Source organism: Triticum urartu, chromosome 2A, assembly GCF_056163025.1.
Source record: "Triticum urartu cultivar PI428250 chromosome 2A, HENAU_Tu73, whole genome shotgun sequence".
Classification (NCBI taxonomy): Eukaryota; Viridiplantae; Streptophyta; class Magnoliopsida; order Poales; family Poaceae; genus Triticum; species Triticum urartu.
This window is the reverse complement of record NC_141874.1, coordinates 387,277,938-387,350,026: the sequence shown is the minus strand read 5'-3', so window position 1 is coordinate 387,350,026 and position 72,089 is coordinate 387,277,938. Positions and strand designations below refer to the sequence as shown.

The window sequence follows — 72,089 nt, the reverse complement described above, 5'->3', positions numbered from 1 at the left end:
TGCAAATGCCCGTGATACCCCTGAACCGAAAGAACCGCCTAGCTCAAATCAGTGGGGGTACTTTCATAACTTACCCCACATTTCGGCCAAGCACGTCCCTAAGCCATGGTTCCCCACTCCCATCCCATCTGCCCACCCATTCGTACACTGAGGCAGCGAAAACCCGCGAAGCCCCACACCCTCCTCTGTCCGCCACCCAGCCGGAGCCTCTTCCCTGATGACGTTGTCCATAGCAACACCTCGACGTACCTCATCCACCGTACTGGATGAGGATTCGTCGTCGATCTCGTCGTCCCGCCGGTTCAGCCACCCCATCCTCCATATCCATGGAGCTTCCCCGACGTTCCCCTCATCTTTCGCGCCACCTCCATTCCCACACCGCCATCTTCACCTGCACCACCAAAAGAGCAGCATCATCACCGTTTCCTTGGATGAAGCTGAGGCCTAATCGGCGCCAACAAAGAGGTTGTACACTAATCGTCGCATTTGCTTCTTGATTCGATCTCACAGTGCTGCCGGCACTCGGTCCCGAGCTGACATCGTGCAGCTCCATCCACGGCCGCATCGTCGGCCACTTCCTTCATGGCGTCACTCCCTCGGTGGCAACATCCACATCAGTAGGAGTTGCTGCTGCTTTAGGTCTTGCTCGCGCTGCTGCTCTGCTCTTGCTCTCGGTCCCCTACCTGGTCTGCTCTTGCTATTGCTCTTGCTCACGCTCCTGTTCTCGCTCTTGCTCTTGCTTGCGATGTTGCTCTGATTTGGCTACACTTCAGTCGACTGAATCGACTTTTGGGTCAGTCAATTTTCAGGGGGTGGGGGGCTCGCTAGAGTTAAAGAAGAACCAGCCGCAGCAGGGAGGGGGCTCGCCGGAGAGGTACCCCACTATCTAAATTAGGGTTCAGGGTGGGGCGATGGTGGGGCGGTGGCGTGGGGATCGCTGGAGAAAAAGCTAGGCACAGGGGGGGCTAGAGGGATGGCCGGGGCGGCGGCGGACCAGCGGTGGGGATTGGTTTCGGGGCGGGCGGGGCGGCGCACCGCCGGCCGCGGGCAGCGGGGGCGGCGGTTTGGCCGGTGGTGGCTGGCGGCTCAGGGGAGTGGAGGTTGAAGATGAACTGTAGGCCCTTGATTTCGTATCCAACAACTAGAAAATCGACTGACCAGAGATGAAAAAGTCAGTCAACTGACGTGTAGCCTCACCCTGCTGCTACTACACGACCAGCTACCCCGGCTCTCGCACGCGCTGCTGCTACTGTCGCTGCTCCTGCTACTGCTTTTTTGCTACTAGTGCGTTCAGTTTCAATAGTAAAATTCAGTTTTAATGGCAAAATTCAGTTTTGATAGTTAAGTTCAGTTTTGACAGTTAAACAGTTTTGACAGTTAAGTTTAGAGATGAGCGGCTAATGTATTTTACATCTAGCACTTTGTGGTTATCTTTTTACATCATCTATTGGAGATGCTATTAGAATTCCACTCAGGTTAACATTGTCTCTCTTGTCCTGCTTCAGCCTCGGCGTCGTACAACTCACCGGAGCTGCTCCAACGATGAAACCCTCCATCACAGCGGAGCAGTACCCCGGGCTCCATCTCCAGACGCCTAAGATCTTCTTCCCCTCCTCCGACAGCCAAGTCAGCCAGAGCATCCTCACCGACCAACCCAATCATGCTAAGATCGACATGGCTTCGCCAAAGAGGTTATACACTTGTTGCATCTCTTTTTTACTCTACATGTTATATATATTGTCCACTGAGCACACATAGTAACATGAAATATGATTATTTTATCCTACTATATGACAAGCAGTGAGGTACCAGGCAACTTAGCTATTCGTGATGGACTCTCTTGAATGCCATCATTATTTATCTCTGCGCGTTTGAGCTGTGCATTTGTCGATGGTCCTGGGAGTTGAGCTAGTAGGGCAGCGGCCTGGGTTCAAAGTAGTAGAAGTAGCACAAAAACATTTTTTAGTGTAAGCTTTTTCTTGCTCAAGCCTGCCTAATAGAATTGATAGTGCTTGAAAGGAAAAGTGAAGGAAAAACATAGGAATTGAAAAGTTTCCTATGGTACTACTATTCATGCATTTGATTCAAAGGATGGAGCAAAGGAAAACTGTAGGATTTGTTCCTTTAGTGTCTCCTTGAAAGAAAAACCGTAGGAATTTTAATTTCCACTTGCCCTCCTTTTCAAATTCCTATTCATGAAGCACAAGACTAAGAGATAGTAGGATAATGGCATTATAACCGTACATTTTCTTGTGGTTTGACTTAATCTGACCATGCTTCTTTGCATCATGTGATCTTCCAATTCTTGTGAACCAAACACCCAGATTGGCAGAAATCCTGTGTTTTTAAATTCTCTGTTTTGCACGTGCATTCCTATCCTATTCCTGTCTGTTTCCTATCCCCGCATTGTTAGAATCCTCAAATTCAAACAAGCCCTTACACAATTACTTCTGTTATAGATATGTGTCAAAGAAAACCTTGTGTGGTTTGTCCTGCTCCTGATGCGCTGTGTTCCACCCCAGCTTAGCTACTCCAACGACGGAAGGGTTCACCACGGCAGGGATCCGCTCTCCAGACTGTCTTTCGCTACCTCAGATCTTCTTCCCCGCAGCCGGCAGCCATGTCAACTGCATTACCATCATCAACTGAGCAGATGACCTTGAGGACTACATGGGTCCGCAAGAGAGGTCGCACTCTTCTGTGTCTGCTTACGTTATGCATCACTTAATATGATGACATGCTACTTTATCATCATGTTCACCTATTAGACTCCGAGTCAGGTCCAAACTAATGTTGAAACTTGAGTTTTTAAATGGTTGTGGGGTACATATTGGGGCAGCAGTTAGTACTATCTGTCTACTATCTGGTTAATCACGGGTGTCTACTATGAGTTTCATGTTGGGTGCAAACAAACATTAAAGGAGCCATTATCTGTATTTTTAACTAAAGCCATTATCTGCCAGCTATCATTGGTTTTGGGTCTATCCACAGTTTTCCACCATCACTCTAGATTTCTGCATGCACTCCTTACATAATCTCACTATGCTTTATTCCTATGCATGTCAGTTATTTTACACAATGGAAATGAACATGTAGAGAAAAAGAGACGAGCCTTGTGTGGCAATAAAATTTCATGCAGACGTCGCTCCATGGTGGGCGCAAAGGCAGACCCCCTCCACCCATTTCAGATTGTAATCAAGAGGAAGATAACTGTTCTGAGGGAGATTCAAAAGGAGAAGACCACTCCTATTTACCCCCTGAGGTCTTCGCTCTAACTTGGCATGTTGATGTTGGTAATATCATGCATATGGTGCCTTGCATTGCTTACTTTATACATCAAATATGTCATCTGCTTAGTTTAGACATGCTTCGTGTGAATGCCATATGTTTAGTTTCTTTATCGTATACGTGAACCATGCAATGCCATCTTGTTTAGCCAGGCATCATATATGTGAATTTTGCAATGCAACCCTGGTTAGCCAGTCATCTTATATGTGAATTATATCATGCCATCATTTTTTATTACATGTTAAATTTGTCAAGAATTTTGGTACATTCAATTACTCTTCCTGTGTATCAGCCATTCGGCACGTTCATGGAAAAATCTGGAGTGGAAACAATGTCTTCAGAGAAGACAATGCTATCTGACGAAGCGCATGTCTTGCTGGTTATGGATAGCTCCTCAGAGGAGGATTCAGAGACAGATGACCAGTCCTATCCCCACCCCCCGAGGTGCATGCTCTAACTTGGCAGGGTTATGTTGCTCATATCGTGCGTATGGTATCTTGCATTGCTATGTCATTTGCTTAGTTTAGACATGCTTTGTGTGAATGCCACCTGTTTAGTGTCTAATTACCATATATGTGAATTATGCAATGCCATCTTGTTGCAAGACATTATATATGTGAATTATGCAATGATATCTTGTTGCAAGGCAATATATATGTGAATTATGCAATGCCATGTTGTTTAGCCAAGCGTCATATATGTGAATTATATCACAACGTCCTTTTTTGTATTTCTCATTGCATTTGTCGATGATGTTTTTATATTCAACTGCTCTTCCTGTGCATCAGCCATTTGAATTGGTGATGGAGAAATCTGGAGTGAAAACAAGGTCTTCAGAGCAGACAATGCTACCTGCTGAAGCAGATATCTTGCTGGTTACAGATAGCTCTTCATAGGAGGATTCAGAGGCAGATGACCAGTCCTATTATCCCCCTGAGGTGTATGCTTAAACTTGGCAGGGTTATATTACTCATATCATGCATATGTTGTATTGCAATGCTTAGTTTTTACATCATATACACAATATTGAATGCCACCTCCTTAGTTGACACATCATATATGTGATTGCCCTCTGCTCACTTTCTTAGTATATAAATCATATATTTGAAGTATATCATGCCATGATGTTTACATAGATAGCATGTATCTGAATTATGGCATGCCAACCCATTTTCTAAAGACATAATATAGTTATATCATCTCATCATGTTTACATAGTCATCATATTTTTGAATTATGTCATTCTATTCGTGAATTATATCATGCCATCGTGTTTCCATCGACAGCATGTTTGTGATTTATGGCATGCCAACCACTTTAATAGACACATCGTATAGTTATATCATGTCATCATGTTTACATAGTCATCATATTTTGAAGTATGTCATTCTATCCTATTTAGTTAACCATCATACAGGTGAAATTGTGTCATGCTACCCTGTTTAATTACCCATCATATATGTGAAATTATGTCCTGCTATTCTGTTTAGTTAGACAACATAAAATGTGAGTTATTTCATGCCATGTTTTCTTCCCTACTATCCATTGCACCTTTCTATCTTACAATGTATGTACATTCAATTACTTTTCTTATTTATCGGCCATTTCAATTGGAGGGGGTGATGGCAGTATCCGTGGGAATAAAAACACGGTCTTTAGAAAAGATCGTGCTACCTGTCGATGTAGATAGAACCACGGTTGTACTTTCCCAAGAACCAGCCCCACCACACATAACCCAGACTCACGCAGATTGTACCCCTACCCAGTTGGACATAGAACCAGCTACACCCCTTCTAACCCCAACCCCAGCAGATAATAACCCGGTTCCAGTTGACACAGCACCGTCTCCACCGCAGAGCACCCAAACACGAGCAGTCAGTAAGGAAACTGCAGTGCCCAAAGCACGAGGACCACCACTTCGAACCCCAAGTCAACGCTTAAAGCAGAAGACGAATTGTTCTCAGGTCAGGTTCCATAGCTATGGTTCATACTACTTTGCTCTTGCATCACTATATTTACTCATACCAACTAATTTCAAATTCGAAGGATGCAATTGAAACTCCAATGGCGCAACAGGTATGTTTTAAACCTGTTTCTTTAACGTGTTTGCTGTTGTAACTTGCTCTATGTTGATTTCAGTTTCAATTGAATAAACAGTTATGTTCTCATGTCATGCACATTACAAGTGTCGTTATTGTTGTGTAGCTTCCCACACTTATATTCTGTCTATGCTGCTTTGTCTTAAATAGATATGATTCGAATTGTCTCTATCTTGATTTGGCAACATAAACTAGAATGATATAGACCATACAGTGACCATACTACATAGATATATGTTTGTTTCATGTTGTTATCCTTTCCACCTTACTACTGAATTGGTTTACCAAAATGAGTTCCATATACAACATGGTAAACCTGTGATGTGTTTGTTTGTTTCTCTTTTAGAACGTGGATAAAATATTGGAGAAGAGTACCCCGTTATGCAATGGTAAAGGAAGTAATGTAGATAAGGTTCAAGATAGTGAGACATCCCCGTTGATCTCCAAGAAAGCTGATAAAAACTATATTGAAGACACTGAGACAACCCCAAAATCATGTCTTGATGTAGTGTTCGAGTTACTGGCTACTACTGCTGGCACCAACTCTTCGAACTCGCTACCTGAATCAGTTCGGCTTCTTGAGTCTCAACTTCGAGTTGAAAGACATCGATCAGATGTTATGCGACAGGAAGCCGAATGACTGAGGAAGTCCCTACATAATTCAGATGCATACTTTCTAGTGCAATAGCAAGTGTTGGACGATTTAAGCGCTAAACAAGAGAAAGTTAATAAGCTTGCTAAGCATCTTGCCAGCATTATAGGTACCCAGGATATTGTTTCTTGAGCTCTTCTGAAGTGGTTTTAGTTCTGGACTTGTTTTGCTGCGGCGTTTATTTGCACTGGTCGCCAACTTTCACAACCAGTGTATATGATTGCACTGGTGGCGAACTTTGATGCCTAGTGGATGTAATATGTGTAATGGTCGTGATAGCCTAGCGTAAGTTGCTTGCTTACTTATTTCCTTGTTGTCTTGTTTATTTGTTTGCTTGTAGCCAGTGCAGTTCTTTTTCCGCGGTTCGCTAGTGGTCGTAATAACCTATTTTTTAAAACTAGGCCACAATAACCATGGGCTACATATTTACTGTAGTTACCATGGGCCTCCTACGGGCCGTAGAAACAATGTGCCTTTGATTCGGAGCATCCTATGGACATCACCATGTCAAGAGTCCGTTTGGCAAGTCACACGTGCGACCTCTACTTCACATACACAAAGGTGAATCATCTCCTTTAGACGTGGTCACTTGACCCCTTCGAGGATGGTATACTACTTGACACTTCTCCCGTGTGCATGCATAGGTATTGTCGGAACTTCACGGATGCTGAGGAGTGCAAGCGCCAAGGAACAGCTACACCATCCGCGAGGGAAGTTTGGAAGCAACGATGGAAGAAGACGAAGCTGCTGACACTACAGTGGCCGGACATCCGGGCCATGGGCCGGACATCTAGCGCCTGTGCATCTGCCCAGGAGCTGCATCAACACAAGGCCAAGAGCTTCAGTGGCCGGACATCTGGCGCCAGCCTGGACATCCGGCGCCTCTGCAATGCCCGGACATCCGGCGACGCCTATCCAGAGAAGAACAGATTCGGCCACTGCCAGGACGGACATCCGGCCAGTGCCCCGGACATCCGGCGTCTCGCGAACAGCCGGACATCCGGCCCCTAGCCCGGACATCCGGTGCCTGCCTGCGCGCATGGACAGGGCCCGGGGCCCATGTATCCCCTTCCCCACTTACCCCTTCGTGGCTTAGACTATATATACTACTCCCCCTCCTCCTAGTTAGGGTCAGCATTGTGTTAGCTCATTTGTGAGATAGAGCTTCGCTCATCCATATCGGATCTACTCCTTGAGAGAGACCGTGACCCCTCTTCGGAGAAGATCCATCTTAGGTTCAAGACCCCTTTACCGGAAGATCCCCCTTATGGATTCAAGACCTCCTCATGGAGAAGAACCGGCTACCCTTTGTATCGTCCCTTGTTGGATTTGGATCGTGTATATCTTTGTGTTTCGAGGATCTAGCATATGTGTGACCATATCTTGTTGGTTTTAGTGTTTCTCTCGTGTTTCCCCTCGTGATTCCCCTTGTTTCCCCCCTCGTGTTCTTCGTGTTCTTCGCGGGATCCGCTCCTTTCGTGAAAGATCGGCCACATAGGGTTCTATCCTACATCATCTTGGTATCAGAGCCACGTTGATCACGATTTCGGAGCCTCCCCTCCTTGTTTTCTAGCCTAATTTTGTTGTGTTCTTCCCCAATTTCGAAAATCCCCACCAAAAATAGCCCCAATTTTTTTGTGATTTGTTGGTGTGATGATGCTTTAACTCCGCCTATGTTGTCTCAACATAGTTGGTCCCAAGCCCGGGTAAAGGAGGAGAGTTGTGATAGGCTTGGCGAGCCAACGTAAAAACTCAGCCACTCTTATGGAGATGAAACCCAAAAGATTTTCGTTGGGGTGTAACCCTCTCAGCGACGCGCCACATCGGAACCCGGGTGTGGTGGAAAGTGGGCAAGGGTCGGGCCGTCACCCCCAAGTGGCGCGCCGTATCTTGATCCGGATACGGTGGCAAGTGAGCGAGGATCGGGTCGTCGCATCCTTAGTGGCGCGCTACATCGGCGCCCGGGTGTAGTGGAAAATGAGCAAGGGTCTTCGCATTTGACTCGACGGGTGCGAAGGGTAAGGAAGCTAGCCGAGCCTAGGAGGATTCGCTTAGGTAGCTGGAATGTAGGGTCTCTGACAGGGAAGCTTCGGGAACTAGTTGATGCAGCGGTGAGGAGAGGTGTTGATATCCTTTGCGTCCAAGAAACCAAATGGAGAGGATAGAAGGCGAAGGAGGTGGAGGATACCGGCTTCAAGCTGTGGTACACAGGGATGGCTGCAAACAGAAATGGTGTAGGCATCTTGATCAACAAGAGCCTCAAGTATGGAGTGGTAGACGTCAAGAGACGTGGGGACCAGATTATCTTGGTCAAGCTGGTAGTTGAGGACTTGGTTCTCAATGTTATCAGCGCGTATGCCCCGCAAGTAGGCCACAATGAGAACACCAAGAGGGAGTTCTGGGAAGGCCTGGAAGACATGGTTAGGAGTGTACCGATTGGTGAGAAGCTCTTCATAGGAGGAGACCTCAATGGCCACGTGGGTACATCTAACACAGGTTTTGAAGGGGCGCATGGGGGCTTTGGCCATGGCATCAGGAATCAAGAAGGAGAAGATGTCTTAAGCTTTGCTCTAGCCTACAACATGATTGTACCTAACACCCTCTTTAGAAAGAGAGAATCACATCTGGTGACTTTTAGTAGTGGCCAACACTCTAGCCAGATTGATTTCATCCTCTCGAGAAGAGAAGATAGGCGTGCGTGCCTAGACTGTAAGGTGATACCTGGAGAGAATGTTGTACCCTAGCATAAGCTGGTGGTTGCTGACTTCCGCTTTCGGATTCATGTCCAGCGGGATAAGCGTGCCAAAGTCGCTAGAACAAAGTGGTGGAAGCTCAAGGGGGAGGTAGCTCAGGTGTTCAAGGAGAGGGTCATTAAGGAGGGCCCTTGGGAGGAAGGAGGGGATGCGGACAATGTGTGGATGAAGATGGCGACTTGCATTCGTAAGGTGGCCTCGGAGGAGTTTGGAGTGTCCAGGGGAAGGAGAAGCGAAGATAAGGATACCTAGTGGTGGAATGATGACGTCCAGAAGGTGATTAAAGAGAAGAAAGATTGCTTCAGACGCCTATACCTGGATAGGAGTGCAGACAACATAGAGAAGTACAAGATGGCGAAGAAGGCCGCAAAGCGAGCTGTTGGTGAAGCAAGGGGTCAGGCATATGAGGACCTCTACCAACGGTTAGGCACGAAGGAAGGTGAAAGGGACATCTATAAGATGGCCAAGATCCGAGAGAGGAAGACGAGGGACATTGGCCAAGTCAAATGCATCAAGGACGGAGCAGGCCAACTCTTGGTGAAGGACGAGGAGATTAAGCATAGATGGCGGGAGTACTTCGACAAGCTGTTCAATGGGGAGAATGAGAGTTCTACCATTGAACTAGACGACTCCTTTGATGAGACCAACATGCGTTTTGTGCGGCGAATCCAGGAGTCTGAGGTGAAGGAGGCTTTAAAAAGGATGAAAGGAGGCAAGGCGATGGGCCCTGATTGTATCCCCATTGAGGTGTGGAAAGGTCTCGGGGACATAGCAACAGTATGGCTAACCAAGCTTTTCAACCTCATTTTTCGGGCAAACAAGATGCTAGAAGAATGGAGACGGAGTATATTAGTACCAACCTTCAAGAACAAGGGGGATGTTCAGAGTTGTACTAATTACCGTGGAATTAAGCTGATGAGCCATACAATGAAGCTATGGGAGAGAGTCATTGAGCACCGCTTAAGAAGAATGACAAGCGTGACCAAAAATCAGTTTGGTTTCATGCCTGGGAGGTCGACCATGGAAGCCATTTTCTTGGTACGACAACTTATGGAGAGATATAGGGAGCAAAAGAAGGACTTGCATATGGTGTTCATTGACTTGGAGAAGGCCTATGATAAGATACCGCGGAATGTCATGTGGTGGGCCTTGGAGAAACACAAAGTCCCAGCAAACTACATTACCCTCATCAAGGACATGTACGATAATGTTGTGACAAGTGTTCGAACAAGTGATGTCGACACCGATGACTTCCCGATTAAGATAGGACTGCATCAGGGGTCAGCTTTGAGCCCTTATCTTTTTGCATTGGTGATGGATGAGGTCACAAGGGATATACAAGGAGATATCCCATGGTGTATGCTCTTTGCAGATGATGTGGTGCTAGTTGACGATAGTCAGACGAGGGTAAATAGGAAGTTAGAGTTATGGAGACAAACCTTGGAATCGAAAGGGTTTAGGCTTAGTAGAACTAAAACTGAGTACATGATGTGCGGTTTCAGTACTACTAGGTGTGAGGAGGAGGAGGAGGTTAGCCTTGATGGCCAGGTGGTACCTCGGAAGGACACCTTTTGGTATTTGGGGTCAATGTTGCAGGAGGATGGGGGTATTGATGAAGATGTGAACCATCGAATCAAAGCCGGATGGATGAAGTGGCGCCAAGCTTCTGGCATTCTCTGTGACAAGAGAGTGCCACAAAAGATAAAAGGCAAGTTCTACAGGACGGCGGTTCGACCCGCAATGTTGTATGGCGCGGAGTGTTGGCCGACTAAAAGGCGACATGTTCAACAGTTAGGTGTGGTGGAGATGCGTATGTTGAGATGGATGTGTGGCCACACTACGAAGGATCGAGTCCGGAATGATGATATACGAGATAGAGTTGGGGTAGCACCAATTAAGGAGAAGCTTGTCCAACATCGTCTGAGATGGTTTGGGCATATTTAGCGCAGGCCTCCAGAAGCTCCAGTGCATAGCGGACGGCTAAAGCGTGCGGAGAATGTCAAGAGAGGGCGGGGTAGACCGAATTTGACATGGGAGGAGTCCGTTAAGAGATACCTGAAGGATTGGAGTATCACCAAAGAGCTATCTATGGACAGGGGTGTGTGGAAGCTTGCTATCCATGTGCCAGAGCCATGAGTTGGTTGCGAGATCTTATGGGTTTCACCTCTAGCCTACCCCAACTTGTTTGGGACTAAAGGCATTGTTGTTGTTGTTTGTTGTTGGTGGTGTGATGATGTTTTGTTGATTTTGATCCATGGATTCGTTGTGTCTTGAGTAGATCTAGCTTCTCCCCACTTTTCTCCACCTTCCATCCACAAAACCTGTCAAATTTTGCCCCCAAAATCATCAATTTCCGCCCCAAATCGAGTTTCGAAGTCCTAATCCCGGTCTGGAATCATCGGGCCGGACATCCGGGCCTCAGGCCAGACATTCGGGCCACCTGGCCGGACATCTGGGCCCCAAGCCGGACATCCGGCTCCTGGAGCGCAATTCGCGCGCAGTTCTGGACATCAGGTCCTGGATTTCGGGCCCCGAGTCCGGATGTCCGGCCCTTGACATTTCAGTCATCCTCGTTTCACCGTTTTGTCCATCACTAATTCATCCGGAGTCCGATTTTCGCGTTCTTTAGATTGTTGAAAAGCTCTTGACATCCCCCTTCCCACAAAAATACTACCATAACCATTTGACCCCATCAAATTTTTGGAACTTTGGCATATTTGCCTAGGGCTTCCACCACAACCTCCACATAACCACCACCGACTTCCGCAACCTAACCAATTTTGTTCCTTATAGCATTTGTGGTTGCTTGAGTAGTGATTCGAGTCTCCTAAGGTGTTTAGTCTACCTAGGGACAATTGCTTCTTCATCAACCACCACCAACACCATAACTCCCACATAGGCTTGCCCACCATACACTTCCACCACTCCAACTTAACCCAATTTTGTTTGTGTTGTGAGTTGTGTCTCCTAAGGTGTTTAGGCTACTTAGGGACCGTGCTTCCAACTCCGACACCATGTATAGTCCACCACCTTACCCTCCACTTCCGCATTGCGTACTCCACAACCCATCATTGCATTTCCGCAATCCCTTTGAGCTTCCGCAACCACCACCGCATCCCGCTACCACCATTCGATATTTGACATTTGAGATTTTGAGTTTGCAGATTTTCCGTTTCCTAAGGTGTTTCGGCTACTTAGGGATGAGTCTCCATCATCTTGGTATCTACATCAAGAACACCGCCACTCATCATCGCCACGAGGTCATCATCGAGTTTGACCACTTCACCATCATCCGTCTGTGGCTTACAAACGAGAAACCTTCGACGGTAACCTCCATATCATCTTGGTATCGTGGTATCCCTCCATTGTATATTCCCTTGCCATTGCATTGATAACCCCAAGCCCATTTTGCGTCACTTGCCTATCGAGTCTAGCCATTTGAGTATTGCCAGCAAGGTTACTTGTGCACATTAGTGATCTACACCTTCCATCGCATACATACCATATCATATTGGTATCATATCATCCCTTGTGTCACAAGATTGTTCCCGTATATACCCAATTGCTATCTTGGTTTGTGCATTTTGCATTGTGGCCATACAAAAAAGAAGAATAATAAGCTTTTAAGCAAAAGAGAGAAAACAAAAGAGCTTGTAAGCAAGTGCCATAGCATCATACCCCATTGCATATAAGAGTGGCATACCTGATCATCTTGGATCATACCACCGGAACATCATACACATAGCATACTTGGGATAGAAGTCGTTGCATTTTGTCTCCCGTAGGTTGTGCACAAGTGTCGTATCCGCCTATCGAGAAATTGTGCTAGCATCTCTCTAGAGTTGTGCAACAAGAGCATTTTCCGTGGATTCCACATTTTGTGCTCATCCTTGGTTGCACGACCCCATTTATCTATCCGTGTGTGCATTTCCGTGTGCCATTCATTGCTATTGGTCTACTTGTTTCACTTGCGAATTTGTGAATCTTTTTCAACATTATTGACTCTTGCTAACATTTTACATCAAATTTTTGTCCCACTATCCTCAACGAGCTCCACCATAAGCCTTATTTGTGTAGGTGTGAGAAACCGGCAAGAATTGGTACCAATTGTGCTATTTCCTTGTTACATCATTGAGTGATCACTGATCCATCTTCAACATCGGTCAAGGTACATTTGGTATAGTTCTTCTCCTTTCTCCACTCATATTTTCTCAAGTCTTGTGATGGATAGGCAAGGCATTTCATCTTCGGTCTACAACAACAACAACGAGTTCGATGCGACGAACAACTCAAATGGAGGAGATCAAAGCCCTCATCAAGTCCTACAAGTGGTCTTCCTCATCTTTGAGAAGACGCTCAAGAGCACATGCCTCCAAGCTACCATCTCCGGCAAGGTCACATCGGCATCGACACCATCACCACCACGAAGGTGAAGGTAAAGAGCTCAACACCAACAACCGCTCAACGACTTCACCATATCCCTTGGCATCTTCGCTAAGCAACTTCAAGGCATCTTCGCCTTCGGATATACGGCATCTTCGCCAACAAGCACCTGAAGACTACGCTCAAGAGAAGCTCTCCAAGCTCAAGTCCGCGACTTCCACGAGCTACTACAACCTCAACATTGACCATGAGATTCATTTCTATGGAACTCAAGAACTCGAGGAGTATCCCGAGTGGGAGCGCCTAATGGACGACTACCTCAAGCTACATCAAGTTCCTCTCGAAGATCAAGTGAAGTGCACCACAATGAATTTTCCACGACTACGCGTCCACATGGTGGCTTCACACACCTTCGGAGAGCTACGACATGAGTTGGCCCAAGACGAAGAGAGCTTTGCGGCAAGAGTTCATGCCTCCAACCTACACGGAACAACTTCAATGCCAATTGGAGAACACCATCCAAGGATCCAAGTCCATCGATGAGTACTTCAAGGAGATGAAGAAAGCCTTGCGACGAGCCGGCGTGGACGATCCCATTTTGATGAAGTTCCACTTCATGATGGGATTGCACAACGACATCTCCAAGACGATCTTCCTCGAGAACTACAAGTCCCTCGACGACAACTACATTGGTGCTCTCAAGGCGGAACAAGAACCCATGAAGGCCAAAGCTTCTCCACCCCAAGCTCACTTCGCGACGACCAAGCTCCATGAGAACGAGCATGAGGCTAGTACCACCATGATGTCCAAGCCCGACGAGCTCCAAGATGATGCTCCCAAGTTCGACTTCACCGCCATCCCTCTTTGTGGCATTGATGATGCTGAGTCTACTTCGACTCTTTTTCAAGATGGTGCGGCGACGACTACGACTATGGAGACCTCAAGGACCAAGCTTTGGAGGCGAGCGACATGGTGTCGAGCAAGGATGATGCTTCCATCTTAGGAGGCGAGAGTGAAGATGTGCCATCTTCGGCCTTCATCCATGGCGACGACGACGAGATGGTTGAGCATGGGATTTTTCCTTCGACCATGGCGACATATGATGACTTGAGTGACTTTTGCCACCATATTGAGAGTGAGAGTGACTTCACCACTAGCCCCATATATGATGTGTTGCCACAATTCCCATGTGAGGAGAGCCACAACCCCCACCACTTGAGTGAGAGGAGTGACTCCACCATACGTGAGATTGAGTGCACCTACCTTTAGGGAGTGAGTGAACCACCACATAGAGAGAGTGAGGCCACTATGATTTCTAACGACTTAACCTCTACCTCTATTGTGTCTTCTCATTTGGTGCTAGGGCCCATATACGATGACGCGCCGATTCGCGATGACTTCGTCCTATCTTTGGACAAGACGATGGCCATGGTGGAATATGATGCACCCCCACATGGTTCCATCAAGATGAAGATGACCACCATTCGTTATTTCCCACCTCACCTACACCACTTGAGTGGAATGACAAAGGTAACATAGGTGACGGTGATGCTCTAGTCCCACTAGTGGACATTCTTGACATTGATTGCTTGCATGATGTTGATCAACCTATTACCATGCTTCATGCTAGTGCGACTTCCCCATGCGATGATTTACCCATTTATGATGAGTTTGATGATTGCCATGTGGAGTCTATTAGCTGTGATGCCATGTTGCATAGGATTTCTTGTGACAATTCCTTAGGTCACATCATGTTTGCCAATCTGCTTGACTTGTCATATGCTATGCATGAGATCAAACATATGTCATATTTGCAATCTCTTCATAGTGACTATGCATATGCTATTAAAATAAACCCAATTTGCACATATGGCATAGATGACAAGCCCATGGTTATTGGCATTTGTTTTTCTTGTGATGATATTGATATGCTCCCTTTGCATCATTTATCTCATATGCCATGCCATGACAACCTAGCTTCAGATATGCATTGTTTTGGATGTTGTCCATTTTCTCCATATGATGTTTCCAATATTGATCATGAGGAGACCCCCATAATTTCCTCATACATTTTAGGAGATTTTGATTCATCCCATTCATTGCATGATCCCAATACTTGTGTGCACCATATGTTTCCCATGAATAACCATGCTATTGTTGGGCCACATACTTGCATGCTCAATTTGTGTCCCCATCGTGTTATACACAATAACTATTCTTTCATGATGGATGACATGTTCTTATACCATGCATCAAATTTCTTTGAGCAATGCTTACCTTGTGCTAACTCACACGTGCACATACACATCATGATGGATGATGTGTAAATTTACCACACACAAAATCTCTTTGGTTTGTGTTTCTTTTGTGTATGTACCCATGAATACTTGTCAACCTCGCAATCCCACGAGTTGACAAAACAAGCTCTAGAGAGCAACAATGACTTGGGATCCCATGGATTGCCTTTCCCATCGCTCTCTTGGTGCAAAGACTTCGCGCCTTTCTTCTACATGGCCCTCACTTGGCTATGGGTTATTGTCCATTACATATTCTATGCCCATCTTGCCATGTTCACTTTGCATGATATGCTCATTCCTATGCCTTTGACATGCATTTGTGACCCATGCTTTGCATTACACATGATGATTGATTCTAGTACTTGTATGTGTATTTGCAAGCTTGGTGGAGATATTGCTTGTTATTGCCATGTTTTCTTTGTGCCCCATGCCTATGATGATACTATGGTATTGCTTTGTGTGTGTGCTTGCGATATGTCATGTGCATTGCCTATGCCTATTATTTTCTCACATGACATGATTGCCATGATTTTCTCTAGTATGTTGCATCTTTGCACTACTAGCTTGCATGACTTGATTCCTACGATTGCTTATGTTGCATCACCGATGATTCGTACTTGCTCATTTCATGCAGTTGATGACAACCATCTACATGATTTGCACATGATTATTATTGCTTGCCGTCATATATCTCCATATGTTGCCTCTCTCATGCTAGATGATTTGCCATGTATTGAGCGCAACCATGATTTTCGTCTTGCTAACAAGGTTGCCCCCATAGCATTCTCACATATGTTTGGAGATTTTGACATATTCCTTGTGAAGCATGCTTGTCTTGCCTCTTTGCACCATATACCTAGTGCCATGAATATAGCCATTATTGCATCATCTTATTCATGCACTTGTGCTACTAATGGTTATGTGCAAGAGCGGAGAACCATCATGATGGATGATGTGTTTATCTACCATGCGCATACAGTCTTTGCTTTGTTTTGTGCATGTGTAGGAAAATTGGACTTCGTGTCAACTTCCATGTCACGTGAGTTGACAATCCGAGCTCTTGAGAGCGAACCACCTTCTACCATGGAGCTTCTACATCATACTTGCTTGTGCTTCGGCATTGTGAAGGATGCACAAGGACATGCTTTCAAGGTGATATCCTTCTCTTTTGAGAACCCCCAAACCATGAGCATGCATATTGTGGATCATACTACTTGTGTTGCTTGCCACATGAGACTTATTTGTCATCTTGGACCCTTTGCTTGCACACATGTGTAACGCCCCGAGACCGTTGCGCCAGGTGTCTTCCAGTTATTCGTTGCCGTTTCCATGTCATTTGCTTGTGTGTCGCATCTTGCCATGTCATCATGTGCATTGCATCATCATGTTTTCAAAACTTGCATCCGTCCGGGTCTCCCCATTCCTTCCATTGTCCGTTCGAAGCCAAGTCACACTTGCACGCGCCCGCGGCATGTCCGAAATAGTATTTTATAAGTGGCCAGAAAAGGTTCTCGAAATGGGATGAAAGTTGGCGTGCGGTCTTGTTATAGTGTAGGTAGACCGCCTGCCAAGTTTCATCGCAATCGGAGTCCATTTGATGCCCCAACGGATATTTATAGCGGCAATATAGTCGGTCTATCGTCAGACATTTTCGGTCTCCGGAAACAGTCGCCGGGTCTCTCTCTTCTCTTCTCTCAGCCCAAAGCTTTCTGCACAGTCCGCTATCAACCGCCAGGCCCCGAAACCCCTCCTTGCACAGTGCATCAACCCCCTCACGTGCGCGTCCGAAAGCTGTCCCGAACCCGACCTGGGCAATTGTCACCGTTGGACTCAGAACATCCCCAAACATCTACAAAACATCACCGTTTTCTTATTTGGACTCCCTAGCCTCTTTTTCTCGACCGCCCGATTACGAGCGGACGGACCGAATACCCCTAACCAAAAAACCCACTTAATATATATACAGGGCAAAACCTAAAATCTAGGGACATTGTCCCATCCACTCGTCGCCGCCGCCACATCTCCCACCTCGGGATCCATCCCCATCCAATCAGTGTGTGCGTCCCTGATCCAAAATCCTCTCGATCTCTCCCACCAACCAGCGCCTCCCCTGATCCCCTCCTCCACCTCCTGCAGCCCGAGCACCGGCCGGCCACCGGAGCTCCTCCGCGGCCTCCTTCCTCGCCGGCCGACCAAGCTTCGTGCGCCTCTGCCTCGAGGGCCTCCTCATCCCCAACCAGCATCGCCTCCGGCCTCCAGTCGCCTTCAACCACCGATTTGCGCGTCCCTGCACCCGCGAGCGTCCGAGGCTGCATCCTCCTCCTCATCCATGACCATGTCGCCGCCGACGACTAGCACTCCCAGGCCGGCCTCGCCTCCCTTCTCCTCCTGTCCCCTTCCTCCCTTGGCTCCTCTTCTCTTTCTCACTCTAGTATCTCCCGTCCTCTCTATTCTCGTAGGAGAACACCATGGAAGCTACAAGGAGCTCAAGCCCGCCGTCAGCCGCCCGCGACCGCCTCCTCCGCATCTGCATCGCCTCGCCGGAGCTCCGTACGCGTCGCTGCCATCGTCTCCGCGCCTCCGGCGACCGCAAGCCACCAGTGCACCAGGACCCATCGCGCGCCTCCTCTGCATCGAACGGGGAGGACGAGATGCACGTTTCCTTCGCCATCGCTACGCCCGCACACCAAGTCCCTCATGGATCCACCAGAGACTGGTCCTCGCCGGCCTTCCCTGCACGCCCGCTGCCGCCGTCCTGTTTCTTCCCGGCGAGAGCCTCGCCTCTGCTCCGTCCGGTTTGAGAGAGCGCTGTCGTTCCCCTTCGTTGACCGCAGCCCGTTCCAAGTACCGCGCCTCGCAAGCTCCTGTGGCTGCTGCCTCTATTCGATCCGGAGGATCCCCTCGCCCGCTTCGTCACGCGTGGTTGCGTTGACCACGCGTGGACTCAGCCCGCGCTAGGCCCAGCCGCTCCCCTGCCAGTCCGAGCCACCACCGATCGGGCCACGGCCCGCTAGGTGAGCTCCTTCCCTAGCCCTCTGTGCTCTAATTCGGCCCGTGTAATGTTTTTTCCTGTCTAGACGATTTTGTTTATTATTCTAGGATCTGCCAGTTTTACAGAAAAACCCTTGTTGATCATGCATATAATAACTTAAAAACTATGCATCATATGTAATAACTTCATATATGTAAAATGCCTAGAATTTTGTCTACTTTCAGAATATCCAACTTTCATGCATGTTTAAATTGTTTAAAATGATGTTTGCATTAATTTGCTTAATTGCCATCTTAAAATGGTTTATTTCATAACTAAATAACCGTAACTCCAATTTTAATAAACTTTATATGTAAATGGGGTAGAAAAATGCCTAGTTTAACATGGTGCACTCACTTTGCATGTTTAATAACTCTAAAATATGCTTTAGGGCAGAACAGTACCAAACCTAAAATATTGCACATGAGGTTTTTCCGGACTTGTTGCTTGTTGTTCCGGCCTCATTTAAACTTGCCTAGATGTGTAGTTACTTATGATTCACCCCTTTCCATGCTAACAAATATTTAATGTTGTTGAGTACTTAAACGGGAGAGAACTAAATAATTGATGTGGTGTTTTGTCAATATGCACCCCGATGCATATTGAGCTCCACTTAACTTGTAGTGTTGTTTGTGCACTTTGCCATGCCATGCTTCATTAAACCGGTCGTGCATCATACTTGGGTGTGCATCATGCCATGATTATGTGAAGGTTGTTTACTATGTTGCTTGCTTCTTTCCGGGTTGCTTCTCCCGTTAGCTTCGGTTTCGTTCCGGAGTTGTGAGGATCCATTCGACTACGTTTGTTTGTCTTCTTCATGGACTCGTTCTTCTTCCTTGCGGGATCTCAGGCAAGATGACCATACCCTCGAAATCACTTCTATCTTTGCTTGCTAGTTGCTCGCTCTATTGCTATGCCGTGATACCTACCACTTGCTATATCATGCCTCCCATATTGCCATGTCAAGCCTCTAACCCTCCTTTCCTAGAAAACCGTTGTTTGGCTATGTTACTGCTTTGCTCAGCCCATCTTATAGCGTTGCTAGTTGCAGGTGGAGATGGAGTTTGTTCCATGTTGGAACATGGTTATCGTTTGGGATATCATTATTATTATATCTTGTTTACTTTAATGCACCTATATACTTGGTAAAGGGTGGAAGGCTCGGCCTTATGCCTGGTGTTTTGTTCCACTCTTGCCGCCCTAGTTTTCCGTCATACCGGTGTTATGTTCCTTGATTTTTGCGTTCCTTACGCGGTTGGGTGTTATGGGAACCCCTTGACAGTTTGCTTTGAATAAAACTCCTCCAGCAAGGCCCAACCTTGGTTTTACCATTTGCCTCACCACCACCTACTCTTCCCTCGGGTCGGCCAACCTGAGGGTCATCTTTATTTTAAGCCCCCCGGGCCAGTGCTTGTCTAAGTGTTGGTCCGAACCGAGTAGACTGCGGGGCCACCTCGGGGAAACTAGAGGTTTGGTTTTACTCGTAGGATGTCTCATCCGGTGTGCCCTGAGAACGAGATATGTGTAGCTCCTATCGGGATTTGTCGGCACATTCGGGTGGCTTTGCTGGTCTTGTTTTACCATTGTCGAAATGTCTTGTAACCGGGATTCCGAGTCTGATCGGGTCTTCCTGGGAGAAGGAATATCCTTCGTTGACCGTGAGAGCTTGTGATGGGCTAAGTTGGGACACCCCTGCAGGGTTTGAACTTTCGAAAGCCGTGCCCGTGGTTATGGGCAGATGGGAATTTGTTAATGTCCGGTTGTAGAGAACTTGACACTTAACTTATTTAAAATGCATCAACCGCGTGTGTAGCCGTGATGGTCCCTTCTCGGCGGAGTCCGGGAAGTGAACACGGTTTTGGTGTTATGTTTGTGCGTAAGTAGTTTCAGGATCACTTCTTGATCACTACTAGTTCACGACCGTGCTTTGCTTCTCTTCTCGCTCTTATTTGCGTATGTTAGCCACGATATATGCTAGTGCTTACTGCAGCTCCACCTCACTAACCTTTCCTACCCATAAGCTTAAATAGTCTTGATCTCGCGGGTGTGAGATTGCTGAGTCCTCGTGGCTCACAGATACTTCCAAATAGTTACAGGTGCCGATGATACCAGTGCAGATAATACAACCTAGCTCAAGTGGGAGCTCGATGAAGATCGTGTTCGTTGTGTTGTTTTGTTTCCAGTTGATCAGTAGTGGAGCCCAGTTGGGGCGATCGGGGATCTAGCATTAGGGGTGGTCTTCTTTTATTTTGGTTCCGTAGTCGGACATTGATTGTATTCTGGATGATGTAATGCTATATTTATGTATTGTGTGAAGTGGCGATTGTAAGCCAACTGTGTATCCCTTTCTTATTCAGTACATGGGATGTGTAAAGATTACCCCTCTTGCGACATGCCTATAATGCGGTTATGCCTCTAAGTCGTGCTCCGACATGTGGGAGATATAGCCGCATCATGGGTGTTACAACATGTTAGTGATATTGCCTCCATTCATGATTTTTCACATTCCCATGCATCATGATATATATATGCCTTGTGTGTTGCATCCAATTCTTGGATTACTTGCTCCTCTCATATGTTTGGTTGCAACAATGTCATAACTTCACATATGCCATGTCCCATTGATTGCTACATGCTTGCCTTGATTGCCTCACAAATGATGAACAATTGCTCTTTCCATTGTGTTGAGTGCCACATGATATTCACTACACCATATGAACGTTATGCTTGGATTGTCTTGCACTTGACCCATATGTTTAGACACTTCACTTTATTTGGTATTGTGAATGCTTCTTATGCATACCATCGACCTTTCATTGAGAACTTTGCCCATGCTTGCTATAACCTTGAGGTTGATGCTTATTCTCGTGTCACACATATTTGCATCACTACCTCACATTTACATGCTTGTCCCCATGATATCTTTGCTTGTGCTCAATTTATGTGCTTACATGCCATGTCACTATCCTTTGCCAAACCATACGCTTTGCATGATGACGACACTTGTTTAGTGAATCACCTCTTGAATGCTTGGTTTTGCACTAACGCTAACCACATTTATTTTCCAAGTGTTTGTTGTCCTTACTCCTTTTGAAGGAATCACAAGACGGTGCGACATTGGAGAGTGCCCATTTCAAACTTCAAGATGACAAGTACTTGGTGAACATCCACTACTACACGGCGAAGCCATCTCTTTCCCATGGTGATTTGGTTTTCGATCCGAGGTCGGATCTTTCCCAAGGGAGGGGAGATGATGCGGAGCATCCTATGGACATCACCATGTCAAGAGTCCGTTTGGCAAGTGACACGTGCGACCTCTACTTCACATACCCAAAGGTGAATCATCTCCTTTACACGTGGTCACTCGACCCCTTAGAGGATGGTATACTACTTGACACTTCTCCCGTGTGCATGCATAGGTATTGTCAGAACTTCACGGATGTTGAGGAGAAGTGCAAGCACCAAGGAACAACTACACCATCCGCGAGGGAAGTCTGGAAGCGACGACGGAAGAAGACGGAGCTTCTGACGCTACAGCGGCCGGACATCCGGGCCAAGGGCCGGACATCCGGCGCCTGTGCAGCCGCCCAGGAGCTGCACCAACAGAAGGCCAAGAGCTCCAGCGGCCGGACATCTGGCGCTAGCCCGGACATCCGGCGACCAACCCCGGAAATCCAGCGATGCCTATCCAGAGAAGAACAGATTCGGCCACTGCCAGGCCGGACATCCGGCCAGTGCCCCGGACATCCGGCGTCTCGCGAACAGCCGGACATCCGGCCCCCAGCCCGGACATCTAGCGCCTGCCTGCACGCATGGACAGGGCCCGAGGCCCATGTATCCCCTTTCCCACTTACCCCTTCGTGGCTTAGACTATATATACTACTCCCCCTCTTCCTAGTTAGGGCCAGCGTTGTGTTAGCTCATTTGTGAGATAGAGCTTCGCTCATCCATATCGGATCTACTCCTTGAGAGAGACCGCGTCCCCTCTTCGGAGAAGATCCACCTTGGATTCAAGACCCCTTTACAAGAAGATCCCCCTTGTGGATTCAAGACCTCCTCACGGAGAAGAATGGGCTACCCTTTGTATAGTCCCTTGTTGGATGTGGATCGTGTATCTCTTTGTGTTTCGAGGATCTAGCATATGTGTGACCATATCTTGTTGGTTTTAGTGTTTCTCTCGTGTTTCCCCTCGTTTCCCTCCTCGTGTTCTTCGTGTTCTTCATGGGATCCGCTCCTTTCATGAAAGATCGGCCACATAGGGTTCTACCCTACATCGGCCTTCTAAGGCCCATAGAAACAATGGGCCTTCTACAGGCCGTAGCATCAATGGGCCTTCTACAGGCCATAGCATCAATATGCCTTCTATAGACCGTATGATCGATCGGCCAAACATGGGCCAATAACAGACCGCATTATGGGCCGTAAACGTGCTAGATTTGGAATCGCCCGTTCATGGGCCGACAATAATGGGTCGTCGTTAATCGGCCGTATTTGATGACACTATGAAAACGGCCCAACGGATTAACGAGCCGCAAACGGGCCGATTGTAACCACGGGCTAAATTTGGCTGTAGCGACCAGACCTCAAACGGTCCAATCTCTGTGCTCCGGTGTCATCCCTGGATCAGTAATGCTGACACCACACAGTAGTCGGAGGATTTATAACAAAGTAGAAATTACACACTTATTACATCGAGTGTCTCAATAGAGAACTTATTACAATAAATATGGCTTAAGGCCATCTAATAGTGAGTCCATCAACTCCAACGGCATCACTTAGTATAGAACCACGACCTAAAACTCCTTAATCATCGTCTGAAAAGTCTGCAACATTAACGTTGCGGCCCGAAACGGGTCAGCACATGGAATATGCTGGCAAGGTAACAAATAGAGAGTAATGGAATGAAACAGCTATACTATATGCATATTTGGCTGGTGGAAATCTCTATGGTTACAGTTTTGCGTAAAGCCAATTTTTCCCTACTGCAAAGGAATAAATTTTATTTAACTATCATGGTGGTTGTTAAACATTGAGAATGGTTGACAGCATTCTCAATCCCAATTAAGCATCATCATTAAACAAAACCCAACAAAATTAATTTAGAGTAACATGTTGAGATTCACATAATAATCCAAGTACTAGATACTCAAGCTGTCCATGACCGGGGACACGACTAACCATGATTAGTTTATACACTCTGCAGAGATTTGCGCACTTTTCCCCACAAGACTCGATCGCCTCCGTTTGGTTTCTCGCACTACATGGTGTTTGAGAAGACGGATGACCGAGACACAGTCTTTCAGAAGCGCTAGCACCTTACGATGGATAGACCGTTACACCTACTTTCCCCTACATCTGCTAGTCTACCCTGTAAGAGTTCGCACGACTTAATCAACTATGCTAGAGCCCATAATAGCTTGTGGCTGCACACGGAAGTTTCTAGTATGAAAAATCTCATGATCCCTTTGGGCCTGGGTGGCGGTCCATAAAGAAAAATAGGCAATCCTGGAATACCCAGGTACCTCAATTCACCCAGATGTGTGTTTAAGTTGCCACCTTAGATAAACCATTAATTAACAAACTCACATTTGTCATGGATATCACTCACCCAATCCACGTCTACTAGCATAGCATGGCATAATAGGCAAACGTAGAAGTAACTCCCAAAGGTTTGATAATACAACAGGTAATAGGTACTACCTCAACTACTTCCCATCCCACAATTTAATTAGATCCTAATCATGCAATGTTTGAGGATTGATCTAATGCAATAAAACTGAGTAGTAGGAGGTATGATCAAAGTGTTACTTGCCTTGCTGATAATCCGCGAAACCTAGAGATTCGAAGTAACAGGCGGCGCACTCCGGGTATTCAATCGCAGACAAACAAACAAGCATACAATAAGTATTCATCTAATGCACAGGTAAAACTCAAATGAGAGATCTAACCAGAAGCTTCAACTTAAGAACTCCGGTTTGCAAAAAGAATCAAATCAAACGAAGCAACGAAAGTCAAACGGCAAAAGAAAAAGGCTTCGTTTACTATTATGGATCTAGGGCAATTTTTACAGTGGCAAAAACTTGTTTAAGTTGGTTAAACGGATAGAGGGTTTCGAGACGAAACTCCAGGTGCTTGAATCGCCTGAATCCGATAAACGAGCGAAAAGTTATACTAAAACGAAAATCGGATCAGGAATCGCGATCAGAAAAATCGCGAATTTAATCCGAGAAAAAGAAAAAACGATGAACGTTCGCTAGAACGGACGAACGCTCGCTAAATAAATAAACCGGAAAACTCGATCTATTTAAAAAAACGAAACTAAAAAAACCATGACTTTTTTCTCTTTTAAAAAAAACGGGAGGCGAAAACGAGGTTGACCTCGGGCGGCAGCGACGGCGGCGGTGGCGGCGGCAGCTGATTAGGGTTTCGGGCGCGGTGGGCTGGCGGCTCGGGTCGGGCGGCTTATAAAGGCTGCCCCCGGGCGGAGTCCAGCTCGGGTACGGCCCAAAGTCGGTTCACGTTTTTTTTAATAATTCCGCGCAGAAAAACAAATAACAGAAATACTAAACGGACTCCAAAAATCCCGAAATAAATTTTCCTGGGCTTCTAAAATCAAGCCGCACAAGGTGAACATTTATTTGGGGCCTAAATGCAATTTTGAAAAACGCACATTTTTCCTAAATTGAAATAAAATACCGAAAAACTCTGAAATAAAATCTTATTTGATTTTATTATTAAATCCTCAATATTTCTTTATTTTGGGAAAGTCGTTTTATTCCCTCTCTCATATTTTTGTAATAGAAATAATTGATGATAAAATAATTAAAATCAAATTATCCTATTTGCAAAATTTGAGAAAACTTAAATATGAAAATAACGAAATCCCCAACTCTCTCCTTGGGTCCTTGAGTTGCGTGGAATTTCTAGGATCAAAACCAAAAGCAAATAAATTATGATATGCAATGATGGTCTAATGTATAATAACATTCCAAATTGAAAATTTGGGATGTTACAAACCTACCCCCCTTAAGATGAATCTCGCCCCCGAGATTCGGGTTGGCTAGAAAATAGGTGAGGGTGGTCCTTGAGAAAATCTTCCTCTCGCTCCCAGGTGGCTTCATCCTCCGTGTGGTAGCTCCACTGAACCTTGCAAAACTTGATAACCTTGCTGCGGGTGACTCGACTAGCATACTCTAGAATCTTAACTGGTTTCTCCTCATAGGTCAAATCACTATCCAACCGAATTGCTACCAGTGGTACCGTATCTCTCAGCGGTATGTCAGCCATCTCCGCGTGGCACTTCTTTAACTGAGAAACGTGGAACACATCATGAACTCCTGACAATCCTTCAGGCAATTCCAACTTGTAGGCCACTTCTCCCATACGTTCCAATACTCGGTATGGTCCTACAAATCGTGGCGCTAACTTTCCCTTAACACCAAAGCGCTTTGTTCCCCAAAGTGGGGATACTCGAAGATAAGCTCTATCTCCAACTTTGTAAACTGTCTCCTTGTATTTAGAATCTACATAACTCTTCTGTCTGTACTGGGCTATCTTGAGCCTATCGCGAATCAATTTCACCTTCTTTTCAGACTCCTTAATCAAGTCAGGTCCAAACAACTGGCGGTCTCCAACTTCATCCCACGTCAAGGGTGTCCTGCACCTCCTTCAGTACAAGGCTTCGAAAGGGGACATCTTTAAACTGGATTGATAGCTGTTGTTGTAAGAGAACTCCGCATACGGCAAATTCTCGTCCCAACTAGATCCATAATCTAGCGCACAAACTCTCAGCATGTCCTCCAAAATCTGATTGACTCTCTCGGTGTGTCCATCTGTCTGTGGATGAAAAGTTGTGCTGAACTCTAGCCTGGTACCCAAAGTTTCGTGCAACTGATTCCAGAACTTTGAGGTAAACTGGGTTCCTCTATCTGATACGATACTCCTCGGAACTCCATGTAAGCATACAATCCTGGTCATGTATATCTTTGCCAACTTAGTACTGGTGTAAGTGGTCTTTACCGGGATGAAATGAGCTACTTTCGTCAACCGATCAACTACAACCCAAATCGAGTCATAGCCTGAACGATTCATGGGTAATCCCGTGATAAAATCCATGCCTAACTTATCCCACTTCCATTCGGGTATCGGCAATGGCTGTGGCAATCCTGCTGGCTTCTGATGCTCTGCCTTTACTCTCTAACATACATCACAAACTGCTACATACTCCGCAATATCTTTCTTCATTCCGATCCACCAGAAAATATCCTTCAAATCCAAATACATCTTGGTATTTCCTGGGTGAATCGAATATGGTGAATCGTGTGCCTCTTGCAGAATCAACTTCCTGATCTCCGGGTCATTGGGCACATAAACACGGTCTTCAAACCATAGGGTGTCGTGCTCATCCTCACGAAATCCTTTAGCCTTTCCTTCGCTAATTTTCTCCTTTATAGAGGCAATCTCCTTGTTAGTCTTCTGAGCATCTCTGATTCTATCCATCAAAGTTGACTAAATCTCCAATGCTGCTACATAGCCTCTCAGAACTATTTCCAAACATAGTTCACGAAGATTTTCGGCTAACTCCCTTGGTATTTCTCCCGTCATTAGTGTATTGACATGGCTCTTACGGCTCAATGCGTCAGCTACTACATTAGCCTTTCCGGGATGGTAATGCAATCTCATATCATAATCCTTGATGAGCTCCAACCATCTCCTTTGTCTGAGGTTTAACTCCTTCTGTGTGAAAATGTATTTCAAACTCTTGTGATCCGTGTACACCTCACAATGATTTCCAATGAGGAAATGTCTCCATGTTTTTAATGCATGCACTACGTCTGCTAACTCCAAATCATGTGTAGCATAATTCAACTCATGAGGCTTAAGCTTTCTTGAGGCATATGAAACAACTCTCCCTTCCTGCATAAGCACTGCTCCAAGTCCTCGACGTGAAGCGTCGCAATACACCTCATAGTCCTTGGTCTGGTCTAGCAAAATCAACACTGGTGAAGTAACCAAGCGTTTCTTCAACTCCTGGAAACTAGCCTCACATTCCTCAGTCCATTTGAACTTGGTATCCTTCTTTAATAACTCCGTCATAGGCTTCGCAATCTTTGAGAAATTCTCAATAAATCTCCGGTAGTATCCTGCGAGTCCAAGAAAACTCCGGATCTCTCCAACTGTTGTTGGCGCTTCCCAGTTTGTCACGGTGTCAACCTTAGTGGGATCTACTGCTATACCTTCTACGGATATAACGTGTCCGAGGAATCCTACTTCCTTCAACCAAAACTCACATTTGCTGAACTTGGTATACAACTGATGTTCTCTGAGCTTCTCAAGTACCAATCGCAAATGTTCCTTATGCTCCTCTTCATTCTTCGAGTAAACCAGGATATCATCAATGAACACCATGACAAACTTATCCAAGAACTCCATAAACACTTTGTTCATCATGTTCATAAAATAGGCAGGTGCGTTAGTCAGACCAAATGACATAACGGTATACTCGTACAGCCCATACCTGGTGGTAAAAGCTATCTTAGGTATATCATGTTCTCGAATCTTCAACTGGTGGTATCCTGATCACAGATCGATCTTGAAAAATACCTTAGCTCCTTGCAATCGATCAAACAGATCATTGATCATTGGTAGTGGGTACTTGTTCTTGATGGTTACTTCATTCAATCCTCGATAATCAACAACCATCCTTAACGATCCATCCTTTTTCTCCACTAGAAGTACTGGTGATCCCCAAGGCGAAGAACTTGGGCGAATATATCCCTTATCCAATAACTCCTTAATCTGCTTCTTAATCTCCACCAAATCCTTTGCAGGCATCATGTATGGTCTCTTTGATATTGGCCCTGTGCCTGGCAATAGCTCAATCAAAAACTTAATATCTCTATTCGGTGGCATGCCTGGCAACTCTTCTGCAAATACTTTAGGGAAATCCCTTACCACTGGTACTTCCTCCTGCACAACTCATGTTAAACAATTTACTTGAGTCCCTTTTGGCACATGCCGGGATACATACTTGATCCTTCTCCCTTCTGGGGTGGTAAGCAAAATTGTCTTACTGGCGCAATCGATGTTTCCTCCGTACATCGACAGCCAATCCATACCCGGAATTACATCCAATCCTTGTGATTCCAAAATGATTAAATCTGAGGGAAACACATGCCTACCTATACTCAATGGCACTTGAAAACATCCTTGACTGGCCATATACTCCGCTCCTGGTGAGCTTACTAGCATAGGTGTTCTAAGAACCTTAGTGGGCAGGTTATACTTATCCACAAATCCCCTTGATATGTATGAATGCGATGCACCAGTATCAAAAAGAACGAGTGCAGTAAATGACTTAACCAAAAACTTACCAATTACGGCATCCGGCTGCTCTTCAACCTCCTCCACGTTAACGTGGTTCACCTGTCCCCTGTTGAAAGGGTTCGGCTTCTTCCCAGAGCTTCCATTGCCATTCTGGCCTTCAGGACATTCATTGGCATAATGTCCGGTCTTCTGGCACTTAAAGCAAGTGACTTGGCTCAGGTCCTTCTTGGCTGGGGTTGATGGGTTGGTGCGATTCTGGCCATTGCTTCCTCCATTCCCATTACCATTCTTGGTGCCATTGTGATTGTGTGAGCTACCTCCTCCATGGGTATGCTGAAAATGTCCTCCCGATCTAGGGGTAAAACATGGCTTCTGCTGGGCTCCAGAATTGTACTTCCCTTGTCCATACTTCCTCTTGCAGTTCTCAATTTGCTGTTGCCTGCCTCCAATCATAAGAGCACGGTCTACCAACTCCTGGTAGTTGTTGAAGGTTGCTACCATCAACTACATGCTCAACTCATCATTCAGTCCTTCCAGAAACTTCTCCTGCTTAGTTGCATCTGTAGCAACGTCATCTGGGGCATAACATGCTAATTTACTAAAGTCCTCCACATACTGGCCAACTGTCCGTCCTCCTTGGCGCAAGTTGCAAAACTCTCACTTCTTCATGGCCATAGCTCCTGCTGAAACATGGGCAGTACGAAAAGCCTGCTGAAACTGGTCCCATGTGACAGTGTCGACAGGGAAAGTGACTGTGAAATTCTCCCACCATGATGCTGCGGGTCCTTCAAGCTGATGTGCGGCAAACTTCACCTTCTCCGCATCTGTGCATCCTGCTGTGGTCAACTCTCTAGCTGTCTTGCGGAGCCAATCATCTGCTACTATCGGCTCGGTGCTACTGGAGAACACCGGCGGATTCAGCCTAAGAAAACGGGCTAAGTGATCAACAGGTGGTGGTGGTGGTGGGTTGTTGTTGTTGTTCCCCTGATTCTGATTCTGGACTAGCAACTGCATCAATGTGTTCTGCTGCTGGATCAACTGGGTGAGCTCCAGTGGAAAGGTAAATCCGGGGTCACGTCTCGGAGGCATCTGAGGGTTTAGAAAAGATGAGATTTAAGAATAGAGGGGGTCTAAAGAGAAAACACTACCCATATGCACATGAGGCAAAACAAACAATTCACTTCATTCAATCAAACAAGGGCATACAATCGATCTAACTATCGCAAAAGTGCTCGGACTACTGTATTTACATGGTGGACTACTACTGCTGGTGAGGTGGTCTACTAGAAATATTCTTCGGTTGCAGACTCCATGATATCTGCCCCGGCTTCATCAACATAGTCATCATCGCTGTCATCTGAGTCCGAGTCGGTGTCGTCGATGATGATGTAGTCTTCCTGGCGAATCTCCTTGGGTTCTTCGTCTTCATCTACTGGTGTAGGGCCTCCCATAAATATCCCGATCTTCTTGATCAGATCGTCATTCTTCTCCACCAATACTTCAATTTCCTCTTCAAAATCTTCACGTGTAGCCTTGAGTTCTTCCTCCAGTTCCTTGATTCTTGTCCTTGCCTTCTTCAGATCTATCATGTCGGCGCACATCTAGTTCTCCTGTCGTCGAATGTGCTGGTTTAATTCCTGGATAAAAGCTGCAACTGATCTATCCCTTCTGGTGCTGATCATCTCCCAGTGTTCATCTCGGCGCCCACAAATCTGGTAGATAATCCTTGAGATCATTGCGGTAGACTTCTCCAATGCGTCCCATGGCGATGTGAGCTGCCATGCTCTTTCCTAGACTCCAAGTTGGTGCATCAAAAGAAAACTCTATGGGCTCAGTGACTGGCATGAACGTCCTTCCTGGAACTTGAACTTGAATCATCCAGCGCTCTTCTTCAGGTAAAGTGGCGTTGTAGGTTCCGGTGAAGCTTGGTACTGCTATGTTCAGGTATCTAGTGACTTCCTTCAAGTGACGTTCAAAGGGTGTATCATCATTCGGTTATGTGAACTTGTTCCTTGCATCCGCCATCCTAAAGAGTAGAAAAGATGAGAGGTCAGAAGAGAAGAGAGTGAATAGTGATCTAGGTCTTTAGCTTAGTGGTCGTGTCCTACAGTCAGCGTGTGCACTGATACCATCTCTGTAGCGACCAGACCTCAAATGGTCCAATCTCTGTGCTCCGGTGTCACCCCTGGATCAGTAATGCTGACACCACACAGTACTCAGAGGATTTATAACAGAGTAGCAATCACACACTTATTACATCGAGTGTCTTAATAGAGAACTTATTACAATAAATATGGCTTAAGGCCATCTAATAACTATAACATCGGAAGGCTTGGAAGATAAGTGAGTCCATCAACTCCAACGGCATCACTGAGTATAGAACCATGACCTAAAACTCCTTAATCATCGTCTGAAAAGTCTGCAATATTAACGTTGCAGCCCGAAACGGGTCAGCACATGGAATATGTTGGCAAGGTAACACATAGAGAGTAATGGAATGAAACAGCTATACTATATGCATATTTGGCTGGTGGAAATCTCTATGGTTACAGTTTTGCGTAAAGCCAATTTTTCCCTACCAGAAAGGAATAAATTTTATTTAACTATTATGGTGGTTGTTAAACATTGAGAATGGTTGACAGCATTCTCAATCCCAATTAAGCATCATCATTAAACAAAACCCAACAAAATTAATTTAGAGTAACATGTTGAGATTCACATAATAATCCAAGTACTAGATACTCAAGCTGTCCATAACCGGGGACACGACTAACCATGATTAGTTTATACACTCTGCAGAGATTTGCGCACTTTTCCCCACAAGACTCGATCGCCTCCATTTGGTTTCTCGCACTACATGGTGTTTGAGAAGACGGATGACCGAGACACAGTCTTTCAGAAGCGCTAGCACCTTACGATGGATAGACCGTTACACCTACTTTCCCCTACATCTGCTAGTCTACCCTGTAAGAGTTCACACGACTTAATCAACTATGCTAGAGCCCATAATAGCTTTTGGCTGCACATGGAAGTTTCTAGTATGAAAAATCTCATGATCCCTTTTGGGCCTGGGTGGCGGTCCATAAAGAAAAACAGGCAATCCTGGAATACCCAGGTACCTGAATCCACCCAAATGTGTGTTTAAGTTGCCACCTTAGATAAACCATTAATTAACAAACTCACATATGTCATGGATATCACTCACCCAATCCACATCTACTAGCATAGCATGGCATAATAGGCAAACATAGAAGTAACTCCCAAAGGTTTGATAATACAACAGGTAATAGGTACTACCTCAACTACTTCCCATCCCACAATTTAATTAGATCCTAATCATGCAATGTTTGAGGATTGATCTAATGCAATAAAACTGGGTAGTAGGAGGTATGATCAAAGTGTTACTTGCCTTGCTGATAATCCGCGAAACCTAGAGATTCGAAGTAACAGGTGGCGCACTCCGGGTATTCTATCACAGAAAAACAAACAAGCATACAATAAGTATTCATCTAATGCACAGGTAAAACTCAAATGAGAGATCTAACCAGAAGCTTCAACTTAAGAACTCCGGTTTGCAAAAAGAATCAAATCAAACGAAGCAACGAAAGTCAAACGGCAAAAGAAACAGGCTTCGTTACATTGGCCCACAAGCAGAAAAGGCCAGTAACGGGCCGTAAGTAACCGAATGTTGGAAATGAGCCCAAGAATAAATGGGCCTTGAGAAGGCCGAAAGATAACACGGGTTGGAAATGGCCCAATGAAATAATGGATCGTTAATGGGTATAAAGCAGTACATTGTTCATTGCGGGCCAGATTCACCATGGGCCGTTAATGGGCCAAGAGTTACAAATGGCCTTGTATGGGCCGAAAGACATCATGGGCCATACATGGGCCGGAAGTTACAACGGGCTGGAATCATATTGGACGGCCCAGATGAAGCTACTGGGCTTAATTCCGATAGGCCGTAACGGGTCGTGAGTTAGCGGGCCGTAAATGGGCTATATACAAATAGGTCGTTAACAGGCTTTCCGTGGGCCGACCCGTTACCTTTTGACCAAGTCAAACGGGTCAGCCTTTTCACCATAATGGGCCTCTGTTGGGCCATGCCACGTGTCGACGTATCATAGGCGCCTCCTGTCCAATGAATGGATGACATCCATCCCAACGGTAAGCCAACACGTGTTTCCTCCGGCCAATGAAAATTTCACACGTGGAAAATCCTCATTGGTCTGGGCTATTAGCGGGTTATCGAATCCAAAACCGAACCCGATAGCTTAACGACGACCTGTTACGGTGGATGCCACGTGTCGGTCACCCTTGACGAAAGCACTTCCATGACGCGCCATTTATCGTCATGGAAGTGGTCACTTCCGTGATGATAATTTTGGTAATGTCATGGAACACTTCTACGACAGCATAGGTATGACTATCTTGATTCTGTCATAAAATAGTCATGGATGTACATGCATGACAGAAAACGTGACCTACTGTGACAAACACGTATCATCACAGAAGTGTATTTTTTGTAGTTGAAAGATCGTGGATGTCTCCTAGAGGGGGGTGAATAGGCGTTTTAAAATAATTACGGTTTAGGCTTGAACAAATGCGGAATAAACCTAGCGGTTAATTTGTCAAGCACAAAACCTAAAACAACTAGGCTCACCTATGTGCACCAACAACTTATGCTAAGCAAGATAAGAAACTATGTGATAGCAAGATATATGACAAGAAACAATATGGCTATCACAAAGTAAAGTGCATAAGTAAAGGGCTCGGGTAAGAGATAACCGAGGCACGCGGAGACGATGATGTATCCCGAAGTTCACACCCTTGCGGATGCTAATCTCCGTTTGGAGCGGTGTGGAGGCACAGTGCTCCCCAAGAAGCCACTAGGGCCACCGTAATCTCCTCACGCCCTCGCACAATGCAAGATGCCGTGATTCCACTAAGGGACCCTTGATGGCGGTCATCGAACCCGTACAAATGGCAACCCTTGGGGGCGGTCAATGAACCCGTACACTTTGGCAACCCTTGGGGGCGGTCACCGGTACCCGTCAAATTGCTCGGGGCGATCTCCACAACCTAATTGGAGACCCCGACGCTTGCCCGGAGCTATACACAACAATGATTGAGCTCCGAACACCACCAACCGTCTAGGGCGCCCAAGCACCCAAGAGGAACAAGCTCAAGGGTACCAAGCACCCAAGAGTAATAAGCTTCTCAACTTGTAACTTCCACGTATCACCGTGGAGAACTCAAACTGATGCACCAAATGCAATGGCAAGGGACACACGGAGTGCCCAAGTCCTTCTCTCTCAAATCCCACAGAAGCAACTAATGCTGAGGAGGAAAATGAGAGGAAGAACAAGAAAGAGAACACAAAGAACTCCAAGATGTAGATCCAAGGGGTTCCCCTCACATAGAGGAGAAAGTGATTGGTGGAAATGTGGATCTAGATCTCCTCTCTCTTTTCCCTCAAAAACTAGCAAGAATCCATGGAGGGATTGAGAGTTAGCAAGCTCGAAGAAGGTCAACAATGGGGGAAGAACACGAGCTTAAGAGATAAAGTTCATTGGGGAAGAAGACCCGCTTTTATAGGAGGGGGAAAATCCAACCGTTATGTGCTCAGCCCGCACACGAGCGGTACTACCGCTCCACGAGTGGTACTACTGCTGGAGGAGTGGTACTACCGCTTAGCATGGTCAAAACACCCCAACGAGAGAGAAAAACACGAACTGAAAACTGCCAGAGAGGAAGAGCAGTATGAGCGGCACTACCTCTGTAGCCAACGGTACTACCGTTGGCCGCAGCGGTACTGCCGCTTGGCCCAGCGGTACTACCGCACAAGAGCGGTACTACCGCTCCTACTGCTGCTGAACCCGATACGAGAAATGCCCCCCTTGAGTCGAGGCGGTAGTGGTCCGGTACCGCAGCGGTACTGCCGCTGAGGACACACAAGCGGTACTACCGCTGGGACCCTGACAAAAACCACACTCAAGAAAACAAGAACTGCCATAACTTCTGCATATGAGCTCCGAATTGAGCAAACTCAAGCTTGTTGGAAACAAGACGACGAGTAGCATCAAAACAGCGACTGGTTATAGTAAGAAGAGGCAGGGGAGGTATGCCTAACAAAAAGAGGAGTGAAACCTCCAACCGAGAAGAACCGGCAAAACCTCCAACATCGAAAACATCATAGAAGATGCATGCGAACTCCGTTTTCGATGAACCCAAGCTTGTCATCAAGATGACCATAAGCTCTAAGACTCACAAACAGAACCAAACAAGAACCAAGAAAGATGATGCAAGGATGCAATGGTTTGAGCTCTCTACGAATGATACGGTCAAGCTACTCATCAAGAGCCCCCCTTGATAGTACGGCAACCGATCCTATAACCTGGTCTCCCAACTACCATCATGAGACCGGTAAAATAGAAAACCTATCAAGGGCAAACCTTTGCCTTGCGCATAGTCCACTTGAGCTAGATGATGACAATCTTGACTCCCTCAAGTCGGACCACCTTTCTTGATTGCGTTGGCTTGATGAAGACTAGTTGATTGCTCCCCCATACTCCACTATGGGTGAGCCACTCTTCCGCACATCTTCACAAGTCCATTGTCACCACAATGGACGAAAAGCTTCAAGCATTTGATCTCTTCGCGATGCTTCACTTGAATTTGCACACCGCAACCTAACCCCACAAAGAACTCTCACAAAGATCATGGGTTAGTACACAAAGCGTAATTGACAATGCTTGCCATACCATGGGATCGCTTGATCCCTCTCGGTACATCTTCTACTCTTTGTGGGTTGATCAACTTGATTCACTCTTTGACTTAGTCTTGATCAACCTCTCACAAGACCAATCTTTAGGTAATTCCTTGAATAGCACCTTCGTCGACACAAACTCTCCTTGAAACCAACATATGTACTCCAAGAAAAGCCTATGGACAAAACCTTCAAATATAACTCAAGGCAACCATTAGTCCATAGAGATTGTCATCAATTACCAAAACCAAACATGGGGGCACCGCATGTTCTTACAGTAGTGTATCCTCATTGATGCACCACTAGCTGACGAACCTATTGTAGGAGCAGATGCAGACGTTATGAATGTTTTGCAAGCTCGATATGATGACTACTTGATAGTTTAGTGCGCCATGCTTTATGGCTTAGAACCGGGACTTCAAAAACGTTTTGAACACCACGGAGCATATGAGATGTTCCAAGAGCTAAAATTGGTATTTCAGACTCATTCCCATGTCGAGAGGTATGAGACCTCTGACAAGTACTTTGCCTACAAGATGGACAAGAATAGCTCAGCCAGTGAGCATGTGCTCAGAATGTCTGGGTACTACAATCGCTTGAAATCAAGTGGGAGTTAATCTTCCAGATAAGATAGTGATTGACAGAGTTCTCTAATCACTATCACCAAGCTACTAGAACTTCGTGATGAACTATAATATGCAAGGGGTGACGAAAATGATTCTCGGAGTTCTACGTGATGCTGAAATCGGTGAAGGTAGAAATCAAGAAAAAGCATCAAGTGTTGATGGTTAACAAAACCACTAGTTTCAAGAAAAAGGGCAAAGGGAAAGAAAGGGAACTTCAAGAAGAATGGCAAGCAAGTTTCCACTCCCGGGAAGAAGCCCAAAGCTGGACCCAAGCCTGAAACTGAGTGCTTCTACTGCAAAGGAAATGGTCACTGGAAGCAGAACTACCCAAAAACATTTGGTGGATAAGAAGGATGGAAAAGTGAACAGAGGTATATTGATATACAGGTTATTGATGTGTACCTTACTAGTTTTTGTAGTAGCCCCTAGGTATTTGATACCGGTTCAGTTGCTAAGATTAGTAACTCGAAATAGGAGTTGCAAAATAAATAAAGACTAGTTAAGGGCGAGGTGGCGATTAATATTGGAATTGATTCCAAGGTTGATATGATCAACATCGCACACTCACTCTACCTTCGGGATTAGTGTTGAACCTAAATAAATGTTATTTGGTGTTTGCGTTAAGCATGAATATGATTAGATCATGTTTATTGCAATACTGTTATTCATTTAAGACAGAGAATAATTGTTGTTCTGTTTACATGAATAAAACCTTCTATGGTCATACACCCAATGTCAATGGTTATTGAATCTCGATCGTAGTGATACACATATTCATAATATTGATGCCAAAGGATGAAAAGTTGATAATGATAGTGCAACACATTTGTGGCACTGCCGTTCAGGTCATATTGGTGTAAAGCACATGAAGAAACTCCATGAGGATGGACTTTTGGAATCACTTGATTATGAATCATTTGATACTTGTGAACCATGCCTCATGGGCAAGATGACTAAAACACCGTTCTCTGGAACAATGGAGCGAGCCAATGACTTATTGGAAATAATACATACCGATGTAGGCGGTCCGATGAGTGTTGAGGCACGCGGGAGGTATCGTTATTTTCTGACCTTCATAGATGATTTGAGCATATATGGGTATATCTACTTAATGAAACACAAATATGAAACATTTGAAAAGTTCAAAGAATTTCAAAGTGAAGTGGAGAATCATCGTAACAAGAAAATAAAGTTTCTACGATCTGATCGCGAAGGCGAATATTTGAGTTACGATTTTGGCCTTCATTTAAAACAATGTGGAATAGTTTCACAACTCACGCCAACACCACAGCGTAATGGTGTGTCTGAACGTCGTAACCGTACTTTATTAAATATGGTGCGATCTATGATGTCTCTTACCGATTTACCACTATCGTTTTGGGGTTAAGCATTAGAGACATATGCATTCAAGTTAAATAGGGCACCGTCTAAATCCGTTGAGACGACACCGTATGAACTGTGGTTTGGCAAGAAACCTAAGCTGTCGTTTCTTAAAGTTTGGGGTTGTGACACTTATGTCAAAAGGCTTTAGCCTGATAAGCTCGTACCCAAATCGGAGAAGTGCGTCTTCATAGGATACCCTAAGGAAACAATTGGGTACACCTTCTACCACAGATCCGAAGGCAAGATATTTTGTTGCTTGGAATGGGTCATTTCTAGAGAAGGAGTTTCTCTCGAAAGAAGTGAGTGGGAGGAAAGTAGAACTTGATGAGGTAATCGCACCTTCTCTCGAATTGGAAAGTAGCACATTAGATAAATCCGTTCCCGTGATGCCTCCACCAACTAGAGAGGAAGCTAATGATGATGATCATGAAACTTCCGATCAAGTTACTACTGGACATTGTAGGTCGAACAGAGCATGTTCTGCACAAGAGTGGTACGGTAATCCTGTCCTAGGAGTCATGTTACTAGACCATGGCGAACCTATGAACTATGAAGAAGCTATGATGAGCCCAGATTCTGACAGATGGCTTGAGGCCATGAAATCTAAGATAGGATCCATGTATGAGAACAAAGTGTGGACTTTGGTGGACTTGCCCGATGATCGGCAAGCCATAGAGAATAAATGGATCTTCAAGAAGAAGACTGACACTAATGGTAATGTTACTGTCTACAAAGCTCAACTTATCGCAAAAGGTTTTTCGACAAGTTCAAGGGGTTGACTACAATGAGATTTTCTCACCCGTAGCGATGCTTAAGCCCGTCCGAATCATGCTAGCAATTGCCACATTTTATGATTATGAAATTTGGCAAATGGATGTCAAAACTACACTCCTTAATGGATTTCTTAAATAATAGTTGTATATGATGCAACAGAAGGTTTTGTTGATCCTAAAGGTGCTAACAAAGTGTGAAATCTCCAGCAATACATCTATGGACTGGTGCAAGCATCTCGGAGTTGGAATATATGCTTTGATGAGGTGATCAAAGCATATGGTTTTATACAGACTTATGGTGAAGCCTGTATTTACAAGAAAGTGAGTGGGAGCTTTGTAGCATTTCTGATATTATATGTGGATGACATATTGTTGATTGGAAATGATATAGAATTTTTCTGGATAGCATAAAAGGATACTTGAATAAAGAATTTTTTTCAATGAAAGACCTCGGAAGCTACTTATATATTAGGCATCAAGATCTATAGGGATAGATCAAGACGCTTAATATGACTTTCACAAAGCACATACCTTGACAAGATTTTGAAGAAATTCAAAATGGATAAGTCAAAGAAAGGGTTCTTGCCTGTGTTGTAGGGTGTGAAGTTGAGTAAGACCCAAAACCCGACCACAACAGAAGATAGAGAGAGAATGAAAGTCATTCCCTATGCCTCAGCCATAAGGTTCTATAAAGTATGCCATGTTGTGTACCTTGCCATGAGTTTGGCAAGGGGGTACAATAGTGATCCAGGAGTAGATCACTGGACAACGGTCAAAATTATCCTTAGTTACCTAAGAGGACTAAGGAGATATTTCTCGATTATGGAGATAATAGAGAGTTAGTCGTAAAGGGTTACATCGATGCAAGCTTTAACGCCGATCCAGATGAATCTGAGTCTAAATCTAGATACATATTGAAAGTGGGAGCAATTAGCTAGAGTAGCTCCATGCAGAGCATTGTTGACATAGAAACTTACAAATATACATACAGGTCTGAATGTGGCAGACCCGTTGACTAAACTTCTCTCACAAGCAAAACATGATCACTCTTTGGGTGTTAATCACATGGCGATGGGAACTAGATTATTGACTCTAGTAAACTCTTTGGGTGTTGGTCACATGGCGATGTGAACTATGGGTGTTAAATCACATGGTGATGTGAACTAGATTATTGACTCTAGTGCAAGTGGGAGGCTGAAGAAAATATTCCCTAGAGGCAATAATAAAGTTGTTATTTTATATTTTCCTTATTCATGATAAATGTTTATTATTCATGCTAGAATTGTATTGATCGGAAACCTTAATACATGTGTGAATACATAGACAAACACGGTGTCCCGTGAGCCTCTACTTGACTAGCTCGTTGATCAAAGATGGTTAAGGTTTCCTAACCATGGACATGAGTTGTCATTTGATAACGGTATCGCATCATTAGGAGAATGATGTGATGGACAAGACCCACTCATTAGCTTAGCATATTGATCGTTCAGTTTTATTGCTATTGCTTTCTTCATGTCAAATACATATTCCTTCGACTATGAGATGATGCAACTCCCGGATACCGTAGGAATACCTTCTGTGCTATCAAACATCACAACATAACTGGGTAATTATAAAGATGCTCTGCAGGTATCTCCGAAGGTGTTTGTTGGGTTGGCATAGATCAAGATTAGGATTTGTCACTCCGAGTATCGGGGAGGTATCTTTGGGCCCTCTCGGTAATGCACATCATAAGAAGCCTTGGAAGCAAAGTGACTAATGAGTTAGTTACAAGATGATGTATTATGGAACGAGTAAAGAGACTTGGCGGTAACGATATTGAACTAGGTATGTAGATACCGACAATCGAATCTCGGGCAAGTAACATACCGATGACAAAGGGAATGACGTATGTTGTCATAATGGTTCGACGGATAAAGATCTTTGTAGAATATGTAGGAGAAAATATGAGCATCCAGGTTCCGCTATTGGTTATTGACCGAATAGGTGTCTCGGTCATGTCTACATAGTTCTCGAACCCGTAGGGTTCGCACGCTTAACATTTGATGATGATTTAGTATTATATGAGTTATGTGATTTGGTGACCGAATGTTGTTCGGAGTCTCGGGTGAGAGCACGGACATGACGAGGAGTCTCAAAATGGTCGAGAGGTAAATATTGATATATGGGATGATAGTATTCGGACACCGGAAGTGTTCCGTATAGTATCAAGTATTTATCGGAATACCGGGGGGTTACCGGAACCCCTGGGGGAAAGATATGGGCCATAGCAGGGGAGCACACCAACCCACAAGGGGTGCCCCCCAAGGAAGGAGGTCGAATTGGAGAAGGGAATGAGGGGGTTTGGTGTAACACCCTCGATGCGGCTATATCTCCTACGTGTCGAAGCACGACTTAGAGGCATAACCGCATTGAAAGCAATGTCGCAATTAAGGCAATCTTCACAACATCCCATGTAAATAGATAATAAAAGGGGAAGGTACATAGTTGGCTTACACTCGCCACGTCAAACAAAGTACATAAATAGCATTACATCATCCAATCACTCATGGCCCAACTACGGTGCCAAAATAAAAGATCAACCCAACATGCGACACGGTCCCGATCGCCCCAACTGGGCACCACTACTGATCATCAGGGAAAGGCACATAGTAACGGCGTGAGTCCTCGTTGAACTCCCACTTGAGCTCAAGCGCATCATCTGGAACGGAGTCGTCTGGCCCTGCATCTGGTTTGGAAGTAATCTGTGAGCCACAGGGACTCAGCAATCTCGCACCCTCGCGATCAAGACTATTTAAGCTTATAGGAAAGGCAAGGTAATATGTGGAGCTGCAGCAAGTGACTAGCATATATGGTGTCTAACCTGTTCGCAAAAGAGAGCGAGAAGAGAAGGCAAAGCGCGAACGAAGAACTAGAGAACAACCTGCGGCAAGCATTACTCCAACACCGTGTTCACTTCCCAGACTCCGCCGAGAAGAGACCATCACGGTAACTCACACAGTTGATTCATTTTAATTAAGTTAAGGTTCAAGTTATCTACAACCGGACATTAACAAATTCCCATCTGCCCATAACTGCGGGCACGGCTTTCGAAAGTTCAAATCCCTGCAGGGGAGTCCCAACTTAGCCCATGACAAGCTCTCACGGTCAACGAAGGATATACCTTCTCCCGAGACATTCCGATCAGACTCGGTATCCCGGTTCTACAAGACAACCTGACAAGTTAAAACCAATCCCGCAACACCGCCCGAATGTGCCGACAAATCCCGATAGGAGCTGCACATATCTTGTTCTCAGGGCACACTCAGATGAGACTAGCTACGAGTAAAACCAAACCTCAAGTGGCCCCGAGGTGGCCCCGCAGGCAGCTCAGTCGGACCAACACTCAGAGGAGCACTGGCCCAGGGGGGTTTAAATAAGATGACCCTTGGGCTCCGGAAACCCAAGGGAAAAATAGGCTAGGTGGCAAATGGTAAAACCAAGGTTGGGCATTGCTGGAAGAGCTTTATTCAAGGCGATTTGTCAAGGGGTTCCCATTATTACCCAACTGCGTAAGGAACGCAAAATCCGGGAACATAACATCGATATGACGGAAACTAGGGCGGCAAGAGTGGAACAAAACACTAGGCAAAAGGCCGAGCCTTCCACCCTTTACCAAGTATATAGATGCATTAAGATAACAAGGCAATATAATGATATCCCAACAAGAAAATAATGTTCCAACAAGGAATGGTCTCCAATCTTCACCTTCAACTAGCAACGCTATAAGAAGGGCTGAGCAAAGCGGTAACATAGCCAATCAATGATTTGCTAGGACATGGTGGGTTAGAGGTTTGACATGGCAATTTGGGAGGCATGATAAGCAAGTGGTAGGCATCGTAGCATAGGCATAGCAAAAGAGCGAGTATCTAGCAAAGCAAAGATAGAAGTGATTTCGAGGGTATGATCATCTTGCCTGCAAACTTGTCAGAGTTGACTGGATCCTCGAAAGCAAACTCAACGGGCTCCTCGTTAGCGAACTGGTCTCCCGGCTCTACCCAAATAAGACAAACAAGCAAAAGGGACACAATCAACCACGTGCAAAGCTCAAACAACATGATGCAAACATGGTATGCTATGCGGGATGCGATATGTGATGCATATGCAAGATTTGACAAGGGATGAATGAACCTGGCCTCAACTTGGAAATCCAAGAGTGCCACTGGAAAGGTGAGGTGATTTTGGTTGAAATCGATATAAAGATCACCGGAATCGGATGCACGGTTTGAAAATGGCAAGCAAAACAAATATGGCACCGGTCTGCGATAAACAACAAGTAGCTATCTAAATGCAACAAGTTAAATATGCTACAGCACTCAAACATGGCAACAAAATACATGGTAGGGATCCACTCATAATGCTTGACAAAATATGAACACTGAGCTACGGCCAATTCATCCATTAACAGGTTCAAACAAACATGGCAAAAGTGCAATTGGTAAACAGGTTTCAGACTTGATGAAATTAACACTTGTCTGGAATTTCAGATCAGGTAACACACTTTGGAGCAAGAACACTATATGCTACAGGAACTTAACATGGCAAAGCAAGGCATGGCATGGAGCTACTCAAAGAGCTTAACAAAAGTCCCTTAGTGACCTTGAGCCAAAATGGATCAGAAAATACAATTGCAATCATGTGAACATGGCAAAAACATAATCAGATCTCAGACTTAGTGAAAAACTGGAGCATGCAAATATCTTAGCGAGTAGGCATGTTTACGAGCTCAATGCACTCACTACAGAGCATGCCATGACAATCTAAGCATACACCCATCAAGAATACACATCATACAAGCTAGACATGGCAAGAACAACAACATAGCATGCACGGATCAACTACAACATCCTCGACAAAATTGCTAACAAGTAGACAATCTGCCCAGATTCACGAAATAGCAAAAGTAGAGCTAGTTGACTCAAGCTAGGGTGCTCCATAATTGCAAACAAAGACATGGATGGATAGAGCACTACAAGATTAACAAATCATCCTTACTGATCATCCTCAAAAGAGACACATATCACTAGGAAACAACATGAACATATGGCATATTGATAAAAACAGATCAAGGACTTAGTGGAATTGCTAAGTCCCTGAAATCAGCATTAACGAATGCACTACTTTGCAAGCTTGTACTAGTCACCACACATATCACAAAAATACATGGGTGGCACCTCTGGAAAGATGGAAAAGCATATAACAAAACTCCTGTAGAGCTCAGGGGCATATCATGCACATATTAATCATGGCAAAAATGACAAATAGCTATTTGGTGCAGCAGATATGACAATTAACTCAAATAGCACTCTTCCAACAGCATTTCTGGCATCAAGATGACCTCAAATGAAAATGATGCGATGAGATTAAATGATGTGCTCTCTGAGACGAACATTTTGATATGCTACACTCCCAAAACGGATCTACGGATGAGGAGATATAGCATGATCAAATATGCAAAAAAGATACTGGAAACGGGGCAAAAGTCAACCCTAGGGTTTGGATCCAGATCTGGATCGGATCGGGCCGGCACTGTTCATGCACGGAAATCGATGTTCGTCGGGGAGGTCGGCGCCGGAGTTGCTGAAGCTTGCCGGAGACGTCGACGGAGTTGGGGAGGAGGCCGGAGCCGGGGCCGGCGAGCTCCGGGCGGCGCGTTGCCGTGGTGCGGCGGGGTCGGCGGCAGCCGGCGCGGTGCGGCGCGCGGCGACCGGCGCGGTGGCGCGGTGGCGGAGCGCGGCCGGCGATGGAGCGGCGAGGGAGCTCCGGCCACCGGAGATGGGCAGCGGGGCGGCGCGGTGAGGGCGGCATCCCTCGGGTAGGTGGCGGCGGACCCGGGCCTTGGGGGCCGGCGACGGGCTCCCCGGGCCGCGCGGTGGAGGAGGCAGCCGACCACTCGGACGGCGACACGTGGCGGCGGCGGCGCGGGTCGGACAATGTCCGGCCTGCGAGATTTCGTCCGGCGGCGGCGGGGAAAAATGGATCTAGGGTTTAGGGGGGAGAAGAACCGTGAAATTTCGGAGGGGGACCTTTAAATAGGCATAGAGGGAGCTAGGAGAGTCCAAATGAGGTGAGTTTTTCGGCCACGCGATCGTGATCGAAAGCTCTAGATGATGGAGAGGGTTTTGGGCCAAATTGGAAGGGTGTTGGGCTGCAACACACACGAGGCCTTCTCGGTCCCTCGGTTAACCGTTGGAGCATCAAACGAAGTCCAAATGGTATGAAACTCGACAGGCGGTCTACCAGTAGTAAACCAAGGCCGCATGGAAAGTATCGGTCCAATCCAGAAATGTTTAACCCCCACACATGAAAGAAAGGTAGAAATGACCATCGGAGGAGAACGGAGCGCCGGAATGCAAAACGGACAACGAGGAAAATGCTCGGATGCATGAGACGAACACGTATGCAAATGCAATGCACATGATGACATGATATGAGATGCATGACAACGACAACAACACATGGAGACAAAAACCCGAACCCGAGAAAATAAAATAACTTAGCGCCGGAAACGGCAAGAGTTGGAGTACATATTAGGTAAATTAGATCCGGGGTGTTACAACACTCCACCACTACGAAAGGATCTCGTCCCGAGATCTAGGACTGGAAGAACGTCGGGTACTCAGAACGGAGGTGATCCTCGCGTTCCCAGGTGGCTTCACGGTCGGTATGGTGTGACCACTTGACTTTGAGGAATTTGATTGACTTATTGCGAGTCTTGCGTTCAGTCTCTTCAAGAATAGCAACGGGGTGCTCACGATAAGAGAGATCTTCTTGGAGATCAATGTCTTCGAAGTTGATGGTGCGGTCAGGAGTCTTGAAGCACTTGTGGAGCTGAGAGACATGGAACACGTCGTGCACATTAGCAAAGTTTGAAGGAAGCTCGAGTTGATAGGCGAGATCGCCTCTCTTGCTGACGATCTTGAAAGGTCCCACGTATCTAGGGGCAAGCTTCCCTTTGATACCGAAGCGATGAGTACCTTTCATTGGAGAGACGCAGAGGTAAACATGATCTCCGATCTCGAAAACCAAATCACGGTGCTTACTATCATAGTAGCTCTTCTGACGCGATTGCGCTGCTTTGAGGTTATCACGAATGACTTTGCACATTTCCTCTGCCTCTATGATTAAGTCATTTCCAAGAAGTTGACGCTCACCGGTTTCAGACCAGTTGAGAGGGGTACGGCACTTCCTGCCATACAGAATTTCGAATGGGGCCTTGCCCGGACTTGCTTGAAAACTGTTGTTGTAGGAGAATTCAGCATATGGAAGACAATCCCCCCACTTCATGCCGAAGGAGATCACACAAGCCCTGAGCATATCTTCAAGAATCTGGTTGACACGCTCGACTTGACCGCTAGTTTGAGGATGGAAAGTTGTGCTGAAGCGGATGTTAGTGCCCATGGCCTTCTGAAAAGAATCCCAAAACTTGAAGGTAAAGATGTTGCCTCAGTCTGAAGAGATCACCTGTGAATACCGTGCAGCGAGACAATTCGAGAGGTATACAGCTCTGGCAATTGAGCTGCAGTGATAGACTGTTTGATAGGCAGAAAGTGAGCCACTTTAGTGAGTTTGTCGATGACAATGAATATAGCATCATTGCCACGCTTGGACTTTGGAAACCCAGTCACGAAGTCCATCTCAATGTGGTCAAACTTCCATTCTGGAATGGCAAGAGGTTGGAGGAGACCAGCTGGCCTTTGGTGTTCTGCCTTCACTCTTCTGCAGACATCACACTCATTCACGAACTGAGCAATCTCGCGCTTCATTCGAGTCCACCAATAAGCCTGCTTGAGGTCCTGATACATCTTCGTACTCCCAGGGTGGATGGAGAGGAGTGAATTGTGAGCATCGTTCATGATCACTTTACGAAGGTCACCTTTGGGAACAACAATACGATCCTTGAAGAAGAGAGTATCCTTGTCATCAAGGCGGTAGCACTTGTACTTGGGTTGACTCTTGGCAATCCCAATCTTCATCTTCTTCAGCATAGCATCAAGAAGTTGAGCCTGACGAATCTGCTCTTCCAAGGTAGGAGAGACTTGAAGGTTGGCGAGGAAACCTTGAGGAAAAACTTGTAGATTGAGTTTGCGGAAAGCTTCACAAAGCTCGGGTTGATAAGGCTTGAGAATCAGGCTGTTGCAATAAGCCTTCCTGCTCAATGCATCAGCAATCACATTGGCCTTGCCTGGAGTATACTCGATACTCGGATTATACTCTTGAATCATTTTGACCCATTGAGTCTGCCTGAGGTTGAGATTAGGCTGAGTGAAGATGTACTTGAGACTCTTGTGGTCAGTGAAGATGTCCACTTTTCTTCCCAATAAGAGATGTCTCCAAGTCAAAAGAGCATGCACAACTGCCGCCAACTCGAGGTCATGAGTGGGGTAGTTCTTCTCGTTGGGCTTCAACTGGCGAGAGGTATAAGCCACAACTTTCTTCTCTTGCATCAACACTGCACCAAGACCTTGGAGAGAGGCATCGCAAAAGACCTCAAACGGTTTGGATTCATCAGGAGGAGTCAAAACTGGAGCAGTGACCAATTTCTCTTTCAAAGTGTTGAAAGCGATGTCACATTCCGGAGACCAAACATACTTGACGTGCTTCTGGAGAAGATTTGAAAGAGGCTTCGCAATCTTTGAAAAGTTCTCAACGAACCTTCGACAGTAGCTTGCGAGACCGAGGAAGCTACGGAGTTGCTTCACGTTCTGAGGTGGTTCCCAATTCACAATTGCGGACACCTTCTCAGGATTCACCGCAATGCCCTTGGCAGAGATGATATGCCCAAGATAAAGAACCTCATCGAGCCAAAATTCGCACTTTGAGAACTTGGCATAGAACTGGTGTTCCCTGAGCTTATCGAGCACCAAACGCAAGTGCTTGGCATGATCTTCCTTGTAATTCGAAAAGACCAGAATGTCATCAAGATAGACCAAAACAAAGTCATTTGTGTAGGCGTTGAAGATGAAGTTCATGATGCGAGAGAAAGTCGGAGGAGCGTTGACGAGGCCAAAAGACATGACAGTGTATTCATATGAACCATAGCTTGTCCTGAAAGCCGTCTTGGGAATATCTTGCTCACGGATTCGAATCTGGTGATAACCCATACAGAGATCAAGCTTGGAGAATACTTGGGCACCTTTGAGTTGTTCGAACAGCTCGTTGATGTTGGGAAGTGGGTATTTGTTCTTGATAGTCTTCTTATTCAATGGACGGTAGTCAACACAAAGTCGGTCCGTTCCATCCTTCTTCTTCACAAAAAGTACTCCACAACCCCACGGAGAGGAACTAGGTCGGATGAGGCCCATTCATTCTTGAATATCGAGTTGCTTCTTCAGCTCCTTCAACTCTTCAGGTCCGAGCTTGTAAGGACGCTTGCAAACCGGTTCCGTGCCAGGCTCAAGATCGATGACGAATTCAACTGGCCGGTGCGGAGGCATTCCTGGAAGCTCTTCTGGAAAGACGTCTTGATATTCGCAAATGACTGGAATTTGAGAGATAGCATCCAGTTCGCCCTTCTCATTGAGAGAAAACAGACGGATGGTATTATCCCGAGCAGCAAAGACAATTACATCCTCAAACGAATGAGTCAATTGAATCTGCCTGGCTGCACAATCAAGCTGAGCCTTGTGCTTAGAAAGCCAATCCATCCCGAGAATAAGATCAATATCCGAGTTACCAAGAACCATTGGAGAAGCCAGAAACTTGAAATCACCCATCATGATAGAAATATCCGGAATCATCATACTAGAACTCAGACGCTTAGCCGGAGAGACGACTTGCATAGCTCTAGGTAATGCCTTAGTACTAAAATTGTTCTCCGATGCAAATGGGAATGACATGAAGGAATGTGATGCACCAGAGTCAAAAAGTACTTTAGCTGGAATATCGTTAACAGGAAGGTTACCCATGATGACATCTGACGAGTCCTCTGCCTGAGCTGCATTCAGCATGTTGACCTTGGCGTGCTTGGGGTTATGCTTGACCACAACTGTACTTGCCGATCTCACAGGAGGAGGAGGAGGGAGACGCCTCTGATTGAAGCATTTGTTGGCATAGTGACCCTTCTGTTGGCACTTATTGCACGTGACCTCTAAAAGCAGACGGTGATACGGAGCACTCGATCTTGGAGCTTGAGACGAAGTCTTGTTCTGAAAGCCAGGGTTGGGTGGGCGGGAAGATCCACTGCCACCTTTGCTCTTCTGTTAATACGGCTGACGGAACGGAGGAGAAGGAAGCCAATACTTCTGCTGCTTGGCCACTTGAGTAGAGGAAGAAGGAGTAGCATCTCTGACTCGCTTCTTGGAAACATCACACTTCAGTTGAGCAGCCTCTTGCTTCAATGCCATGTTGTAGAACTCATCGTACCTCAAGGGCTCAAAGAGAACAAGAGCTAGCTGGATTTCTTCTCTGAGACCACCCTGAACTGGTTTATCATGCTCTTCTCGTCAGGGACGTCCTGCTTAGCAAAGCGGGCGAGCTTCTGAAACAACTTGTTGTAGTCATAGACAGACATAGAGCCTTGCTTTAGGTTGCGGAATTCCTCACGCTTGCTTTCAACCACGCTCTGAGGAATATGATGAGCTTTGAAGTCTTGACGGAATTCATCCCAGGTAATCACATGGCCTCCTCTGGAATCCTTGTACTGCTGAAACCATTCTGCAGCTTGGTCTTTGAGTTGGAAGGAAGCGAACTTGACAAAGTCCTCAGGCCTGACGTTACTGCACTCGAAATGCTTGCACAAGTCCACAAGCCAATCGTCAGCATCAGTTGCCTCAACACAATTGCTGAAGGTCTTTGGCTGGTTAGCAAGGAACTGGTTGAGTGTAGCAAAGTGATTCTGATTGTTGCCCTGGTTTCCTTGGTTGCCTTGGTTCGCTTGATTGCACTCTTGAAGAATTTGCATGATCAACTGCGTGTTTGCATTGGTAGCGGCCATCACAGCTTGCCATGCCTCCGGAGGAGGGGGAGGTGGTGGCGGATCCTGATTCTGATTCTGATTGCTGCTCTTAGCGGGAGCCATCCTGAAGAGGGTGACATCCATTAGCACATTGACAGATAAAATTGAAGCTGAATCAAGCGGGTTGAAATTGCAACATATAGTCTTCACATCCGAACATAAGAACGAATGCATTCCACTTGAAATGGTCACATATCCATAAATTGAGAAGCCACTTAGAATTTAGGTAGAGGAATAAATCAACAAGGTACGGAGCAAGAACGAATACTCGGTAAAGATCACCCAATCTCAAACCAAATATCCATGGAAGAAGAACTAGAGCTACAAGAATTCCCACCTATGAAACTCTCGAACCTTTCCGGTTATGCAATCAGGTGTTGGGGGATACAGGGGAAGCATAATATCTCACCCATTCCATCCTTCAACACATAACCGAGAAAAACTTCGGAAACCATCTACCTCAACCTTCGAAAAGCATCCGTTATACAAGTTATGGCAATACTGCCGAACTCCCGCCCCAGTACTAGGTGGCGTCGAGGTTATCTCACCAACAACTGCATAAAAGAGATTTTCGATGTCGGCGAACTAAACTCAGGTATTCCAGAACTGCAACGATAAAATAGTGACGACAACACCTCGGAGCTCAACTCCCCGGGACACTGCCACAACCCCTAAATGACAGGAGGCACCAAGAACAATGTTCTCGTCACAAATCCATCGGAACGATTCCAAGATACCCGCGTGATCCTAAAAAACAAATTTTGTGAAATTTGAGAAGAGAAGAGTCAAAACTCTACGTCAGGATGCCTTACCAGAGCGATGAAGGACTGGGGAGTAAAAAGAATTCCTAAACTCTCCGATATATAATTCCTAAATGACTCAAAACATTTTTCTAGACTCAACAACGGCTGCTAAAAATGATCAAGCAGTGGGGGCTCCTAATGTCGGGGAAGGCTCTGATACCAACTTGTAACGCCCTCGATGCGGCTATATCTCCTACGTGTTGAAGCACGACTTAGAGGCATAACCGCATTGAACGCAATGTCGCAAGTAAGGCAATCTTCACAACATCCCATGTAAATAGATAATAAAAGGGGAAGGTACATAGTTGGCTTACACTCGCCACGTCAAACAAAGTACATAAATAGCATTACATCATCCAATCACTCATGGCCCGACTACGGTGCCAAAATAAAAGATCAACCCAACATGCGACACGGTCCCGATCGCCCCAACTGGGCACCACTACTGATCATCAGGGAAAGACACATAGTAACGGCGTGAGTCCTCGTCGAACTCCCACTTGAGCTCAAGCGCATCATCTGGAACGGAGTCGTCTGGCCCTGCATCTGGTTTGGAAGTAATCTGTGAGCCACAGGGACTCAGCAATCTCGCACCCTCGCGATCAAGACTATTTAAGCTTATAGGAAAGGCAAGGTAATATGTGGAGCTGCAGCAAGTGACTAGCATATATGGTGTCTAACCTGTTCGCAAAAGAGAGCGAGAAGAGAAGGCAAAGCGCGAACGAAGAACTAGAGAACAACCTGCGGCAAGCATTACTCCAACATCGTGTTCACTTCCCGGACTCCGTCGAGAAGAGACCATCACGGTAACTCACACAGTTGATTCATTTTAATTAAGTTAAGGTTCAAGTTATCTACAACCGGACATTAACAAATTCCCATCTGCCCATAACCGCGGGCACGGCTTTCGAAAGTTCAAATCCCTGCAGGGGAGTCCCAACTTAGCCCATGACAAGCTCTCACGATCAACGAAGGATATACCTTCTCCCGAGACATTCCGATCAGACTCGGTATCCCGGTTCTACAAGACAACCCGACAAGTTAAAACCAATCCAGCAACACCGCCCGAATGTGCCGACAAATCCCGATAGGAGCTGCACATATCTTGTTCTCAGGGCACACTCAGATGAGACTAGCTACGAGTAAAACCAAACCTCAAGTGGCCCCGAGGTGGCCCCGCAGGCAGCTCAGTCGGACCAACACTCAGAGGAGCACTGGCCCAGGGGGGTTTAAATAAGATGACCCTTGGGCTCCGGAAACCCAAGGGAAAAATAGGCTAGGTGGCAAATGGTAAGACCAAGGCTGGGCATTGCTGGAAGAGCTTTATTCAAGGCGATTTGTCAAGGGGTTCCCATTATTACCCAACTGCGTAAGGAACGCAAAATCCGGGAACATAACATCGATATGACGGAAACTAGGGCGGCAAGAGTGGAACAAAACACTAGGCAAAAGGCCGAGCCTTCCACCCTTTACCAAGTATATAGATGCATTAAGATAACAAGGCAATATAATGATATCCCAACAAGAAAATAATGTTCCAACAAGGAATGGTCTCCAATCTTCACCTTCAACTAGCAACGCTATAAGAAGGGCTGAGCAAAGCGGTAACATAGCCAATCAATGATTTGCTAGGACATGGTGGGTTAGAGGTTTGACATGGCAATTTGGGAGGCATGATAAGCAAGTGGTAGGCATCGTAGCATAGGCATAGCAAAAGAGCGAGTATCTAGCAAAGCAAAGATAGAAGTGATTTCGAGGGTATGATCATCTTGCCTGCAAACTTGTCAGAGTTGACTGGATCCTCGAAAGCAAACTCAACGGGCTCCTCGTTAGCGAACTGGTCTCCCGGCTCTACCCAAATAAGACAAACAAGCAAAAGGGACACAATCAACCACGTGCAAAGCTCAAACAACATGATGCAAACATGGTATGCTATGCGGGATGCGATATGTGATGCATATGCAAGATTTGACAAGGGATGAATGAACCTGGCCTCAACTTGGAAATCCAAGAGTGCCACTGGAAAGGTGAGGTGATTTTGGTTGAAATCGATATAAAGATCACCGGAATCGGATGCACGGTTTGAAAATGGCAAGCAAAACAAATATGGCACCGGTCTGCGATAAACAACAAGTAGCTATCTAAATGCAACAAGTTAAATATGCTACAGCACTCAAACATGGCAACAAAATACATGGTAGGGATCCACTCATAATGCTTGACAAAATATGAACACTGAGCTACGGCCAATTCATCCATTAACAGGTTCAAACAAACATGGCAAAAGTGCAATTGGTAAACAGGTTTCAGACTTGATGAAATTAACACTTGTCTGGAATTTCAGATCAGGTAACACACTTTGGAGCAAGAACACTATATGCTACAGGAACTTAACATGGCAAAGCAAGGCATGGCATGGAGCTACTCAAAGAGCTTAACAAAAGTCCCTTAGTGACCTTGAGCCAAAATGGATCAGAAAATACAATTGCAATCATGTGAACATGGCAAAAACATAATCAGATCTCAGACTTAGTGAAAAACTGGAGCATGCAAATATCTTAGCGAGTAGGCATGTTTACGAGCTCAATGCACTCACTACAGAGCATGCCATGACAATCTAAGCATACACCCATCAAGAATACACATCATACAAGCTAGACATGGCAAGAACAACAACATAGCATGCACGGATCAACTACAACATCCTCGACAAAATTGCTAACAAGTAGACAATCTGCCCAGATTCACGAAATAGCAAAAGTAGAGCTAGTTGACTCAAGCTAGGGTGCTCCATAATTGCAAACAAAGACATGGATGGATAGAGCACTACAAGATTAACAAATCATCCTTACTGATCATCCTCAAAAGAGACACATATCACTAGGAAACAACATGAACATATGGCATATTGATAAAAACAGATCAAGGACTTAGTGGAATTGCTAAGTCCCTGAAATCAGCATTAACGAATGCACTACTTTGCAAGCTTGTACTAGTCACCACACATATCACAAAAATACATGGGTGGCACCTCTGGAAAGATGGAAAAGCATATAACAAAACTCCTGTAGAGCTCAGGGGCATATCATGCACATATTAATCATGGCAAAAATGACAAATAGCTATTTGGTGCAGCAGATATGACAATTAACTCAAATAGCACTCTTCCAACAGCATTTCTGGCATCAAGATGACCTCAAATGAAAATGATGCGATGAGATTAAATGATGTGCTCTCTGAGACGAACATTTTGATATGCTACACTCCCAAAACGGATCTACGGTTGAGGAGATATAGCATGATCAAATATGCAAAAAAGATACTGGAAACGGGGCAAAAGTCAACCCTAGGGTTTGGATCCAGATCTGGATCGGATCGGGCCGGCACTGTTCATGCACGGAAATCGATGTTCGTCGGGGAGGTCGGCGCCGGAGTTGCTGAAGCTTGCCGGAGACGTCGACGGAGTTGGGGAGGAGGCCGGAGCCGGGGCCGGCGAGCTCCGGGCGGCGCGTTGCCGTGGTGCGGCGGGGTCGGCGGCAGCCGGCGCGGTGCGGTGCGTGGCGACCGGCGCGGTGGCGCGGTGGCGGAGCGCGGCCGGCGATGGAGCGGCGAGGGAGCTCCGGCCACCGGAGATGGGCAGCGGGGCGGCGCGGTGAGGGCGGCATCCCTCGGGTAGGTGGCGGCGGACCCGGGCCTTGGGGGCCGGCGACGGGCTCCCCGGGCCGCGCGGTGGAGGAGGCGGCCGACCACTCGGACGGCGACACGTGGCGGCGGCGGCGCGGGTCGGACAATGTCCGGCCTGCGAGATTTCGTCCGGCGGCGGCGGGGAAAAATGGATCTAGGGTTTAGGGGGGAGAAGAACCGTGAAATTTCGGAGGGGGACCTTTAAATAGGCATAGAGGGAGCTAGGAGAGTCCAAATGAGGTGAGGTTTTCGGCCACGCGATCGTGATCGAAAGCTCTAGATGATGGAGAGGGTTTTGGGCCAAATTGGAAGGGTGTTGGGCTGCAACACACACGAGGCCTTCTCGGTCCCTCGGTTAACCGTTGGAGCATCAAACGAAGTCCAAATGGTATGAAACTCGACAGGCGGTCTACCAGTAGTAAACCAAGGCCGCATGGAAAGTATCGGTCCAATCCAGAAATGTTTAACCCCCACACATGAAAGAAAGGTAGAAATGACCATCGGAGGAGAACGGAGCGCCGGAATGCAAAACGGACAACGAGGAAAATCCTCGGATGCATGAGACGAACACGTATGCAAATGCAATGCACATGATGACATGATATGAGATGCATGACAACGACAACAACACACGGAGACAAAAACCCGAACCCGAGAAAATAAAATAACTTAGCGCCGGAAACGGCAAGAGTTGGAGTACATATTAGGTAAATTACATCCGGGGTGTTACATTCGGCCCCCCTTTCCTTCTCTCCTTCTTCTTCCCTTTCCCGCCCTCCGGAAATAAGGAAAGGGGGAGGCCGAAATGGGGAAGATCCCAGGTAGGATTCCTACTACTTGGGGCGCCCCATGGTTGCCTTCCCTCCCCTCCCACCTATATATACGCGGGGAGGGGGCGCCTAGAACACATAACAACAATCGTTAGCTGTGTGTGGCGCCCCCCTCCATAGTTTACACACCCGGTCATAGTTTTGTGGTGCTTAGGCGAAGCCGTGTGAGAATCACTTCACCATCACCATCACCATGCCATCGTGCTGACGGAACTCATCTACTTCCTTGACACCGTGCTGGATCAAGAAGGCGAGGGACGTCATCACATTGAACATGTGCAGAACTCGGAGGTGTCGTACGTTCGGTGCTTGATCAGTCGGAGCTAGAAGAAGTTCGACTACATCAACCGCGTTGTCAAACGTTTCCTCTTTCGGTCTACGAGGGTACACGGACACACTCTTCCCCTCTTGTTGATATGCATCTCCTAGATATATCTTGCGTGAGCGTAGAATTTTTTTAAATTGCATGCTACGTTTCCCAACAATATCTACCACGAGTGATCGACATTGGTTGACGAACCAATTGTCAAGGAGAATATGGCGAAGAGAGTTTATCTTCCGTGTTAAGTCACAACCCCTCCAACTAGATATAGTCATTGTGCAGAAGGGCGAACTGGTCTACCAAATACCTTGTCGCCATCGAGCATCACTGGTTACCTCTGCTTCTCCTCTTTTACATTCGGACTGGTTCAATCATTAGTTTACATTCCTGTTTTGATTCTTGCTTTTAGTTTCCATTCATTAGTTTACATTCACTTACTGTACTCTGTTTACATTCGCTTCGCTGCTGGGTTACGAGAGTTTTGATATTTTCGAAGAATCTTAAAACTCTCATTCACCCCCTCTCTGGTAGACTTCGTTCCTACATTATTTCTCTCCGATCTATTGATTTGGTTTGGCCAACTAGATTGATTTTTCTTGCAATGGGAAGGTGCTTTGTGATGGGTTCCATCTTGCGGTGCTCAATCCCAGTGACAGAAGGGGACATGCCACGTATTTGTATCATTGCCATTAAGGATAAAAAGATGGTGTTTATTCATGCCTGGGTTTACTTTGTCTACATCATGTCATCTTTCTTAAGGCGTTACTCCGTTATTTATGAACGTAATACTCTAGATGCATACTAGATAGTGGTCGATGTGTGGAGTGATAGTAATAGATGTAGAATCGTTTCGGTCTACTTGTCTCAGATGCGATGCCTATATACATGATCATTGCCTTGGATATCATCATGATTATTTGCTTTTCTATCAATTGCCCAATCGTAATTTGTTTACCCACCGTATGCTATTTTCAAGAGAGAAGCCTGCAGTGAAAACTATGCCCCCCCCCCCGGTTTACTTTTTATCCTATATTAAAAATCAAATATACCTTGCTGTAATTTTTCTTTCTTTATTTTATTTTGTGTTTGAATTATCTATCTACCACCATACAATTTAATCTTGCAAGTAACCGTCGAGGGATTGTCAACTCCTTGTTCGCGTTGGGTGCAAGGATTTGTTATTTTGTGTGTAGGTAGTGCTAACGAGGTGTTGCGTGGTTTTTCTACTGGATTGACAACCTTGGTTCTTAACTAAGAGAAATACTTATCTCTACTGTACTGCATCATCCTGTCCTCTTTGAGGAAATCCCAACGCAGCTCACAAGTAGCACACCACATCCTGGGAGACCACCCCGACATGCCACCACTCGCTCTCGAGATGCAACGCCACATGACCCGGATGTTTGCAACCCACGCTACTCTGTCAACCACACGCAGACCACGAACACCGCACCACGTCTGGGGTTGCCTCCCCGACGTATCGTCCAACCGCCCCCGTTGGGATGTGTCGACCGAGCCGACAAACCTGCCACCCAAGTGGCCAAAGATTGCCACCCAACCGAAGGCGGAGCCGCCACCCCGCACCATGGAGCCACCGCACGCATCCCTTTTTGAGTCCGCCTCCTCGATGCACATCAGCCGTCCGGGGCCGCATGAAGCACAAGTTACCTCTCCCAAGAAACGCCCCCAAGAGGGAAACGACGAAGAAGCCACTGTCGCCCGCTCCAGAAAATTTGGAGCTTAGGGTTTCACCTGGAGAGCCCAAGCCCCTCGTAGAGGAAGAGGAGTTCCACGATGATGCCTCCAAGGAGGAAAGCGACACCCATAAGCGTCGTCGTCGACGCACCGACAGAGTTGAGTTAAGGCTTTCGCCTGGAACTCTCCCATATCTAAAAAATCCTGTAGATCAGGAACACCCCTGAGCATGGAGATCATCCGAGCCCTTCTCGATGCGCCCCGCGTCCTTCGTTGTTGACCACCAAACTCAATCGCGTCGGGACTTTCAACCAGATGGGATCCGTCGGATGAGCCACTCCCGGCCACCACCATGACCAATACGCCATGGCCCATAGCCCGTGGCCGCCACCCTGGCTTCCCGCTCGTGCCCCAAGCGCTGAATGCTACCGCCGCCGCAGCCCCCACACAGCTTCGCACCATCCACACCGAGATCGGATCGGGCGACATGACGCACACCACCGGCAACAGCCACCACGCTGCAACTCCCACGCGAGAGCAGCAACTCCTTGCACCACCCTCACCAACGCAAGTAGGCACCACTGCCAGCGTACCGAAGGTGCCGCTAGTTGCCAGCCCTACCCGCCCACCTCAGGTCCAGAGAGGACCCAGATCGGGCCCATGCCCATGCACACAACCCCATGCCAACGACGCCACACCACCACACGCATCACTGCGTCGCCACTCCCAGGCATCGCCGACCCGAGGCAGCCACCACGACGCCATGGATGAATCCGCCACAGCCACGCCGCCACATCAGATATGTGCCTCATGCCTCCCAGGAAGATGCCGTGCCGCCACCCTCCCTGGAGCCTGCTCGGTTTTCGCCAACAGGCTCCTCCGACGGCAACGAGACGAGAAGGATGGGGTGACCGGGGAGAAGGGGGGGGAGGGGGTGGCGCCGCCGATGGGGTTGTCTCCCGTGTCGTCTGGAAGAGGCGACACGGGGGTGGGGGTGAGGGTGGTGTATGTCGTCTGCGGGGCATGTACGCATATTTGTAGCGGACGATATCGTGAAAATCGAGTCGAGGTAGGAGCAATAAAAAAAACGTGCTACGACAAAATATTATGGCTTAATATAGACTATTAGTGTGTTATAGGCACTGAAAAAAATAGCACGCTATAGCGCTGCTAATAGCACACTATAGCGTGTAAAATATTGTCTCGCTAAATTAATCGGTGTATAATGTTTCACTAATAGCACGCTAATAGCATATTTTCAGGTACGATGCTATTTTGTATAGTGCGCTATTTTTTTCCTTGGAACCCGATTCGCATCGAACCTAGCCATAGTGGAGGTTGAGTTATATTGTACGTTTTCTGCAGTCGTACACGTAAATAATAGAACACGTAATACAAGTACGAAGGCAGCAGATCTTTGCCAGTCCATCTGAGAGAGTCAAGAAAAGCTTCGTGTCGGTTTTCAGAGTTACTGGTAGAGTTTACAGATCATCATTTTTTCCCGGCATCGTTCGTTCGATCCTCTTCCACCCCCCTGATCCATCCATTCCGGCCATGGACTCCAACGCCAACGGCGGGCGCAGCACGGTGAGTTCTTCCTCGTCCCGGGATTGCATCGATTTGGATCGAGCTCGACGAGATTTCTCGCGTCTCGACTCCATCTCCTCACACCGCAAGGAATCTCACTCAAGCTGTCTGGGATTTTGCCCTTGTGATGATGGGTACAGATGGTAGGGGAGATGGAGAGCAGCTTGGAGCGGGTCAGGCGGCAGCTCTCCTCCACCTCCACCCGCCATATCCTCCAGGGCCCTCTCTTGAAGCGATCCGATACAGTAATTTCTATCCCCCCTTTCATTTTACACTTTCTTACTTGGATGGTTCTGGTTCTGGTTCTGGTCTACTAAATCCATACCTGACAAGTCCAGCCATTCAAACTTTCAAATCGATCAACATGATGATGCCGTGTGGTGTTGAGTGTTGATGACAAGCTGCCAAGGGTGTTTGTTCTACTTTGTGTGCTTGTAGTTCGTCGATATTATGCTGTGAACTAGAAATTTTCGTCTCTCAAGCATGAAAACAGCCTTCTTATAGCTGTAGTAAGGGCATCTCCAACGTGGACCTTCAAACCGCATGCATCCGTCTGGACCAGGTGGTCCGGATGTGTTTTGCTATCCAACGCGGTAGTCCATCCACCAGCAGTCCGGACATCCTTTTCCCCGCATACTGGAAGCAAACCGGGGCGGGGGAGGGGGGGTTGTTTGCGGCTGTAACTCCCTCGCCCTCATGTCGGCCCAGAGCGGACGCGGCCTGGAGCCGGCATTGAAGCGGCGCGCCGGCCGCTGCACGTGCCTTCTCTCCGCATATAAACGGCATCCGTCTGTCCGTTTCCCTCCATTAAACCAGTGCGTTTGTCGAGGAACCTACTCCGGCGCCTGCATGCGAGTGCCACACGTTCGTCTGCCTGTCGGCTGGCATTAAACACCCCGCCGCTTGGCACGTGGCATCCCCCCGCTATTTAAACGTGGCCAGGTGCCCGGTAACAACGGCATCACACCTGTCCTCTCCTGATCTGCTCCTTGGTGCACCACACCCGCCATGGCCTTGAGCTCCAAAGCCCTGTGGGACAGCCTCTCTGGTGAACAGAAGAAGGAACTCTCTGGTATTGAGGCCAGCTAGCAGGCCCGCCGAGCCAGCCGGATACAGGCTGGCTTGCCGGCGAGCTCTCCGGAGGGCAGCGACGTGGACGAGCCAATGGACGACTAGCCTGCGCCACCGCCCTCGGCGGTTCAGGCTGGCATCACCATGGGCGAGGCGCGTGTGCACTGCACTGACATGGTAATGGAAGAGCGGGAGGAGGCATTCTGGCAGACGTAGGCCGACTAGCGGTACAACCTTCGGCTCCTCATTAGCACCGACTCGCGGAGGAGAAAATCGTTGGAACGGGCATTGTGGCGGACGTGGACGAGTAGAAGGCGTTGCTCCCGTCCTAACGCGCCGCCCGTGACATCCGCCACGAGCGATGGCGGCTCCGTGTCTTGCGACCGGAGAAAGAAGCTATGTCCGTGGAGATCGACGCGGCGGTGGAGGAATTTGACGACGACACCGAGGACGACGAGGCCGACACGTCCACGGCCGCCACCAATAGCGAGGAAGAGTAGAACATGGGAGGCCGGCGGCGCTTGGGTCCCAGGAAGGCCACCACCATCACCTTGCCAGGCCACACAACCAGTGAGCTTGCTCGCTTTGTGGAGGAGGAGGAGGCCACTATTCTTCCCCTCGCTGAAGCTAAAGCTAAACTTGGTGAGCTCATTACCGACCGGTGAACTTGCCCGCTTCGTGGAGGCTATTCCTCCTTTCCTGTTGAAGCTTCATTTCTCGGGGCTCACGACCGTCTGGTGAGCTTGCTGCCGGACATGGGGAAGGCATGTCGTGGGAAATGGGCGCCGACGATCATTTAGACTACTAAGACTAATAGGATTTAGTTGAAATATGTTGAAAATGTAATGAATGTGCTCCGGCTTAGATGAAAATCATCTGGCTTTATCTAAAATTATTTAAGTTTGAATGAAAGTTGTCCAGTTTGTTTAAATTTGCATCAAATGTGACCGGACGTTTGCGGCTATCTTTGGATGGCTGGCTCCCGTATCAATGTCCGGACCCATATCCGGACCGGTCCATGGATGGATGCGTGTTTTAGGGGCTTGCGTTGGAGATGCCCTAAGTAGCAACAGGTGAACTTGTGCAAATTCTCATTCAAGGGAAGGAGCATACACATACTTCTGGTATTTAATTCAGGTACCACTAAGTTGCACATCTGGATGTAGGTGTTATGATCAGCATATCAGGGGCTTAGCCCAGTGGGTTATGGCCCAAGTATCTTAATCATTATTAGGGGCTTAGCCCAATTATCTTATCGTATTAGGATCGTTTGCTTAGGAGTCAAGTAAACCTCTCTATATAAGGAGAGATGTATCAATCTAATCAAGCAAGAAGCAATCAGTATTTGCTCGGCTTCCCTTAGGGAGCCGGGAGACCTAAACCCTAGCCGCCTCTTGCGTCCGCCGCCGTCGCACCAGCCGCAAGGACGGCGCCCAGCCGCTGGCCGCTGCGCAATCTCCTCCGACCTCCTGCCTCCTTCCCTTACAGGCTACGCCCTAGATCGGGTAGAACCCTAGTTTCTACCAATTTGGTATCCAGTGACTCATGTTCGATCATGTCGTCATCCCCACCCACGCCGCCGCTGCCCATCATCACCACCGCCCCGATGACCACGGCCGGGTCCCCAACGCCACCGGTCCTGATCACCTCCGCGCCGCCGGCCCCAGTCACCTCCGCGCCGTCGACGATCCCCGTCTTCACGCCGGAGGAGATGTCCAACACCTTGCGGGACCTCGCGACGGCTGTCCAGGGCATCACCCTGTACCTGGCCGGCCCGCACGCCACCCCGCCGGCTGCGCCCCTCGCCTACAGCCATCCGGCGCTGCACTGGCCGATCCAGAACGCGTCTGGCCCGAGCGGGACGCCCCTGCTGCCGTTCCAAGCGGGACACACCAGCGGGCCCCCGTCGCTGCTGCACCTACATCCGCCCTCAGCCGCGGCCCAGCTCTGGCTGCCGTGGCCGTCCCAGGGCGCGCCTGCAATTGGCGGGACACCGCTGCTGCCGTTCCAGGCGGGGCACCACAACGGGCTGCCACCGCCGCTGCTGCACCTGTAGCCGCCCCCAGCCGTGGCTCCCCTCTGGCCGCAGTGGCCCCCTACTGCCACCGTGGCTACCTCCGCGTCCGCCCACTCTCCACAGCAGCCGCTGCAACTCCAGGCGCCACCTTTTCCCAGCTCCGGACTGCCGTCACCGGCCGGCCTGCCGATACACCAGGTCAGGTTCCCGCCCTCCCCGTCGCCACTACCAGCTTGGGCGGCTGGGTCTTCGCCATCGCCGGTCTACACCACGGCTCCGGAGCAGCCGACCCCGTTTCCGCAGTCCGGCGGGCCATCCGGCTCCGCGAGTCCCTACCCGGAGTACTCTGACCAGGCGCCACCCGCCTCGCTGCTCCGCACCTTCGAGCTAGCTCGACACGGCGCTCTGACCCAGACACCGCCGCGGTTCGCCAAGATCGACTTTGCTACCTATGACGGCACGGAGGACCCCCTCAACTGGCTCAACTAGTGCAACCAGTTCTTTCGCGGGCAGCGCACCCTCGCCTCGGAGCGCACCTAGCTCGCCTCTTACCACTTCCGTGGCGCGGCATAGACCTGGTACTACGCCCTCGAGCAGGACGAGGGCAGCATGCCCCCTTGGGAGCGCTTCCGCGAGCTCTGCCTCCTTCGTTTTGGGCCACCGATCCGCGGGAGCCGCCTGGCGGAGCTAGGCCGCCTTCCCTTCACCTCCACGGTTCAGGACTTCGCCGACCGTTTCCAGGCCCTACATGCCACGCGTCGGGCGTGACGGCGCAGCAGCGGGCCGACCTCTTTGTCGGTGGACTTCCGGATCACATCCGCGTGGACGTGGAGCTTCGGGGACCCCAGGATCTCCAGACGGCCATGTACTACGCCCGCGCGTTCGAGCGCTGCTCGGTGGCCGTCCAGCAGGAGTCACCGTCCCGGGCCACTGGGTCGCTACCCTGGCCAGATCCCGCTCAAGGTCGGCCTGCTCAGTCTTTCGCGGCACCCCTCTCCGCGACCGCGGCGCGCCCGTTCCGCCGGCTCACCTCGGTCGAGCTACTCGAGCGTCGTCGCCAAGGGTTGTGCTTCAACTGCGACGAGCCCTATACGCCCGGCCACGCCCGCCCGCGACTCTTCTACCTGGAGGTTGCATACTACATTCCGGAGGACGCCGTCGCCGCCGACCTTGCTGCCCCAGCTGTCGCGAAGGTGTTTGACGCTGGTTGATCACCTCGAGGAGTTTAGCAAGCGCTTCCCCACCTTACAGCTCGAGGACGAGCTGTTTGTGCAGGCGGGGAGAAGTGTTATGACCAGCATATTAGGGCTTAGCCCAGTGGGTTATGGCCCAAGTATCTTAAATCATTATTAGGGGCTTAGCCCAATTATCTTATCGTATTAGGATCGTTTGCTTAGGAGTCAAGTAAACCTCTATATAAGGAGAGGAGATGTATCAATCTAATCAAGCAAGAAGCAATCAGTATTTGCTCGGCTTCCCTTAGGGAGCCGGGAGACCTAAACCCTAGCCGCCTCTTGCGTCCGCCGCCGTCGCACCAGCCGCAAGGACGGCGCCCAGCCGCCGGCCGCCGCGCAATCTGCTCCGACCTCCTGCCTCCTTCCCTTACAGGCTACGCCCTAGACCGGGTAGAACCCTAGTTTCTACCAGTAGGGCTATCTACTGTGCAACCCTGCTGGTTGATGCAAAGTTAATGTCCGTTCCCTTTATGTTTTGTTAGCACAGTTTCTTGAATTTAAGACTTTGAGTTACTTAGTCGTCTCCATATTATATTCTGGTTTTGCAGTTATAGTAACAATAATGATACACAACAAATTGCTATTATATTCCAGCACATCCATTTTATTCGTTTGTGATAAATTTTACTTCAATTGACAGCTAAGGAAATGGAATGAGCGGTGGGTTATACTTGATCCAGCTACTGGAAAGATGGAATACAAGTATGGACTGGAAGTTACACACTCCTTTTCTTTTAAAAACAGATGAAGATTTGAAAAAGAGAATGCTAGATCTCATAATTTAACTAATGATTTAGGGTTCGTAGAAGTGATACAACTGTGAGGGGAATAATTGTGTTCGATTCAACAAGCACCGTCACTTTGTCACCTACCAACTTTCAGTATGATCTCTGCTTCATTGCTATTTCATTATTATTTTCAGACTTGTGGTAGTAAAAGCACTGAATGGCCTCATGTTTTACTTGATGCAGTGGACTGCCAAAATATGAAGGATGTTGTGTATGTATCCTTATGGAGTAGCTCTAGGTTATTTTGTTCGCTTTATTATCATATATGGGCTTGATCAATTGTTTTGTTAATTGACTAGTGTTATAGATATTGGGACTCCACAGAAAAAGGAGTACTTTCTTTGTGCAGAAACTCCCAGCGCTGCAAGAGCATGGGTATCTACTTTACAGTAAGCTTGTGTTCTGTGGCCTGTCATTGCACTTGATTTGACCACTATTCATGGGATTACTAACAGATATTTTTATATAGATTAAATGGATGTTGGAAGTACCATCATATTCTTTTTTATGAACTATTTCAAAACAAAGTGACGATTGATATGTTCTTGTAGTTAACATCGTTGAGAGAACCCATGCTCCCTTTTTACATAAACCCATATTAGTAAACACCTTTGCTTCTGTGGTTTACTGCATTTAATTTATCACTGACATAACACCTTCCCAGTCTAGAATATGCGGTTGTAACTCTAGAAGAACCCTAAAATGTATATTGGCATTTATACATGGGCCATGTGGCTCCATGCACTATTATCGCCATCAATTAACACAACCCTCTCATATTCGTACTCTTAGAATTTCTCTACAAATTTCGAGCCACTTGGACTGTGAAGAATTTAAGATATATTGCATGACATGTACCCTTATTTACATATTGTTCTGTATAAATTTGGTCTTCTCCTGAAACATCTCATGTTTGCATTAGTTCTGTTTGTTATTTGCTTACTAATGTAGAAATTGTGCTTAAGGAAAGCACCAATATGTAGTTGTTTCATCAAATGGTTGGCCGATTTACTTTTGCCTTGTTGGGAGGCACCCTCTTTAAATTCTTTGACCCTTTGCTCCCGAAGAACTGAGATGTACCGTTTGTTTCAAAACAATAATTGCTAGTGGCAATATGTGCCCACTTGTCCAACGTTAGGAACAAACTCGTGTAATATCGACTGCATAATTATGTAAATATGCTAACTCGTGAAATATCTGCTGCATAACTATGTAAGCAAGCTAACAGGCTATAATCTGGCTAAAGGCTTGCATTTGGTGCTTTCTGCTATTCTTTTACCCATTTGTTTATTTCAGTTATTTTACTCACTGTCTGTGGGGCTTTAGTATGACCCTTGAAATCTGATAAAAGTTCTTATCTACCTACAGTGCAACTCAGTTGGTCCTACAGGCTCATAAACAGGCGGTGGATTCATTGGGTGGAAATGGTTCTGCAAAATTGGGAACAGTTGCTACTGTTGTGGCTGTGGCCAATGCAACTGCGATTGAAGCATCCAAAGAGGTAGAAGCAGCGATGAAGATCTCCCTGCGGGCAGCTTTAGGCTCAACTACAAATAAACTTAGTAAAGGTCAATTAGATGATCTCACAATCATGATGGTATGCTGTTCTTCAAACTACCAATGAAGGATTACCTAAATTAAAGTTTAGTCATTTTGTTGCACAAGAAACTTATTGATGAATACAGGACCTCTTTTGTAGATAATTGATCTGACACCCAGTTGTCTCCTTTAAACAAAATACGAAAATATTCCTGATGTAGTCAGTTGATCTGCTATTCACTTGTTAGACTATGCTTCCTCCTAAAATAAGTGACTGATTAATTCCATAATTTATCAGACCAGTTGACTACTATGAGGCCGAGTTTCTGATAACAAACCAAATTTCTGATCAATTGAATCTTCACTTTGAAACTTGAAAGCCATTTATAGTGTTGGTAAGACAGGCGAACATGCTTCAGCGTGTTTCACTGAACAACTATTGGGGATGTAACTAGCAATCATGTGATGCGAAAGTTGGCAATATACCTGGAAGGCCATGCCAGAGCATTTGCTTCTCATACGATGGATGGATTTAGTACTTTTTGTGCTGTCTTGTATGGTACTAGTTCGTGATCGTCTAGAATGTATATTTTTCTTTTGGATACTAAAGTTTTTTCCTTTCCTTATTTGTGATGTGCTACACATTGCTACGACAGGAGACCCTTCGAGTTAAAGATGATGAACTGCACCAGCTATTGCAGGATATCCGTGCACGGGATTCCACCATCAGGGAGATTACAGATAAATTACAGGAGACTGCTGAGGCAGCTGAATCTGCTGCTTCTGCTGCTCATGCAATTGATGAAGCAAGAAGATTTTTATCTTCAGAACTTGAACGCCTGAAACAAGATCAGGAAAATCAAGTTGAATTGTCCTTGCTTAGGGTAACAACCACTTCGTGGATCTCTATACATTATTCATCTCATAGCACATATTTGTTTCATACTTTTACCCCCCTATAGACCAGATTTTGTTCCTATGATTTATGTTTTATGCACCTGATGAGCACAGTTCATGTTAAGTATATGAACTGACACATTTTTATTTTTAGTTTGAACTGGCTTTTATGTTAACAGCTAAGGGAATCAGAAGAGAAGTCAAAGCTTCTTGCTGAAGAAAGAGAGCATTTACTCAAGGAAAGAGATTCTGCTCTTCAAGAAGCTCAGATGTGGCGCTCTGAACTTGGAAAAGCTAGAGGAAATGCTGTCATTTTAGAAGCAGCTGTCGTGAGAGCTGAAGAGAAAGCTAGGGTTTCAGCAGCCGATGCTGACATGCGAATAAAGGAAGCTGTGAGTAAGCTCGAGTCTGCTGCGAAAGAAAAAGAAGAACTCTTAGCTCTCCTGGATGCTCTAAAATCACAAATACAAAGGTTCCGAGTACATCATATGCTATTTTAATCTCTCTTGCTTCCGTGTAAAATGAGATTATTCTAAAAGAAATTTGATGGATAATTTGGATATCTGTTGTTTGCAGGCAAGAGACTAGCACAAAACAAATCTGTGAGGAAAGGTCAGAGCTATGCTCTACTTCAAAGCACATGGACATGGACGAAGATAACGTGGATAAGGCTTGTTTAAGCGATACAGACCTGATACCCATTGCGGAGAACATAGTCGAGTTGGATGACGAGGGAGTCGATATACGTACGATCGGGGATACGGAGTGGGAAAATCCTCATTCCTCTGAAGTATCTGATGTAAGGGAGGTGACCACAGAAGCTGAAGAAAACAGCTTGGATATTCCTGTTGATAGCCAGCCAGTTGCTGACGATACTTTCCAAGGCTAGACTGGACTTTTCATCTCGGTTCATGGCGAACATTCTTATAATCTTATTCCGTTTTCGCATTGACCCAGAGTTCCGTCACAGCTTTTGTTGCTCATCTGTAAACCTGAGTGAAACAAAAAGAAGAGTTGGATCATCAAGTGTACCATTGGCTATCATGTTGAACAGTTTACACCTACTGTTGTAAGGTTAGTCTTTTTTTTTTTGAAGCTCTGCACTCCGGAATTTATTCAATCAGCGGTGTAGAAGACCACTCAGAAAGCCAGGGATTACAAAATAGTATGTTAAAACATCTCCTATGCCTAGAGCTTCTTTAGCGCACCCATGTGCTACATTATTTGCATTCCGGCTAACATACCGAAGCTCAAATCCCTGAAAACAAGGTAGTTCAGTTTGCATTTCCTGCAGAATATGAAAACCTATGGAACGTCCTTCCAACCTTGCCTCCCACATGCTCTTTGCATTGAGACAATCTGTCTCAATGATAACTGAATTGTATCCCTTTTCTATTGCTAGTAACATACCATCACGACACGCCAGAATTTCCAAGCTCAGCGGATCAGTAATACCATCATACTTCACACACCTTGCTGAAAGAAAGAGACCCGCATGGTCTCGAGCCACCATACCAGTGCCGCCTACACCCGTACATTGCTCCGTCGACATTGATCTTGATCCACCCTGGCGTCGGGGCTGCCCATCTAACTGTAGGTTGCATCCTCTCCCGAACAGTCTCCGGGATCTCTAAAGTTCGAACAATTTCAGCAATGAGGATCATCGATTGCCTGGGTTGAAGCTTGTTCTCACCATTTTTTTTTTGAAACGAGGCAAAAGATTTGCCATTTCATTGATTAAGAAGAAGGTTTCAGACAAAGCCGCAAGCGGCAGAAGGTAAAAGATTACTCTCGCGGCATTACAATACCCAAGTGCTTGGCACCTGCCAAAGCCCAAAGCGACACCTCTTGCTTGATCTTGTTAATGATTACCACCGAAGGGACTGCAACGTTGCGAAAGACTCGCGCTGCGCTCGGACCAAATCTCCCATGAGATGAGCATCATCAATGAGGCAAGGGCTTTGGGCGAGCCGAGACGAATCTGAAGGTCATCGTTCCATCATCCTTTGACCGAAGCGCTCGCCGACCAAGAAGAAGTAAAGATGTGGTGCATTCCGAGCCACGAGAGAATGTCGTTCCAGATTCGCAAAGAGAAGCGGCATTGGAAGAGAAGGTGGGCTGCGGACTCCTGCACTTGCTTGCAGAGAGGACACAAGCCGCAGTTGGGCCACCCACGACAGATCAAGCGGTCTGATGTCCAGACCCTATTTTGAAGAACCAGCCAAGCAAAGAATTTGCACCTCGGCGGAGCCCACACACTCCACACTGACTGGACAAGATCAGAGGAGGTGAGGCCTTCGAATTGCGCCTTGTAAGCCGAGGAAGCTGAGTGCGTTCCGTCCTTAGAAAACTTCCATATAATCGAGTCTTCCACTTCATCCTCGAGGGCCACCGTTGAGACCTTCTCCCAAAGGTCAGCAAATTGCTCAATCTGCGCGAGGGACAGACCGTTGGTGACGTCAATATTTGCGATCTAAAGATTGTTGGCCATGGCTTGCCGGACTGAGGAGTTTTTCTTGCGAGAAAGATGGAAGAGGTCAGGTGCAATGTCACGGGGGCGCAAGCCATTGAGCCACGACGAGTTCCAGAATTGCGTAGTTCGCCCGTTCCCAACAGTGTCCGAAGTGGCAGCCGCAAAGAAGTGGCGATCCTCATCAGTACACGGAGTCCCCATGCCAATCCAGGGCTTGCTCCTATCAGTCCATTCGAACCAATGCCATCGGAGACGTAGAGCCTTAGCAAACTTGTCCAGATTAAGCACTCCAAGCCCACCCTTTTCCTTAGGTTTGCAGACAAGCTCCTAGTTAACCTTACATTTTCCTCCAGAGACCTTGTCCGAGCCCGCCCAAAGGTATGCACGGCGAATACTATCAATTTTCTTGAGGACCTCCACCGGGATGTCGAGGGGCGTGAGGTGATAGATGGCAATGGCGGTTAGGACAGCCTTAACAAGAACAATACGGCCGGCAGAGGCCACAAGCCTTCCTTGCCATGGAGGGAGCTTGCCTGCAATTTTATCCTCAAGGTACTGGAAGTGGATTCGTTTGAGGCGTTTAACAGCAAGCGGGAGTCCAAGGTAACGCATTGGGAACGAGGTGCGCACCGCCGGGAAAGCATGAAGAACCTCATCAAGGTTGATGTTGTCGCATCGGATGGGGGCAACCAAACTTTTTGCACAGTTGGTGACAAGGCCAGTTACCGCTCCAAAGGAGGTCAGAGTTGCAGCAAGGAATTGGACATCTTCCTTAATGGGCTTAACAAATATGGCTGCATCGTCGGCATAGAGCGAGGCCCGAACAGGGGAAGATCTGCCACACAGAGGGTGAAGGTGCCCTTGGGTCGTGGCCTTGCAGAGGAGGTGGTGGAGCGGATCGATGGCCAAGACGAAGAGTAGGGGAGAGAGCGGGTCTCCCTGACGAAGACCACATCCATGCTTTAGCGGATCACCCAACACTCCATTGATCAACACCCTCAAAGTGGCTGTAGAGAGCAAAGCCGAAACCCAGTCGCGAAATCTGTCCGGGAATCCAAGGTGCTTCAACAGATCCATGAGAAAGTCCCAACGCACAGAATCGAAAGCCTTTTTGATGTCAAGCTTGAACAAAAGCGTCGGGGAGCGGCTGCGATGGAACTTTCTCGCCAAGTTTCTGACATACATGAAGTTGTCGTGGATGCTTCTCTTTTTGATGAAGGCACTTTGAGCATTTGAGACAAGGTCGTGCATGTGAGGGGCCAGCCGGTTTGCCATCATTTTTGCAATAATCTTCGCGACGGCGTGGATGAGACTAATGGGATAGAAATCCGAGATACACTCCGCCCCATCCTTCTTCGGGATGAGAGCAATGTTCGCCGAGTTGAGCCAGCTTAAGTTTGAGGAGCGCAGGTTTGAGAAGTGATTGACAGCAAGCAAGATATCATCTTTTATGATCTCCCAACATGCCTTGAAGAAGGCCCCAGAGTAGCCATCCGGACCCGGTGCTTTGTCGCTGGGGAGATCAAAAATCACCTTTTTCACCTCCTCCTCTGAGAAGGCAGTCCCCAGATCTGTGAGATCGCAAGCAGGCACCGGGATGTTGTCCCAGTTGATGTCGGTGGTGCGCGGCTGACCGCGCTTCGTGACCTCTGAGAAGTGGTTTTGAATGATGGACTTCTTGTGGTCGTGAGAAGTAACCCACCCGTTGTTGTGCCTGAGCCGGTGAATGAAGTTCTTCCTTCGCCTATGGTTAATGCGAAGGTGGAAGAAACGAGTGTTGGCGTCACCGTCTTTCAAGTTCGTGATTCTTGAGCTTTGTCTTTTCCGCGCACTCTCAAGAAAAGCAAGGCCAATCACTTTTCTCTTAAGTCTCTTTCGAAGTTCTCGCTCGCTGGTACTAAGGGGGCGAAGATCTTGAGCCACATCCAAGCGAAGAATAAGCTCCAGGGCCATGTGAATTTGCACCTTCGAGTGCGCGAACATTGTCCTACTCCATTTCCTAAGCTTTTTGCCCACCTCTGTTAGCTTGTGAAAGAGGTTGAGGTATGGGTCAGAGTGACCCGAGTTTGCGCTCCAAGCTCCTTGGACAACCTCTTTAAAACCGGGCATTTTGATCCAAAAGTTTTCAAAGCGGAAGGGTTTTGATCTCTGCGGGCCTTTGTCATTCGCGAGGAGGAGAGGGCAGTGGTCTGATAAGGATGACGAGAGCGCGTGGAGGATGTGCGTGCCAAAGTCCAAGTCCCAATCTTCGTTGCAAAAGAAAGAGTCAAGTTTGCTGAGAGTTGGGTTGGTCTGCTCATTGCTCCATGTGAATTTTCTGTTTTGCAAATGGATCTCTTTGAGCTCACAGAGATTGAGCGCGTTTCTGAAGCGGACGATACGACTTCGATCGACATTTGGCTTGTTCTTATCTTGCGCACGGTAGATTTGGTTGAAATCACCGAAAACCAACCACTTTGAACCTAGGGGTGGCTTCTCGTTGATCAACTCTTGGAAGAAGGCGTCCTTGAGATTGCTTCATGTCGGGCCATAGACAGTGGTGAGCTTGAAGGTTGTGGTCGAGGAAACGATCGTGACTGTGCAGGAGAGGAAGAAGGTGCCAATGCACACATCCTTTACATCAACCACACTCTCATCCCAAAGCAGCAGAATGCCACCAATGCCAAATTGCGCACATTACAGTAACCAGAATTGCTACTGTATCCTTCCTGACTATTCTCACATCTAGCATGTCTTTGGTCCACGTTCCTGGGTGAAGCTTAGGAAGTTTAACACCAAAAAATCGCTCTGCTTCCTCCCAGAACAGTCGCGCACCAGAACAGTCGCGCATGATCACATGTATTCAAACAGTGATATAATGTTTCCTCCCAGAACGGCAACATGTCCTTCACTACTCGCCACCAGAAAACACGTATCTTTGCTAGAACATTCAATTTCCAAAGTGCCTTCCAGGTCTGCTCCGTACCTATGGAGCCTCCAATTTCCTCATCCCTTCTCAGCATTGTCTCACGATACGTTGACCTTCCTGAGAAATCTTCAGTCTTAGCATCGTTAGAATTGCATCCGCATCCGGCGCCAAAAAAATCCGGCTAATGAGAGGGCCATTCCAAGCCCCTGTATCCTGATCAGTGAGGTCGCTGACAAGCTGAACCCGCATCTCAACGAGTTTATTATGGCACATTGTTGTAGGGTGGAATCCTAGATGGAGATCTTTCACGAATGAGAGGGGAAATCTGCCAAGAACACGAATAACACAAGAGAGGTGAAACACTCAAATTACTAGATTCAATCACACATATGCTAGATACAAGAACACACAAGAGGTCACAATGATTCTAGGACAACAAAGGAAAGATACAAGGTAACTAGTTCATCACAATCCTATGAGGAGAGAGGTCTTGATGATCCTACGATGGGGATCTTCTTCAAGAGGAGGCCTTGATATCCGCAAGAGGATCTTCTCCCTTAGGAGGTCATGATCTCCATGAGGAGGAAGATGAGCCAAGCTCTCTCTTTGTCTATCAAATACTTTGCTATCCTCTCTAATGAGCTAGGGGAAGAGTTTATATAGGCTAGGGACGAATTGGGGGTCAAACAAGGGTACAAGGGTCATTTACCCTTAGTGCACGCAGGCACGAACCGGACGTGTCCGGGCACCCGGTGCAAAGGGGTCCGGGCACCCGGAGGTCACTGAGAGGAGGGGGCCGGGCACCCGGGGGTGTGAGGCCTGGGCACCTGGTGCGGGCTGGGGCAATGCCCAGGATGAGGCCGG

The 72,089-nt window shown here is 47.0% G+C and overlaps 1 protein-coding gene across 3 annotated transcripts; it reads left to right on the top strand.

Moving 5' to 3' along the window:
- Nucleotides 1-58,086: 58,086 nt before the first annotated feature.
- LOC125537398 (uncharacterized) lies at nucleotides 58,087-66,935 on the top strand. 3 transcript variants are annotated; one of them, XM_048700704.2, is made up of 10 exons: nucleotides 58,087-58,297; nucleotides 58,438-58,542; nucleotides 63,261-63,322; nucleotides 63,418-63,501; nucleotides 63,592-63,623; nucleotides 63,716-63,797; nucleotides 64,777-64,909; nucleotides 65,604-65,831; nucleotides 66,024-66,316; nucleotides 66,421-66,935. In XM_048700704.2, the coding sequence occupies exons 1-10, from the start codon at nucleotides 58,265-58,267 to the stop codon at nucleotides 66,731-66,733; spliced, it is 1,365 nt and encodes a 454-aa protein (XP_048556661.2). In that variant the 5' UTR covers nucleotides 58,087-58,264; the 3' UTR covers nucleotides 66,734-66,935. The 3 variants fall into 3 exon arrangements, with proteins under 3 accessions (XP_048556661.2, XP_048556660.2, XP_048556662.1); XM_048700703.2 differs by having other exon boundaries at nucleotides 64,777-65,005; XM_048700705.2 differs by lacking the exon at nucleotides 58,087-58,297 and having other exon boundaries at nucleotides 58,437-58,542; nucleotides 63,592-63,619; nucleotides 63,708-63,797; nucleotides 64,777-65,005.
- The last annotated feature ends 5,154 nt before the right edge of the window (nucleotides 66,936-72,089 follow it).

Coding starts and splice junctions, on each gene's coding strand:
- LOC125537398 (XM_048700703.2), top strand. CDS start 58,265: ATGGACTCCAACGCCAACGGCGGGCGCAGCACG. Junction 58,298..58,437: donor CCAACGGCGGGCGCAGCACG/GTGAGTTCTTCC, acceptor TGATGGGTACAG/ATGGTAGGGGAGATGGAGAG. Junction 63,798..64,776: donor GCATGGGTATCTACTTTACA/GTAAGCTTGTGT, acceptor ATCTACCTACAG/TGCAACTCAGTTGGTCCTAC.